Source organism: Somniosus microcephalus, chromosome 3 (genome assembly GCF_052327205.1).
Source record: "Somniosus microcephalus isolate GS21.2 chromosome 3, FLI_Smic_1.0, whole genome shotgun sequence".
Lineage (NCBI taxonomy): Eukaryota > Metazoa > Chordata > Chondrichthyes > Squaliformes > Somniosidae > Somniosus > Somniosus microcephalus.
The window spans coordinates 378,495,393-378,567,481 of record NC_140989.1 but is presented as its reverse complement, the minus strand read 5'-3'; positions in this window follow the sequence as shown (position 1 = coordinate 378,567,481).

Genomic DNA, 72,089 nt, shown 5'->3' with positions numbered 1-72,089 from the left:
TCTCTCTCTCTCTCTCTCTCTCTCTCTGTCTCTGTCTCTCTCTGTCCCTCTCTCTCTCTCTCTCTCTATCTCTCTCTCTGTCTCTCTGTCTCTCTCTCTCTGTCCCTCTCTCTCTCTCTCTCTCTGCCTCTTTCTCTCTCTCTCTCTCTCTCTGTCTCTCTCTCTCTCTGCCTCTTTCTCTCTCTCTCTCTCTCTGTCTCTCTCTCTCTCTGTCTTTCTCTCTGTCTCTCTCTGTCTCTCTCTCTGTCTCTCTCTCTCTCTTTCTCTGTCTCTCTCTCTCTCTCTCTCTCTGTCTCTCTCTCTCTGTCTCTCTCTCTCTCTCTCTGTCTCTCTCTCCTGTGAATTTGGGGAATCTGATGCTGGGACTATCCCAGTCAGTGACCATCGTCTCATCTCCCCGTTACACCCAGTGGGAAAGTTGGAAAGTAATAAGAAAGACTTGTATTTCTACCTTTCACCATCTCAGGACCTCCCAAAGCGCTTCACAGCCAATGAAGTAAATTTGAAGTGTAGTCACTGTTGTAATGTAGGAAAGGTGGCAGCCAATTTGCGCACAGCAAGCTCCCACAAACAGCAACGTGATAATGAGCAGATAAAGGAGAGGGCACAGGCACGATGGGCGGAATGGCCTCCTCTGTGCTGTGAGATTCCTGTAAGACAATGATCCTGCTGATCTCTGAGGGTGCTTTGTGTAGAATTGTGTTTACTAACCACACACGGCCAATATTTAACCCGCAGTGAAGATTCTGTGAAAAGAATCATTGAGAAAGATGATTCCCTCTTGGGGACTGGAGGGACAGATGCCCGGGAGCAGGCGGCCATTTACAGATGTTGCTGACAAGTTGTGTCACTGAGCTCCCGCCCAGATGTTCCAGGTGTGTTTAGTGGCTGGATAATGATGTTTCTCTGAGTGCCCAGTGTCAGCCGAAGCCTGTAAGCCGGGACAATCCAAGACTCAATCCTTATTCCCTGTGTGTCACTGGGGACAAGGAGCAGGGACACAGGAGAAAGTCCCCAATTCCACTTCATCCCAGCACAGTGTCAAAGGCTCAGGAAATGACAGCCTGCTCTCTGACCCTCAGCAAGTCCTTTTTTTATTAATTCATGGGATGTGGGCGTCGCTGGCAAGGCCAGCATTTATTGCCCATCCCTAGTTTCCCTCGAGAAGGTGGTGGTGAGCCGCCTTCTTGAATCGCTGCAGTCCGTGTGGTAACAGCCACAGTGCTGTTAGGAGGGAGTTCCAGGATTTTGACCCAGCGACGATGAAGGATCGGCGATATACTTCCAAGTCAGGATAGTGTGTGACGTGGAGGGGAACTTGGAGGTGGTGGTGTTCCCATGCGCCTGCTGCCCTTGTCCTTCTAGGTGGAAGAGGTCGTGGGCCAGAAATTCCAGGCCAGAAGCGTGAGTGCGGTCGGCTTACTCACGCTTCTGGCCGTTGGAAATGCCGGCGTTCAGCATGAACAGCGCATGCGGGGAACGCCGGCATTTCCAGACCTCGAGCGCGTGCGACTGCACAGGCAGCGCTTGCGCAGTGAACTTCGTGGATTTCATTCATGAAATCCGTGAGGTTAAGTCCTTAGAAGTTACACTGAAAAAAAGCAAGTGTAAAGTGGTTCATTGGCTGCGGAGGAAGATATATTTTATCGTGGAGCTTTTGAAATGCAATATTTTTGTTTGGGAAAGGGAGGGAAGATATTTTAAGAAATTTTAAGTAAGTTTTAAAGTTAAAATTTTTTTTTTTTTAAAGGGTTTTCAGAACGGTAGGTAGAAGGAGCAATTGTGGCTGTGTGAATGGAATGTGAGAATGAGTTATGTATGTATGTCCACATATATTCCTTTACGTATATGTATGTATGTTTTATATTCCTTTACTATGAATGTATGTTTTTAATTATGATTTTCCAATAAGTTACATTCTCTGAAAGTCATAATTAAATAATACATTCATACACATAAGTAAAGGAATATATACATAACACGCAAAGGAATATATACAGACATACATACTTTCAGAAGCTCCACGATAAGAAATATCTTCCTCCGCAGCCTCTGTAGCAACTGTACCCATGCTTTTTTCATGTGCAAGTTGTAATGACTGGACCTCACTGAAAGCATTAATGAAAGCGGCGAATCATACTGCGCACGTGCTGCCTGTGCAGTCGCACGCGTTCTGCCTCTGAACCCCTTCGTTCAGAGGACAGGAAATGCCGGTTTTCCCCACATGCACTGTGCATGCTGAAAACCGGCATTTCATCCGGCCAGATGCGTAAGTACCCCGACCGTACTAGCGCATTTGGAAGGGAATTATTGGGCCAACATTTTACATGTCAATAAAATAAAAAATTTAACACTTGCACGACTTGCCCCCTCGCATCTGCGACTGAGGGTCCAAGGAGGTGCATTGCGCAAGAGGTCATCATCGCACGTATCCTCACACTGTTCCCTTTGGGGAACTGTACGAAGTGGTGGAAGGATTTATGGCCGTGATTAACGCTCATTCCGTGACCGTAACCATCTTTGAACCAGCCATTAGGGTGGTTAGTCCTATGGCGGGAGGGTTTTACGGGCTCCCACAACCCATCTGAGGCGGGGGGGGCCACCAACACCCACGGACGCAAGTATCCCGCTGGATGTCCACCCAGAATTTAAAGTTGGAGCTCCGACTCCACTTGCCGGGACTGTCTGGAGTGGGGTTCAAAACCCTACTCCTTCTGGCCCAGCGGCGGGGATGCTTACTGCTACGCAAAAGGCCCACTCCGCACAAAAGGTGACACCCATATGTTTCCTGCGCCTTTTCCCTCCCCGTGGCTGGAGCCCTATGCTGCCATTTCACGTAGCTAATCGGATTGGGCGTTTGTCATAGCGGTAGGATCCCCGCCGCTGGGCCAGATCAGGGTAGGGTTTCGAACCCCGCTCCAGACAGTCCCGGCAAGTGGAGTCGGAGCTCCGGCTCTAAATTCTGGGTTGACATCCAGTGGGATATTTGCGTCCGTGGGTGTGGGTGGCCCCCGCTCCTTGTATAGCTTGTGGGAGCCCGTAAAACCCTCCCGCCATAGGACTAACCGCCCTAATGGCTGGTTCAAAGATGGTTACGGTCACGGAATGAGCGTTAATCACGGCCATAAATCCTTCCACCACTTCATACAGTTCCCCAAAGGGAACAGTGTGAAGACACGTATGACGACGACATTGCTAAATAAATAAATGGAATTTAAAAAATTCTTTTAGGGCTTTTAAAAGTCTTTAAATTGCTTTAATTCTCTTTAAAACTACTTCAGATTACTCAAAATAATGTAAACATTTTAAAAAGTTTATAAAAGTTACCAAAATCTTCAAAAAACTTCCAAAAACCTATTTAAACTGCTGCTTTGCATGTAAAAAAGCAAAGCAGCTTGACAGAAACATTGGGGGCGTGTCCAGTGAAACTGAGACCTCAAGGGGCGTGTCTCACTTACACTGCACGCTCCTGGGTCCGCGCTGGCTGCGCTCCTGGGCGGCGTGACGTCATACGCTGCCCGGGAATGTGCTTTCAATTTCTCCAAGTTCAGGCGTCCCAGAAGCTGATCGGCAGGAGCACGGGGTAAGTGCAAATACGGGGCTTGCACGCGCTGCAAGCCCCGTTCTGGAATTTCTGGCCCCGTGTGTTTGGGAGGTGCTGCCGAAGAAGCCTTGGTGAGTTGCTGCAGTGCATCTTGTAGATGGTACACACTGCAGCCGCGGTACGCCGGTGGTGGAGGGAGTGAATGTTTAAGGTGGTGGATGGGGTGCCAATCAAATGGGCTGCTTTGTCCTGGATGGTGTCGAGCTTCTTGAGTGTTGTTGGAGCTGCATTCATCCAGGCAAGGGGAGAGTATTCCATCACACTCCTTACTTGTGCTTTGTAGATGGTGGAAAGGCTTTGGGGAGTCAGGAGGTGAGACACTCACCGCAGAATACCCAGCCTCTGGTCTGCTCTTGTTGCCACAGTATTTATGTGGCCGGTCTAGTTACATTTCTGGTCAATGGTGATCCCCAGGATGTTGTTGGTGGGGGATTCGGCGATGGTAATACCGTTGAATGTCAAGGGGAGGTGGTTAGACTCTCTCTTGCTGGATAAAGTCAATGCCCGGCATTTGTGTGGCGTGAATGTTACCTGCCACTTATCAGCCCAAGCCTGAATGTCATCCAGGTCTTGCTGCATGCGGGCATGGACTGCTTCATTATCTGTGGAGTTGCGAGTGGCACTGAACATTGTGCAGTCATCAGTGAACATCCCCACTTTTGACCTTATGATGGAGGGAAGGTCATGGATGAAGCAGCTGAAGATGGTTGGGCCTAGGACACTGCCCTGAGGAACTCCTGCAGCGATGTCGTGGGGCTGTGATGATTGACCTCCAACCACCACCGCCATCTTCCTTTGTGCTAGGTATGACTCCAGCCAGTGGAGAGTTTCCCCCCTGATTCCCATTGACTTCAGTTTTACTAGGGCTCCTTGATGCCACACTCAGTCAAATGCTGCCTTGATGTCAGGGGCAGTCACTCTCACCTCACCTCTGGAATTCAGTTCTTATGTCCATGTTTGGACCAAGGCTGTAATGAGGTCAGGAGCTGAGTGGTCCTGGCGGAACCCAAAATGGGCATCAGTGAGCAGGTTATTGGTGAGTAAGTGCCGCTTGCTAGCACTGTCGACGACAGCTTCTGTCACTTTGCTGATGATTGCGAGTAGACTGATGGGGCGGTAATTGGCTGGATTGGATTTGTCCTGCTTTTTGTAGACAGGACACACCTGGGCAGTTTTCTACATTGTTGGATAGATGCCAGTGTTACAGCTGTACTGGAACAGCTTGGCTAGAGGCGCGGCTAGTTCTGGAGCACAAGTCTTCAGCACGATAGCCGGGATGTTGTCAGGGCCCATAGCCTTTGCTGTATCCAGTGCACTCAGCTGTTTCTTGATATCACATGGAGTGAATCAAATTGGCTAAAGACTGGCTTCTGTGATGGTGGGGACCTCAGGAGGAGGCCAATATGAATCATCCACTCGGCACTTCTGGCTGAAGATGGTTGCAAATGCTTCAGCCTTGTCTTTTGCACTCACGTGCTGGGCTCCACCATAATTGAAAATGGGGATATTCATGGATCCTCCTCCTCCCATTAGTTGTTTAATGGTCCACCACCATTCACGACTGGATGTGGCAGGACTGCAGAGCTGTGATCTGATCAGTTACATAGATACATAGAAGATAGGAGCAGGAGTAGGCCATTCGGCCCTTCGTGCCTGCTCCGCCATTTAATGAGATCATGGCTGATCCTTTAATTCAGTATCCCGTCCCCGCCTTCTCTCCGTAACCCTTAACCCCTTTTGCCCGTAGAAATATATCTAATTCCCTCTTAAATATATTTAATGAGCTGGCGTACACTGCCCTCTGTGGCAATGAGTTCCACAGGTTCACCACTCTCTGAGTGAAGAAATTCCCCCTCATCTCTGTCCTAAATGGTTTAGCCCTTATCCTTAAATTATGTCCTCTAGTTCTGTTCTCACCCGCCAAGGGAAACATTCCTTCTGCATCCAGTCTGTCTAGACCTGTCAGAATTTTATACACTTCTATGAGGTCCCCTCTCAATCTTCTAAACTCCAGTGTGTACATCCCTAAACTACATAGTCTCTCCTCATAGGTCATTCCCGCCATTCCTGGTATCAGCCTGGTGAATCGCCGCTGCACCCCCTCCATGGCAAGAACATCCTTCCTCAGATGAGGCGACCAAAACTGTACACAGTACTCGAGGTGTGGTCTCACCAGTGCCCTGTACAGCTGCAGCAAGGTATCCCTGTTCCTGTATTCTAACCCTTTTGCTATGAAGGCCAGCATACCGTTTGCCTTCTTGACCGCCTGTTGCACCTGCATGCTCGCCTTCAGTGACTGGTGTACAAGAACACCCAGGTCTCTCTGTACTTCCCCCTCTCCCAATCTATTGCCATTTAAATAATAATTTGCCCTCCCGTTCCTGCACCCAAGGTGGATAACTTCGCACTTGTCCACATTATAGTGCATCTGCCATTTATCCGCCCAATCGCCCAGTCTGTCCAAATCGCTCTGGAGCTTCCTGGTCTCTTCCTCTGAGCCCACCCCACCTCCTAGTTTAGTGTCGTCTGCAAATTTGGAAATGCTGCATCCGACTCCCTGATCCAGGTCATTAATGTAAATTGTGAACAGCTGGGGGCCCAGGACAGATCCCTGTGGTACCCCACTTGTTACTGCCTGCCATTCAGAAAATGAGCCGTTTATTCCAACTCTCTGTTTTCTATCTGACAGCCAGTTCCCTATCCACGCCAAAACTTTCCCCTTTATCCCATGAGCCTCAATTTTCCATGCTAATCTTTTATGTGGGACCTTATCGAAGGCCTTTTGGAAGTCCAGGTACACCACATCTACTGGCTCTCCCCCATCTATTCTACCAGTTACTCCCTCAAAAAATTCCAATAGATTAGTCAAGCACGATTTACCCTTTGTAAATCCATGTTGACTCTGTCCTATCCTGTCCCCATTTGCTAAGTGCTCCGCTATTTCATCCTTAATGATGGACTCCAGCATTTTGCCCACAACTGATGTAAGGCTTACAGGTCTGTAATTACCTGCTTTTTCCCTACCCCCCTTTTTGAATAGTGGGGTAACGTTAGCTACCCTCCAATCCATCGGCACTGTTCCCGAGTCTAATGAATTCTGAAAAATCATCCTTAGTGCATCCGCTATCTCTAGGGCCACCTCCTTCAGTACCCTAGGATGCATGTTATCAGGCCCTGGGGATTTGTCCACCTTCAATCCCTTTAGCTTCCTTAACACCATATCCTTAGAGATATTGATTTGCGTCAGTTCCTCCTTTGCCAATGTCCCTATTTTTCCCGATATCCCAGGGAGGTTTTTTGTGTCTTCCTTCGTAAAGACTGACCCAAAGTATGCATTTAGTTGATCTGCCATTTCCTTATTTCCCATTATATATTCCCCCGTATCTGACTGCAATGGACCAACTTTGGTTTTCACCAGTCTTTTCCTTTTGATATATTTATAAAAGCTTTTGGAGTTAGTTTTTATATTTTCCGCCAGCTTGTTTTCGTAAGCTATTTTGCCCCTCTTGATCATGCCCTTTGCCTTCCGTTGCTCTATCTTAAACTGTTCCCAATCTTCCGCTCTGGCGCTTTTTTTGGCTATTTTATACGCCCTATCTTTGGATTTTATGCTGTCTCTAATTTCCCCTGTTATCCACGGTTGAGTCACCTTTTTAGATTTCCTTTTATGCCAGATTGGTATAAACAATTTTTGCAATTTTGTCATTCTATCTTTAAATGTTTGCCATTGTTTATCTACCTCCAGTCCTCTCAGGAACGTTGTCCAATCAGACCTACTCAGTTCCCGTCTCATGGCATCATAATTCCCCTTGTTTAAATTCAGGACCTTAGTCTCTGAGTCAATTTCTTCGCTCTCCATTTCGAGTGAGAAATCGATCATGTTATGATCGCTCTGACCCAAGGGTCCCCGTACAACAAGATTACTGATTAGTCCCTTCTCATTGCACAGTACCCAGTCCAATATAGCCTGTTCCCGAGTTGGTTCCTCGACATATTGATCCAGATAACCATCCCTTAAACACTCAAGGAATTCCTCCTCCTCATTATTTTTACTGATTAGGCTAGTCCAATCTATATGTAAGTTAAAGTCACCTATGATGACAGCTGTGCTCTTATTGCACGCTTCTCTAATTTCCCTCGTGATGCCCTCCCTAACCTCTATTTTACTATTTGGAGGCCTATATACCACTCCTATTAATGTTTTTCGCCCCTCGCTATTTCTTAGCTCCACCCATATAGATTCTGTATTAACTGAGTTAATATCCTTCCTTTCAATTGCATTTATCCCCTCTTTTACTAGCAATGCTACCCCTCCTCCCTTTCTTTTTTGTCGATCCTTCCTAAATACTGAATACCCCTGTATGTTAAGCTCCCAGCCCTGCTCACCCTGCAACCATGTTTCCGTAATCCCAATTAGATCATAATTATTAACCTCTATTTCCACAGCTAATTCATCTACCTTGTTCCTGATGCTTCTCGCATTAAGGTATAAAACCCTCAGGCTTTTTTTATGCTCACATTTTTTATGAATTAGTTTGGCCCTTTGTTTTTTGTTCCTCACCCTTTTACCATTTATTTCTGTCTGCCTTTCACTTTCCTCTATTTCACTACATAGGTTTCTAGCCCCCTGCCATACTAGTTTAAATGCTCCCGAACTGCTTTATCAAAAATTACCCCGAGAACATCAGTTCCATCTCTGCACAGGTGTAGACCGTCCCTTTTGTATAGGTCACACCTACCACAAAACTGGTTCCAATGCCTCAAAAATTTAAAACCCTCCCTCTTACACCACTGCTCAAGCGATTGTGGGATCGCTTAGCTCTGTCTATAGCATGCTGCTTCCGCTTTTTAGCATGCATGTAGTCCTGTGTTGCAGATTCCCCAGGTTGGCACCGCATTTTTAGGTATGCCTGGCATGCTCTTCTACACTCCTTTATTGAACCAGCGTTGGTCTCCTGGCTTGAGGGACATGCCGGGCCATGAGGTTACAGATTGTGGTGGAATACTATTCTGCTGCTGATGATGGCCCACAGCACCTCATGGATGTCCAGTTTTGAGCTGCTAGATCTGTTCTGAATCTATCCCATTTAGCACGGTGGTAGTGCCACACAACACGATGGAGGGTGTCCTCAGTGTGGAGACGGGATGTCGTCTCCACAAGGACTGTGCGGTGGTCACTGCTACCAATGTTATCATGGGCAGATGCATCTGCGACGGGTAGATTGGTGAGGAAGAGGTCAAGTAGGTTTTTCTGCTCGTGTTGGTTCTCTCACCACCTGTCGCAGGCCCAGACTGGCAGCTATGCCCTTCAGGACTCGGCCAGCTCAGTCAGTAGTGGTGCTACCGAGCCACTCTTGGTGATGGACACTGAACTCCCCCACCCAGAGTACATTCTGTGCCCTTGCTACTCTCAGTGCTTCTTCCAAGTGGTGTTCAACATGGAGGAGTACTGATTCATCAGCTGAGGGAGGTCGGTAGGTGGCAATCAGCAGGAGGTTTGCTTGCCCATGCTTGACCTGAAGCCACGAGACTTCATGGGGTCCGGAGTCAATGTTGAGGACTCCCAGGGCCACTCCTTCCCAACTGTATACTGCCACCTTTAGTGGGTCTGTCCTGCTGGTGGGACAGGACATACTCGGGGATGGTGATGGAGGAGTTCGGAACATTGACTGAAAGATATGATTCTGTGAGTATGACTATGTCAGGCTGTTGCTTGACTAGTCTGTGGGACAGCTCTCCCAATGTTGGCACAAGTCCCCAGCTGTTGGTGAGGAGGACTTTGCAGGGTTGACTGGGCTGGTTGTGCCATTGTTGGTGCTCAGGCCGATGCCGGGTGGTCTGTCTGGTTTTTGTATTCATATTGTTTTTCGTAGCCATTTTTTTACAACTGAGTGACGCTCGGCCATTTCAGAGGGCAGTTAAGAGTCAATCACATTGCTGTGGGTCTGGAGTCAAATATAGGCCAGACCGGGTAAGGACGGCAGATTTCCTACCCTAAAGGGCATTAGTTAGGGGTTTTTATAACAATCCTATAGTTTCATGTTCACCATTCCTGATACTAGCTTTTTATTCCAGATTTATTTAACTAACTGAATTTAAATTCCCCAGCTGCCGTGGTGGGATTTGAACTCTCGTCTCACAGATCATTAGTCCAGACCTCTGGATTACTGGTCTAGTAACATAATCACTGCACCACCATTCTGTCTCTCCTTTCACTGCCGCTGCTTCTGTTCAGTGATTGTGTGCCTGTCTGTCCTTCTCCTGGGAAATCTCACAGCCACTGCCCGACCTCCACACTCTCTTCCAGCGAGTCTCCTCCCGGGCACCTTGAAAACACGGAGAGAGACGGATGTCTGCAGCCTGTCTGTGAGCTGGGGCAGAAGATTATTGACCCAAACTAATTAACTCTTTCCATTCTCAGGCACCAGCTCAATGAGATATATAAATATATAAATATAGAGGGAGAGAGAGATAGAAAAATAGAGATACAGCTAGAGAGAGATAATAGAGAGATAGAGATAGAGGGGAGAGAGAGATGGAGAGATAGAGGGGAGAGAGAGAGGTAGAGAGATAATAGAGAGATAGCGATAGAGGGGAGAGATAGAGAGATAGAGGGGAGAGATAGAGAGAGAGAGAGATAGAGAGATAGAGAGATAGAGAGAGAGAGAGATAGAGAGCGAGCTGGAGACGCCGTGAAGGGATTTAAACACGGCTGCAAAGAGCGACACGGCTATTCCCAGCCAGAATGGAGATGATTGGTTAATTCCCCCGCCAATCACGCCTGGAGGCCACACTGCTGTCAGTGACTGGGATTGATTTCACCCACATCACTTGTGTTCTGTAACTATCCTCCACACTCATAGAATCGTAGAATAGTACAGCACAGAAGGAGGCCATTTGGCCCATTGAGTCTCTGCTGGCTCTACCGAAGAGTAATTCAGTTAATCCCACTCCCCCACTCTTTATTCAAAGCACTGCATTTTTTTTCTGCACTGCAATTACTCACTTTTATTTGCTGGAGAAATAATCCTGCTTTAATCAGGAGATTTTGCTGTAGCTTCAGTCAGGAGTTCTGTATGCTGAAGCTCAGAGAGACTCTGTTTAAATAGACTCTGCCGACTGCTGAGTAAATAGACTCTGTTTACTGATTGCTGAGTAAATAGACTCTGTTTATTGATTGCTGAGTAAATAGATTCTGCTGATTGTTGAGTAAATAGACTCTGTTTGCTGATTGCTGAGTAAATAGACTCTGTTTGCTGATTGCTGAGTAAATAGACACTGTTTATTGATTGCTGAGTAAATAGACTCTGTTTGCTGATTGCTGAGTAAATAGACTCTGTTTGCTGATTGCTGAGTAAATAGACTCTGTTTGCTGATTGCTGAGTAAATAGACACTTTTGCAGTAAAACAGACTGTTTGTTGTGAGTCCTGCCGTAAGTCCCACCCTGCCTCCAACTCATTGGCTGACACTGTGGTGTCAAGACTCATTGATTAAACAGGAGGCTGAGAATGTTAAATTTGAGGTATTGAGGGACCGGGAACCAATGTGGGACAAGGGTGATGGGCAGCAGAGTTTTGGATGAGCTGAAGAGGATGGGGGATGGGAGATCGGCCGGGAGAGTGTTGGAGTAATCAAGTCTGGAGGTGACAAAGGCTCAGGTGAGGGTTACAGCAGCGATGGGCAAGGGGGAGGTGGGCAATGTTAAGGTGGGGGTGGGCCGCCTTCTTCAACCACTGGGAGCGGGTTTGATACAAACTGAGGGTCTCGCTCGGACACTTCAGAGGGCAGTTCAGAGTCAACCAGGTTGGTGAGGGACTGGAGTCACATATAGGCCCAGACCGGGTAAGGACGGCAGGTTTCCTTCCCTGAAGGACATCAGTGAACCAGTTGGGTTTTTAGACAATCCATCAGCTTCATGGTCACTTTTACTGGTCCCAGATTTTTATTTCCAGTTTTAACTGAATTCTAATTCTGAGCCTGCCCGGGTGGGATTTGAGCTCACAGTCCCTGGATTATCAGTCCAGTAACATTAACCCCGACACCACCCAATCCCGATTATTCTGCACCTCTTCTGATAAAACCCCGAATTCCAGGAGCTGTTTCACAGCCTTATCCCCTGAGGTGCTGCCTTTAATGAGCTGTGACCCTGTCCCCAAATCCCTCTGCTCCCCCCGGCCCCGAGCCCACTCCCATTCCCAGAGGGGAAGGTGGCGGGTCTGAAGCTGGGCTCTGGGACAGGGGACGAGGAGCTGTATTGAGAGAGCAGCTTTCCTGTAGTGAAGCTCTCCAGCCCAGTCTCAATGCTGTGAAATCTCCCTCAGAGAGCAGGCCAGGATATATCATTCTGTCCCCCAGATCAGCGAGATTTACACCCAAAACATAGAGTCATAGGGCTAGATTTTCAGTATAGACAGTTTTGGGGCGCTAACTTTAGCGCCCGCCCCAAAGTAGCGCCCCGTTGCCGGAAATTCAGTGGCTTCGCCCTAAGAGGTTGGTGGAGCGCTAAAAGAGGCGTTCCACTACTATCTTTAAGCCGGCGATGCAGAGCGCAACACCTGAGCTCGGGCGCAGCGCACGGCAGACACTCTGGTGCCAGTGAGCTCTTAAAGGGGAAGGGTGAGGAGGAGGAGGAGGAGGAGGAGGAGGGGGAGGAGGAAGAGGAGGAGGAGGAGGAGGAGTCACACACATGCAGACTGCCTTTTACAGTGCAGGAGGAGTGCCCTTTAATTTGCGCTCCCCAGGTGTGTTGCGTTCCATTTTATAAACGCTCTGGCCGCCAGCCGCACAATGGGGCGGTCCGAATGAAGTTTGGATTCGGGGCGGCCAAAGGGCGTTGCACGAGGATGTGACGTCATTTTCTGCGCGCGCATCCGGGCGGCCGCAAAACTTTGCGCCGGCGCTAACGGGCAACTTAATTTGGGGCGGGGCGCAAACTGCGCCGTGCCCGGGCGCTATGCGTGTAGCACCCGAAAATCACTTCTCTTAAGGCGCTAACTGCTGGCGCAAGCACCTGAAAATCTAGCCCATAGAGTCATAGGCCTAGAAATTGAGTTTGCGCTGCGCCGGGGCTTAACGCTGGAAATTTAGCGCCGGTGCTAAGTCGCGCTGTGCGCGCCAAAAATTCAGTAGCGCCGCGCCCAAACGGCTGCCGGCGCTACTGAAGGCTGTTTGCGCCTGAAAACTGGCGCTACGCGCGCTATTCCGGCGCTGCGGCGCCCGATGCGGTGCGGCAGGCTCGGGAAGTGCAGGCCTCCTCCTTCAGTTAAGGAGGAGCTGCCTGCACCCGCCCGCTGGCCGGTTAAATCGCCACAAAAAAGAGCCCGGCACCTCGGGGAAGTGCCGGGCTCGCAGCCGAGAAGCATCTGTTCCGCGGGGGGGTGGTGGGGGAGTCCGGGGAGGGAGGTGCGGGCAGGCGGCCGGCGGGAAAGCGGCCGGCCGCCGCTCCACCTTTATGCGCCGGTGCAAAGTCGTGCAAGACTCTGTTGCCAGAGTCTTAGTTGCGGCTGCCACGGGCGAGGCGGCCACAACTGAATTTCGGCGCTGGGGCCCGTCACCACGGCAACCGGGACGCTGAGCACACCGATGACGTCATCGGTGCCGGCGCAGCGCTACCGGTGTAACGCCGATGTTGGGCCCTAGTCAATTTCAAAACCGGCTGTAAGTCCAGCGCAATGCCCTCTAGCGCCGCAAAATGGGCGCTAAGCCCACTCAATTTCTAGGCCATAGAGTAATACAGCACGGATAGAGGCCCTTCGGCCCATCGTGTCCGCGCCGGCCATCAAGCCCTGTCTGACCTAATCCCATATTCCAGCATTTGGCCCGTAGCCTTGTATGCTATGGCATTTCAAGTGCACATCCAAATGCTTCTTAAATGTTGTGAGGGTTTCTGCCTCCACAACCCTTTCAGGCAGTGAGTTCCAGACTCCAACCACCCTCTGGGTGAAAAAGTTCTTTCTCAAATCCCCTCTAAACCTCCCGCCCTTTACCTTGAATCTATGCCGCCTAGTTATTGACCCCTCTACTAAGGGAAAAAGCTCCTCAGCATCCATCCTATCTATGCCCCTCATAATTTTGTACACCTCAATCATGTCCCCCCTCAGCCTCCTCTGCTCCAAGGAAAACAAACCCAATCTGCCCAGTCTCTCTTCATAGCTGAAGCGCTCCAGCCCTGGTAACATCCTGGTGAACCTCCTCTGCACCCTCTCTAACGCGATCACATCCTTCCTGTAGTGTGGCGACCAGAACTGCACACAGTACTCCAGCTGTGGCCTCACCAGTGTTTTATACAGCTCCATCATAACCTCCTTGCTCTTATATTCAATGCCTCGGCTAATGAAGGCAAGTATCCCATATGCCTTTTTTACCACCTTAGCCACCTGTTCCGCCGCCTTCAGGGATCTGTGTACTTGCACACCCAGATCCCTCTGACCCTCCGTCTTGCCTAGGGTCTTTCCATTCATTGTGTATTCCTTTGCCTTGTTAGTCCCCCCAAAGTGCATCACCTCGCACTTTTCCGGGTTAAGTTCCATTTGCCACTGTTCCGCCCATCTGACCAACCCATCTATATCGTCCTGCAGACTGAGGCTACCCTCCTCGCTATTTACCACCCTACCAATTTTTGTATCATCCGCGAACTTACTGATCATACCCTTTACAGTCATATCAAAGTCATTAATGTAGACCACAAACAGCAAGGGACCCAGCACCGATCCCTGTGGTACCCCACTGGCCACAGGCTTCCAGTCACAAAAACAACCTTCGACCATCACCCTCTGCCTTCTGCCACTAAGCCAGTTTTGTATCCAATGTGCCAAGGCACCCTGGATTCCATGGGCTCTTACCTCCTTGACCAGTCTCCTGTGCGGGACTTTATCGAAGGCCTTACTGAAATCCATGTATACCACATCCACGGCGTTACCCTCATCCACACACCTAGTCACCCCCTCAAAAAATTCAATCAAATTAGTCAGACATGATCTTCCCTTGACAAAGCCATGTTGACTATCCCTGATTAATCCTTGCCTCTCCAAGTGGAGACAAATTTTGTCCCTCAGGATTTTTTCCAACAATTTTCCTACCACTGATGTTAGGCTCACTGGCCTGTAGTTCCCCGGTTTTTCCCTACTACCCTTCTTGAATAATGGTACTACACTAGCGGTTCTCCAGTCCTCTGGCACATCCCCTGTGGCCAGAGAGGTCCTGAATATATGTGTTAGAGCCCCTGCAATCTCCTCCTTTGCCTCACACAGCAGCCTGGGATACATTTCATCCGGGCCTGGGGATTTATCCATTTTTAGGCCAGCTAAAACCGCCAATACCTCCTCCCTCTCGATGTTAATATGTTCGAGCATATCACAGTCCCCCCGCCCTATTTCTATGTCTACATCGTCCTTCTCCATAGTGAAAACAGATGCAAAAAATTCATTTAGAATCCCTCCTACACCTTCCAGCTCCACACACAGATTGCCACTTTTGTCCCTAATGGGCCCTATTTTTTCCCTAGTTATCCTCTTACCCTTAATATACTTATAAAACATCTTCGGATTTTCCTTTATTTTGCTCGCCAGTGTTATTTCATGGCCCCTCCTTGATCTCCTAATTTCTTTTTTAAGTATCCCCCTGCACTTTTTGTACTCCTCTAGGGCTTCCTCCGTCTTTAGCCTTTTGTATCTACCAAAAGCACTCCTTTTTTTCCTAATCCATTCTCGTATATCCCCTGACATCCAAGGTTCCCTGTGGTTTTTGGAACCACCCTTGACCTTTACGGTAACATGTTGCCATTGTATGATCTCAATCTCCCTTCTGAAAGACTCCCACTGCTCCGATGTGGATTTTCCTACAAGTAGCTGATCCCAGTCCATTTTGGCCAGATCCTGCCTTATCCTATTAAAATCGGCCTTCCCCCAATTTAGAACCTTTATTTCCGGCCCATCCCTGTCCTTTTCCATGACCACCTTAAATCTTACCATATTATGGTCACTATCACCAAAGTGCTCACCTACTAGCACTTTTTCCACTTGGCCGGCCACATTCCCTAGAATTAGGTCCAGTACCGCCCCCTCTCTTGTAGGACTTTCTACATGCTGGCTCAAAAAGCTCTCCTGGATGCACTTTAAGAATTCTACACCCTCTGAGCCTTTCACACTCTGACTATCCCAGTTAATATTGGGGAAGTTGAAATCCCCCATTATTATTACCCTATTATTTGCACATTTCTCTGAGATTTGCCTACATATCTGTTCCTCTATCTCCCCCTGACTGTTTGGAGGCCTATAGTACACTCCCAGCAAAGTGCTTGCCCCCTTTTTGTTTTTAAGCTCCACCCATATGGCCTCATTAGAGGACCCTGCTAATATATCATCCCTCCTTACTGCAGTAATTGACTCCTTAATTAGTATTGCGACATCCCCTCCTCTTATACCTCCCCCTCTGTCTCGCCTGAAGATTCTGTACCCCGGAATATTGAGCTGCCAGTCTTGCCCTTCCCTCAACCATGTCTCCGTGATAGCAACAATATCATACTCCCATGTGTTTATCAACACCTTCAGTTCATCCACCTTATTTGCAAGACTCCTTGCATTAAAATAGATGCCATCCAGCCTTGCCCTTATATATTTGCCCTGTCTACCAAGCTGACTTGTTTTTTTCTCTACAATTGGCAGCACATCCCCCCCTATTTCAGCTCCCCTCTGTATCCCATCCCCCTGCCAAGTTAGTTTAAACCCCCCCCAACAGTGCTAGCAAACCTCCCCGCAAGGATATTTGTCCCGCTCTGGTTCAGGTGCAATCCGTCCAACTTGTACAAGTCCCACCTTTCCCAGAAGCAGGCCCAGTGATCCAGGAAAGTAAAACCCTCCCCCCTACACCAACTCTTTAGCCACGCATTCATCTGCTCTATCCTCCCATTCCTATACTTACTAGCACGTGGCACTGGGAGTAATCCAGAGATTACAACCTTTGAGGTCCTGCTCTTTAATCTGTTACCTAGCTCCCTAAATTCTTGATGCAGGACCTCATCCCTCTTTTTACCTATGTCGTTGGTACCAATGTGGACCACGACCACTGGCTGTTCACTTCATTATCTGTAAATCGCTGTGGGATGTCCTGAGGATGTGAAAGGCGCTATAGAAATACAAGTCTGTCTTTGATTACAATTCCTTCCTGTGTCCCTTTGAGTTGAGGACAGTTTCTGCCTTTCATTAATGTGTAAACATTATGAATTATTCTTTGAAGATGTTGAATTGAAGAGCCATGAATCTTTTAGCAGTGAGTCAGATGTCAATTCTCTGGTTACACAGCGTTGGACGGACTTTGTGTGGGTGTTTATTGCTGAGATTGATTGCGAGCGAGCCACAGTTTGTGTCTGCAGACTCCCAAAGCCCAGAGCCTTGTGCTGAGAGGGAGCTGTTTCATTAGGAACAGTTAATGAGCAAGTATTGGAGGAGAGGGGAGGGAGCAGCCCATCGCCCAGTGCCGCTGGGTGGGGAGACTGCAGGCATACTCTGCCTGCGCCTCACTCTTGCTCAATATAAAGCTGTTGTGTGTGTGGAGAATAGAAAAGATGCTGCAATAATCAGCGGTGGATGGCCTTCCAGGGCAGGCCCTCCATGGTCAATGATTGCTGTTCTAATCAACACTCCCGGGGATTTCCAGTGGGTCAGGAGAGCGAGAGGTGAGGACACAACATTCTCCAGCTCAGCACTCTCACTGGGCCCACTGCCTCCTTTCAGCAAATCATTCCAGGCCTTCATAGTCGGCAATTTGGGATTTCTCTCTGGGAATGAGGCGGTGGGAAGGTCATTAAGCTCCGTGTTTCCCATTTATCCATTGTGTGATAAAGCGGCAATATTACTGAATCAGGAGAAGTCCTAATTGGCATTGTATCCCGAGCTCATCTTGTGGGCTGAGATTTCAGAGATTGTTTGTAGAATTCCTTTACCAAAGGACTGGTTTCAAATCCACCTGTAGAGTCTATCAGGTGGGAAAAGACCATCACTGACTGATTAATATCTCCAGACATTTCTGTCTGTGCTTCTCCCTGTGTGAGCTCAAACCTATTTATACCCGCAGCCAAACAGCTCCCACACAATCGGTTTGTTCACGGAGCAAACTTCTGTCCATTGTCTGTCTTTGTGGGATTGGGTGAAATGTTCGATATGGCAGTGTTCCCTGGGCTAGGGGTGAGGGAGTCTCGCTCCCTCCAGTCTGTTCCCTGGGCTAGGGGTGAGGGAGTCTCGCTCCCTCCAGTCTGTTCCCTGGGCTAGGGGTGAGGGAGTCTCGCTCCCTCCAGTCTGTTCCCTGGGCTAGTGGTGAGGGTGTCTCGCTCCCTCCAGTCTGTTCCCTGGGCTAGGGGTGTGGGAGTCTCGCTCCCTCCAGTCTGTTCCCTGGGCTAGGGGTGAGGGAGTCTCTCTCCCTCCAGTCTGTTCCCTGGGCTAGGGGTGAGGGAGTCTCGCTCCCTCCAGTCTGTTCCCTGGGCTAGGGGTGAGGGAGTCTCGCTTCCTCCAGTCTGTTCCCTGGGCTTGGGGTGAGGGAGTCTCGCTCCCTCCAGTCTGTTCCCTGGGCTAGGGATGAGGGAGTCTCGCTCCCTCCAGTCTGTTCCCTGGGATAGGGGTGAGGGAGTCTCGCTCCCTCCAGTCTGTTCCCCGGGCTAGGGGTGAGGGAGTGTCGCTCCCTCCAGTCTGTTCCCTGGGCTAGGGGTGAGGGAGTCTAGCTCCCTCCAGTCTGTTCCCTGGGCTAGGGGTGAGGGAGTCTCGCTCCATCCAGTCTGTTCCCTGGGCTAGGGGTGAGGGAGTCTCGCTCCCTCCAGTCTGTTCCCTGGGCTAGGGGTGAGGGAGTCTCGCTCCCTCCAGTCTGTTCCCTGGGCTAGGGGTGAGGGAGTCTCGCTCCCTCCAGTCTGTTCCCTGGGCGAGGGATGAGGGAGTCTCGCTCCCTCCAGTCTGTTCCCTGGGCTAGGGGTGAGGGAGTCTCGCTCCCTCCAGTCTGTTCCCCAGGCTAGGGGTGAGGGAGTGTCGCTCCCTCCAGTCTGTTCCCTGGGCTAGGGGTGAGGGAGTCTAGCTCCCTCCAGTCTGTTCCCTGGGGGCTAGGGGTGAGGGAGTCTCGCTCCGTCCAGTCTGTTCCCTGGGCTAGGGGTGAGGGAGTCTCGCTCCCTCCAGTCTGTTCCCTGGGCTAGGGGTGAGGGAGTCTCGCTCCCTCCAGTCTATTCCCTGGGCTAGGGGTGAGGGTGTCTCGCTCCCTCCAGTCTGTTCCCTGGGCTAGGGGTGAGGGAGTCTCGCTCCCTCCAGTCTGTTCCCTGGGCTAGGGGTGAGGGAGTCTCGCTCCCTCCAGTCTGTTCCCTGGGCTAGGGGTGAGGGAGTCTCGCTCCCTCCAGCCTGTTCCCTGGGCTAGGGGTGAGGGAGTCTCGCTCCCTCCAGTCTGTTCCCCGGGCTAGGGGTGAGGGAGTCTCGCTCCCTCCAGTCTGTTCCCTGGGCTAGGGGTGAGGGAGTCTCGCTCCCTCCAGTCTGTTCCTGGGGTTGTGTGAGCTTTGTGATAAAGATGTGTTCTGAATGATCTCACATCACTTGTGGCAGTTTAAACAATGAGCTGATTTAGTGAATCTTCTCCAACCGGAACCTCCAGCGCTGAGTTATAGATCAGGATCGGTGATGTTCAATTGTGCTTCAAACACCCTCTGTGGGCTGTGAGTAATAAAAGGAGTTTTATGACACCCTCGCTGTAACAGGACAACAGTAAACCGGGTAAGGACGGCAGGTTTCATCCCTAAAGGACATCAGTGGACCAGTTGGGTTTTTACAACAATCCGACAGCTTCATGATTGCTTTTACTGATCCCAGATTTTTATTTTATTACAAACCACTTCTGTGGAATCTTTATTTGTCACATGAGAGGGCAGATGAGGCCTCGATTTAACATCTTACCCGAAAGGTGGCACCTCCGACAGTGCAGCACTCACTCAGTACTGGACCTCCGACAGTGCAGCTCTCTCTCAGTACTGCCCCTACAACAGTGCAGCGCTCCCTCAGTACTGCCCCTCCGACAGTGTAGCACTCCCTCAGTACTGCCCCTCGAACAGTGCGGCACTCCCTCAGTACTGTCCCTCCGACAGTGCAGCACTCCCTCAGTACTGCCCCTCCAACAGTGCAGCACTCCCTCAGTACTGCCCCTCCAACAGTGCAGTGCACCCTCAGCACTGCTCCTCCGACAGTGCGGCGCTCCCTCAGTACTGCCCCTCCAACAGTGCAGCACTCCCTCAGTACTGCTCCTCTGACAGTATTGCGCTTCCTCAGTACTGCCCCTCCAACAGTGCAGCACTCCCTCGGTACTGCCCCTCCGAGAGTGCGGCGCTCCCTCCGTACTGCCCCTGTGACAGTGCAGCACTCCCTCAGTACTGACCCTCCAACAGTGCAGCACGCCCTCTGCACTGCCCCTCTGACAGTGCAGCGTCCCTCAGTACTGCCCCTCCGACAGTGCAGCGCTCTCTCAGTACTGCCCCTCTGACAGTATAGCACTCCCTGAGTACTGCCCCTCCAACAGTGCAGTGCTCCCTCAGTACTGCCCCTCTGACAGTGCAGCGCTACCTCAGTACTGCCCCTCCGACAGTGCAGCGCTCCCTCAGTACTGCCCCTCCGACAGTGCATCACTCCCTCAGTACTGCCCCTCCAACAGTGCAGCGCTCCCACAGTGCTGCAGCGCTCCCTCAGTGCTGCCCCTCCGACAGTGCAGCGCTCCCTCAGTGCTGCCCCTCCGACAGTGCAGCCCTCCCTCAGTACTGCCCCTCCGACAGTGCAGCGCTCCCTCAGCACTGCCCCTCCGGCAGTGCAGCCCTCCCTCAGTGCTGCCCCTCCGACAGTGCAGCGCTCCCTCAGTACCGCCCCTCCGACAGTGCAGCACCCTCAGTACCGCCCCTCCGACAGTGCAGCACTCTCTCAGTGCTGCAGCGCTCCCTCAGTACTGCCCCTCCGACAGTGCAGCCCTCCCTCAGTACTGCCCCTCTGACAGTGCAGCACTCCCTCAGTACTGCCCCTCCGACAGTGCAGCACTCCCTCAGTACAGCCCCTACGACAGTATAGCACTCCTTCAGTACGCACTGGGTGTGTCGGCCTGGATTTTGTGCTCAAGTCTCTGGAGTGGTGCTTTAACCCCCGACCTCTGACCCAGGGGTGAGAGTGCTGCCCACTGAGCCACAGCTGACACCCCTATATCGGGACTCCTATAGCTGTCCCCCCACCCTCTCTGTGTGAGGGGCTGCTGTACAATTGTTTCCAGGGATCGGGCCTGTGATCCTGACCTGGACCCTCGAGGTCCCACCGCCCCCGGTGGACAATCAATGTCGGCTCGGGGTAGACCGACCTGTGCTGGGACCCCGAGAACCTGGAGTTCGGGAACTCCCAACGTTCCCTGGTCCCGGCATTTACAGCACAGGAAGAGACCGTTCGGCCCATCAGACCTGTGCTGGTGCTAGCCCTTCATCTAGAGCTGTCTGCCCATTCCCGGCCCTTTCTCCAAATCCTTTTATATTCTTCCTTTTCCAACACAGCTGGTTTTGAGCACAGGAAGATCCCGCAGCAATGGGCTGGTGAATTGTTTGATTCTGGTGTATATTGAGGGCGGAATGTTGTCCAGGACACCGGGAGAAATCCCTGCTCCGGGAGAGACAGTCCCATTGGATGGTTAACGCTCACCTGGGCAGGTAGACAGAGCATCAACTGACCGTCCGGTCCAGAGGACAGGACATCCCATAATACTCAGGGCCTGGGGTGGGGTTTGACCCCATGACCTTCTGTCCTATTGGGAATAGTGTCAGTGACACCAGTAACTCCCCACAATCCCCTGTTAATTATGGCCTGTTCCTCAATCTCTCGCTCCCAACCCTCGGTCTCATTAATAGGGCTGTGTGAAGGGAATCAGTTCCCAACAATCCACTTCCTTTCAACAAACAAAACCAGCGGCCCAGCGAGCTCAGGAACTCAACACTCCTCTCAATTCAAATCTGTTTCAATAACAGATCCTTTCATAAAGTGGTATTACGGCCCTGATTAAACCTGTCAGCCTCTTAATTACACCCAGCCTTTCAGACAGACCCCAGACAATTAACCAGATGGGCCGTTCAGTTCCAGTTATTAGAGTGAAGATTATTCTAATACAAGGAGCAGTGCGGGTGTGAACTCCCAGAGGCCCCACTGACTGACGCTGTACCGGGATGGGATCGCACTGTGTAATAATGAAAGTGACCTCTCCTTATAGTGAAGCCCCGCCCTTCAGTGCTGTGGGGAGAGGGTCTGAGAGATGAACAGGAAGCAGTGAGCGAGTCACAGGGATATTAATGACTGTCTGCACCCTTCCCTGAATCACACTTTGTGAAGTGAGCTCATTCTGAATGAGACACTGTTTCCACAGGAATCGTTCTACAGAGAAAGAACTTGTATTTCTACAGCCCCTTTCACACCTCGGGACACCCAGACAATGAACTGCAGTCACTGTTGTAATGTCGGAAACAGAGCAGCACAGCAAGATCCCATAAACAGCAACGTGATACTGACCAGATAATCTGTTGTTAGTGATGTTGGTCGAGGGATAATGGTTGGTCGGACACCAGGGACAACTCTCCTGCTCTTCTTCAAATAGTGCCGTGGGATTTTTTACTTCCACCTGAGAGAGTAGACGGGGCCTCAGTTTAAACTCTCATCCGAAATATGGCACCTGCTACAGTGCGGCACTCCTTCAGTACTGCCCCTCCGACAGTGCAGATCTCCCTCAGGCCAGTGTCGGGAGTGGTGAGAGCGGAGACTCAGTGAGTATTTAAGCTCACTTTCGCAGCCTTTTTTTCACAGGCTGGTGTCGGGAGTAGTGAGAACAGAGGATCAGTGAGTATTTAAACTCACTTTCGCGGGCTTTCTTTCACGGGCTGGTGTCGGGAGCGGTGAGAGCGGAGACTCAGTGAATATTTAAACTCACTTTCATGGGCTTTTTTACAGAGGCTTACCAATCTCGCAGACCGGCGGTGGCGTTCCAGCGCCACGTCAAGATTCAAAACGTGATGCGGGCAGGAGGAAGCAGCTGATTGGGTGAGTATTTATACTACTCTATAGTTTGACAGTTAAGGTTCATAATTTATAAAGTTTAAAAGGTCTTAATTTTGTGGTTATAATTCCTAAGTTCTCTGTTGTGTAGCGGGGAGTGCTAGGAAATAAGGGCCCTTGAGTATATCATTTAATTGCAGTATAATTGGTGGTATTGATATAATTTAAATTAATTAAAGGTTAAGTCATGGCAGCATAGCTCGGCCCCATGGCATGCTCCTCCTGCACTATGTGGGAAATCTGGGACACTTCCTGTGTCCCTGATGACCATGTGTGCGGGAAGTGTATCCAGCTGCAGCTACTGACAGACCGCATTGTGGCGCTGGAGCTGCGAATGGATACATACTGGAGCATTCGTGATGCTGAGGATGTTGTGGATATCACGTTTAATCAGTTGGTCACACCGCAGGTAAAGGCTGCACGGGCAAAAAGGGAATGGGTGACCTACAGGCAGAGTAGTAGGCGCAGGCAGGTAGTGCAGGGGTCCCCTGTGGCCTTCACCCTCTCAAACAGATATACCGCTTTGGATATTGTTGGGGAGGATGGCTTATCGGGGGAAGGCAGCAGCAACCAACTTCCTGGCCCCATGGGTGGTTCTGCTGCACGGGACGGGAGGAAAAAGAGCGAGGGAGTTATAGTGATAGGGGATTCTATTGTAAAGGGAATAGATAGGTGTTTCTGCGGCCGCAAACGAGACTCCAGGATGGTATGTTGCCTCCCTGATGCATGGGTCAAGGATGTCTCGGAGCGGCTGCAGGGCATTCTGGAGGGGGAGGGTGAACAGCCAGTTGTCGTGGTGCATATAGGTACCAACGATATAAGTAAAAAACGGGATGAGGTCCTAAAAGCTGAATAAAGGGAGTTAGGAGGTAAATTAAAAAATAGTACCTCAAAGGTAGTAATCTCAGGATTGCTACCAGTGTCACATGCTAGTCAGAGTAGAAATAGAAGGATATTTCAGAGGAATATGTGGCTACAAGAATGGTGAAAGGGGGAGGGATTGAAATTCCTGGGACATTGGAACCAGTTCTGGGGGAGGTGGGACCAGTACAAACTGGATGGTTTGCACCTGGGCAGGACTGGAACCGATGTCCTAGGGGGAGTGTTTGCTACTGCTGTTGGGGAGGGTTTAAACTAAAATGGCAGGGGGTTGGGAACCTGTGCAGGGAGACAAAGGAAAGGGATGCAAGGATAGAAGCAAAAGACAGGAAGGAGAAAAACAAAAGTGGAAGTCAGAGAAATCAAGGGTGTAAATCAAACATGGCCGCAGTAAATAATAATTCTAAAATGTGTAAGTGTTAAAAAAACAAGCCTGAAGGCTTTGTGTCTTAATGCGAGGAACATTCGTAATAAGGTGGATTAATTAGCTGCGCAAATAGATGTAAACGGATATGATATAATTGGAATTATGGAGACATGGCTCCAGGGTGACCAAGGCTGGGAATTCAACATCCAGGGGTATTCAATATTCAGGAAGGACAGGCAAAAAGAAAAAGATGGTGGGGTAGCATTGCTGGTTAAAGAGGAGATTAACACAATAGTAAGGAAGGATATTAGCTCTGATGATGTGGAATCTGTATGGGTAGAGCTGAGAAATACCAAGGGTAGGAAAACGTTAGTGGGAGTTGTATACAGACCCCCAAAACAGTAATGCTGAGGTTGGGGATGGCATTAAACAGGTAATTAGAGATGCGTGCAATAAGGGCACAGCAGTTATCATAGGTGACTTTAATCTACATATAGATTGGTCTAACCAAATTAGTAACAATACTGTGGAAGGGGAATTCCTAGATTGTATACGGGATGGTTTCCTGGACCAATATGTCGAGGAACCAACCAGAGATCAGGCCATCTTAGACTGGGTATTATGTAATGAGAAAGGATTAATTAGCATTCTTGTTGTGCGAGGCCCCTTGGGGAGGAGCAATCATAATATGATAGAATTCTTCATTAAGATGGAGAGTGAAGTAGTTGATTCAGAGACTTGGGTACTGAATTGAAATAAAGGAAACTATGATGGAAAGAGGCGTGAGTTGGCTAGGATGGATTGGGGAATGTTACTTAAAGGGTTGATGGTGAATAGGCAAAGGCAAACATTTAAAGATCGCATGGATGAACTACAGAATTTGTTCATCCCTTTGTGGCATATAAATAAAAGAAAAATGGTGACTCAACATTGGCTAACGAAGGAAATTAGGGATAGCATAAGATCCAAGGAGAGGACATAAAAATTGGCCAGAAAAAGCAGCAAACCTGAGGATTGGGAGCAGTTTAGGATTCAGCAAAGGAGGACAAAGGGATTAATTAAGAGGGTGAAAATAGAGTATGAGAGTAAGCTTGCAAGGAACATAAAAACTGACTGTAAAAGCTTCTACAGATATGTGAAGAGAAAAAGATTGGTGAAGTCAAGTGTACGTCCCTTGCAGTCGGAATCAGGGGAATTTATAATGGGGAACAAAGATATGGCTAACCAATTAAATACATACTTTGGTTCTGTCTTCAAAAAGGAGGACACAAATAAACTCCCAGAGATGTCGGGGAATATAGGGACTAATTAGAGGGAGCAACTGAATGAAATCAGTATTTGTAGGGAAATGGTGTTAAGGAAATTGATGGGATTAAATGCCGATAAATCCCCAGGGCCTGAAAATCTACATCCTAGGGTACTTAAGGAAGTGGCCCTAGAAATAGTAGATGCATTGCTGGTCATCTTCCAAAATTTTATAGACTCTGGAACAGTTCCCATGGATTGGAGGGTAGCTAATGTAACCCCACTATTTAAAAAAGGTGGTAGAGAAAATACGGGGAATTATAGACTGGTAAGCCTGACATTGGTAATGGGGAAAATGCTAGAGTCCATTATAAAAGATGTAATAGCAGAGCACTTGGAAAACAGTGACAGGATCGGACAAAGTCAACATGGAATTACAAAAGGTAAATCATGCTTGACTAATCTACTGGAATTTTTTGAGGATGTAACTGGTAGAATAGATAAGGGAGAACTAGTGGATGTGGTGTATTTGGACTTTCAGAAGGCTTTCGATAAGGTCCCGCATAAGAGACTAGCGTGCAAAGTTAAAGCACATGGGATGGGGTGTAACATACTGACTTGGATAGAGAACTGGTTGGCAGACAGGAAGCAAAGAGTTGGAATAAACGGGTCTTTTTCCGAGTGGAAGGCAGTGACAAGTGGGGTACTGCAGGGATCGGTCCTAGGACCCCAGTTATTCACAATATACATTAATGATCTAGACGAGGGAACCAGATGTAATATCTCCAAGTTTGCAGACTACACAAAGCTGGGTGGGCGTGTGTGCTGTGAGGAGGATGCCGAGAAAATCCAGTATGATTGGGACAGGTTGGGCGATTGGGCAGATGCATGGCAGATGCAATATAACGTGGATAAATGCGAGGTTATCCACTTTGGTGGCAAAAAAAGGAAGGCAGATTATTATCGGAATGGCAATAGATTGGGAAAAAGGGAAGTGCAACGAGACCTGGGTGTCCTTGTGCACCAGTCACTGAAGGTAAGCATGCAGGTGCAGCAGGCGGTTAAGAAGGCAAATGGTATGTTGGCCTTCATAGCAAGAGGATTCGAGTACAGGAGCAAGGATGTCTTGCTGCAGTTGTACTGGGCCTTGGTGAGAACACACCTTGAGTATTGTGTGCAGTTTTGGTCACCTTATCTGAGGAAGGATGTTCCTGCCATGGAGGGAGTGCAGTGAAGATTCACCAGACTGATACCTGGGATGGCAGGAATGAGGTATGAAGAGAGATTGGGTCGATTAGGCTTATATTCACTGGAGTTTAGAAGAATGAGAGGGGAACTCATTGAAACTTATAAAATTCCAACAGGACTAGACAGACTAGATGCAGGAAGGCTGTTCCCGATGGCGGGGTACTCCAGAACCAGGGGTCACAGTCTAACGATAAGGGGTAAGCCATTTAGGACTGAGATGAGGAGGAATTTCTTCACCCAGAGAGTGGTGAACCTGTGGAATTCTCTACCACAGAAGACAGTTGAGGCCAATTCTTTAAATATATTCAAGAAGGAGTTGGATATATTTCTTAAGGCTAAAGGGAATCAAGGGATATGGGGAGAAAGCAGGGACAGGGTACTGAATTTGGATGTTCAACCATGATCGCATTGAATGGTGGAGCCGGCTGAGGGGCCGAATGGCCTACTGCTGCTCCTATCTTCTATGTTTCTATGTACTGCCCCTCCGACAGAGCAGCGCTCCCTCAGTACTGCCCCTGCGACAGAGCAGCGCTCCCTCAGTACTGCTACTCCAACCGTTCAGCGCTCTCTCATTACTGCCCTTCCAACAGTGCAGGGCTCCCTCAGTACTGCCCCAACGACAGTGCAGCGCTCCCTCAGTACTGACCCTCTGACAGTATAGCACTCCCTCAGTACTGCCCCTCTGACAGTGTAGCGCTCCCTCAGTACCTTCCCGCCGACAGTGCAGCACTCCCTCAGTACTGCCCCTCCGACAGTGTAGCACTCCCTCAGTACTGCCCCTCCGACAGTGCAGCACTCCCTCAGTACTGCCCCTCCGACAGTGCAGCGCTCCCTCAGTACTGCCCCTCCGACAGTGCAGCGCTCCCTCAGTACTGCCCCTCTGACAATGTGGCGCTGCCTCAGTACTCCAGAGAATTTTAGCCTGGATTATGTGTTCAAATCTCTGGTGTGGGATTGACCCCACGACCTTCTGACTGCGAGGCGAGAGTGCTGCCCACTTAGCCAAGCTGACACTGATGCAATAGTTGATCAGGTGACTCAGTTCAATGGCATCTTTCTGAAATAAACAATCTGCGTGACTTTCTGTAACTAAAGCGGTTTGGGTGTTTAACGGGAGATCTGCTCTCCTTCTCAATGCAGCAGCAGGTTGCAGGAAGGGCCCATTAAGTGAGATGTTGTTGAGACATTGCGAGCAGGATCGATCCCCTCACACATGGCCAGTGTCAGAGAATGTGGGGAGGACAGTGAAAGATAAGCTGCTTTTATCATCATTTGAGGCTAACTGGGTTTTGCAACATTGAATCCACGGGCAGATCGGACGATGAAACTTTAATTTGGGTTAATTAGGGTGACGGAGTTACATGTCGCAGGATGTGGTTTATCTTCAGTTCAATACGAGGGAAATGACCCTGGACTCGGAGGAAGCAGAAATCAATGAAGATCAGTGAGTGATTGTGGCCCAATCGGGGTAATTGCCGATTCTGGTGGTGATTTATATTTATATTTATAGGTCCTCGTTTATTGCAAAGCACAGACTTCACTTTAGTTCAAAGATCTTTTTCTTTTCAAATGCAAAGGAAGTTATGCTAAACCTTTATAAATCACTGATTAGACCCCAGCTGGAGTATTGTGTCCAATTCTGGACACCGCACTTTAGGAAGGATGTCAAGGCCTTGGAGAGGGTGCAGAGGGGATTTACTAGAATGGTGCCAGGGATGAGGGACTTCAGTTATGTGGAGAGACTGGAGAAGCTGGGATTGTTCTCCTTAGAGCAGAGAAGGTTAAGGGGAGATTTAATAGAGGTGTTCAAATCATGAAGGGCTTTGATAGATTAAATAAGGAGAAACTGTTTCCAGTGGCAGGAGGGTCGGTAACCAGAGGACACAGAGTGAAGGGAATTGGCAAAAGAACCAGAGGGAGATGAGGAGAATGTTTTTACAGCGAGTTGTTGTGATCTGGAATGCGCTGCCTGAAAGGGCGGTGGAAGCAGATTCAATAGGAACTTTCAAAAGGGAATTGGAGAAATACTTGGAGGGAAACATTAGCAGGGCTGTGGGGAAAGAGCAGGGAGTGGGACTAATTGGAGAGCTCTTTCAAAGAGCCGGCACAGGCACGATGGGCCGAATGGCCTCCTCCTGTGCTGTGAGATTCTGTGATTCGCTGCCTGCTGCCCTCCAATTGTTGTGATGAACCAATTATTCTCACTCACTCTCCCGCTCATCATTCTTTGGGTCATTTCCAGTTCAGGACGCTGAGTTTGGGCGAGAGGAATATAAATGCTTGAAACCGAGTGTGTTTTGCTGGCAGTGATGGAACAGCTGTCGGAACCCTCAGTGTGGGGAGATCTTTATTGCTGCCGCTGGGTTTCTGTTATTGATCACTGCAGAAAAACAGAAACAAAATATCAGCTTTGGAAATCAATCTGCAGGAACACTGATACACAAAGAAAATACTGCAGACGCTGGAAATCTGAAATAAAAGCAGAAAATGCTGGAGACACTCAGCAGGTCAGGCAGCATCTGTGAAGAGAGAAACAGAGTTAACGTTTCAGGTCGATGACCCTTCGTCAGAACTGGAAAAAAGCAGGAAAGGAACAGATTTTAAAGCAAGTTTAGGGGCTGGAAAATGTGGGGAGGGGATGAAGGAACAAAAGGGAAGGTCTGTGATAGGATAGAAGGCAGGAGAGGTTAAGAGACATTAAAAGATATTCAAGGTGAGTGGAGATGGTAATGGGACAGGTTAAGAAACAAAGGATGGCTCTAGATGGAGTGTGAATTGCGCTGGTAGAATGAAAGACAACTGCCATGTGGGAGAGAGGAACAACAGGCACAAACAAAAAGTGTGGATATAAAATATATATGTGATAGAGGCTGAGGTTGTGATCTGAAATTGTTGAACTCTATGTTGAGTCCAGAAGGCTGTAAAGTGCCTAATCGGAAGATGAGGTGCTGTTCCTCGAGCGTACGCTGAGCTTCCGTGGAACAATGTAAGAGGCTGAGGACGGAGAGGTCCGAGTGGGAATGGGGCGGTAAATTAAAGTGACAGGCGACCGGAAGCTCGGGGTCATCCTTACAGACTGAACGGAGGTGTTCCGCAAAGCGGTCACCAAATCTGCAGGAACACTGGCCGAGGCTGAACAAGGGGTGTGTCGGTGCTGGGTTCAGATTGTGGAGAAGATCTACCACATTCTAGAATATCAGCTCACTCCCACACTCACTCAATCTTTCACACTCCCACACTCACCCAATGTTTCACACTCCCACACTCACCCAATGTTTCGCACTCCCACACTCACCCAATCTTTCACACTCCCACACTCACCCAATGTTTCACACTCGCACACTCACCCAATGTTTCACACTCTCACACTCACCCAATGTTTCACACTCCCACACTCACCCAATGTTTCACACTCCCACACTCACCCAATGTTTCACACCCCCACACTCACCCAATCTTTCACACTCCCACACTCACCCAATCATTCACACTCCCACACTCATCCATTGTTTCACACTCTCACACTCACCCAATGTTTCACACTCCCACACTCTCCCAATGTTTCGCACTCCCACACTCACCCAATGTTTCACACTCCCACACTCACCCAATGTTTCACACACCCACATTCACCCAATGTTTCACACTCCCACACTCACCCAATGTTTCACACTCCCACACTCACCCAATGTTTCGCACTCTCACACTCACCCAATGTTTCACACTCCCACACTCACCCAATGTTTCACACTCCCACACTCACCCAATGTTTCACACTCCCACAATCAGCCAATGATTCACACTCCCACACTCGCCCAATGTTTCACACTCCCACATTTGCCCAATGTTTCACACTCACACTCGCACAATGATTCGCACACTCGCCCAATGATACGCACTCTCACACTCACCCAATGTTTCACACTCCCGCACTCACCCAATGTTTCACACTCCCACACTCACCCAATGTTTCACACTCCCTCACTCACCCAATGTTTCACACTCTCACACTCACCCAATGGTTCACACTCCCACACTCGCCCAATGTTTCACACTCCCACACTCACCCAATGTTTCACACTCCCACACTCACCCAATGTTTCACACTCCCACACTAACCCAATGTTTCACACTCCCACACTCACCCAATGATTCACACTCCCACACTCACCCAGTGTTTCACACTCCCACACTCGCCCAATGTTTCACACTCCCACACTCACCCAATGTTTCACACTCCCACACTCACCCAATGTTTCACACTCCTGCACTCACCCAATGTTTCACACTCCCACAATGTTTCACAGTCCCACACTCACTCAATGTTTCACACTCCCACACTCGCCCAATGTTTCACACTCCCACACTCACCCAATGTTTCGCACTCTCACTCTCACCCAATGTTTCACAGTCCCACACTCACCCAATGTTTCACACTCCCACACTCACCCAATGTTTCACACTCCCACACTCACCCAATGTTTCACACTCTCACACTCACCCAATGTTTCACACTCCTGCACTCACCCAATGTTTCACACTCCCACACTCACCCAATGTTTCACACTCCCACACTCTCCCAATGTTTGACACTCCAACACTCACCCAATGTTTCACACTCCCACACTCACCCAATGTTTCACACTCCCACACTCATCCAATGTTTCACACTCCCACACACACCCAATGTTTCACACTCCCACACTCACCCAATGTTTCACACTCCCACACTCACCCAATGTTTCACACTCCCACACTCTCCCAATGTTTGACACTCCAACACTCACCCAATGTTTCACACTCCCACACTCACCCAATGTTTCACACTCCCACACTCATCCAATGTTTCACACTCCCACACACACCCAATGTTTCACACTCCCACACTCACCCAATGTTTCACACTCCCACACTCACCCAATGTTTCACACTCCCACACTCACCCAATGTTTCACACTCCCACACTCACCCAATGTTTCACACTCCCACACTCACCCAATGTTTCACACTCCCACACTCACCCAATGTTTCACACTCCCACATTCACCCAATGTTTCACACTCCTGCACTCACCCAATGTTTCACACTCCCACACACCCAATGTTTCACACTCCCACACTCACCCAATGTTTCACACTCCCACACTCACCCAATGTTTCACACTCCCACACTCACTCAATGATTCACACTCCCACACTCGCCCAATGTTTCACACTCCCACACTCTCCCAATGTTTCGCACTCCCACACTCACCCAATGTTTCACACTCTCACACTCACCCAATGTTTCACACTCCCACACTCACTCAATGTTTCACACTCCCACACTCACCCAATGTTTCACACTCCCACGCTCACCCTATGTTTCTCACTCTCACATTCACCCAATGTTTCACACTCCCACACTCACCCAATGTTTCACACTCCCACACTCACCCAATGTTTCACACTCTCACACTCACCCAATGTTTCACACTCCTGCACTCACCCAATGTTTCACACTCCCACACTCACCCAATGTTTCACACTCCCACACTCTCCCAATGTTTGACACTCCAACACTCACCCAATGTTTCACACTCCCACACTCACCCAATGTTTCACACTCCCACACTCATCCAATGTTTCACACTCCTACACTCACCCAATGTTTCACACTCCCACACTCACCCAATGTTTCACACTCCCACATTCACCCAATGTTTCACACTCCCACACACCCAATGTTTCACACTCCCACACTCACCCAATGTTTCACACTCCCACACTCACCCAATGTTTCACACTCCCACACTCACTCAATGATTCACACTCCCACACTCGCCCAATGTTTCACACTCCCACACTCTCCCAATGTTTCGCACTCCCACACTCACCCAATGTTTCACACTCTCACACTCACCCAATGTTTCACACTCCCACACTCACTCAATGTTTCACACTCCCACACTCACCCAATGTTTCACACACCCACGCTCACCCTATGTTTCTCACTCTCACATTCACCCAATGTTTCACACTCCCACACTCACCCAATGTTTCACACTCCCACACTCGCCCAATGTTTCACAGTCCCACACTCACCCAATGTTTCACACCCCCACACTCGCCCAATGTTTCACACTCCCACACTCGCCCAATGTTTCACACCCCCACACTCACCCAATGTTTCACAGTCCCACACTCACCCAATGTTTCACACTCCCACACTCACGCAATGATTCACACTCCCACACTCACCCAATGTTTCACACTCCCACACTCACACAATGTTTCACACTCCTACACTCACCCAATGTTTCACACTCCCACACTCACCCAATGTTTCACACTCCCACACTCACCCAATGTTTCACACTCCCATACTCACCCAATGTTTCACACTCCCACACTCACCCAATGTTTCACACTCCCACACTCACCCAATGTTTCACTCTCCCGCACTCACCCAATGTTTCACACTCCCACACTCACCCAATGTTTCACTCTCCCGCACTCACCCAATGTTTCACACTCTCACACTCACCCAATGTTTCACACTCTCACACTCACCCAATGTTTCACACTCCCACACTCACCCAATGTTTCACACTCCCACACTCACCCAATGTTTCACACTCCCACACTCACCCAATGTTTCACACTCCCCCACTGTCCCAATGTTTCACACTCTCACACTCACCCAATGTTTCACACTCCCACACTCACCCAATGTTTCACACTCCCACACTCACCCAATGTTTCACACTCCCACACTCACCCAATGTTTCACTCTCCCGCACTCACCCAATGTTTCACACTCCCACACTCACCCAATGTTTCACTCTCCCGCACTCACCCAATGTTTCACACTCTCACACTCACCCAATGTTTCACACTCTCACACTCGCCCAATGTTTCACACTCCCACACTCGCCCAATGTTTCACACTCCCACACTCACCCAATGTTTCACACTCCCACACTCACCCAATGTTTCACACTCCCACACTCACCCAATGTTTCACACTCCCACACTCACCCAATGTTTCACACTCCCACACTCACCCAATGTTTCACACTCCCACACTCACCCAATGTTTCACACTCCCACACTCACCCAATGTTTCACACTCCCACACTCACCCAATGTTTCACACATCCACACTCACCCAATGTTTCACACTCCCATGCTCACCCAATGTTTCCCACTCCCACACTCACCCAATGTTTCACACTCCCACACTCACCCAATGTTTCGCACTCACACTCGCCCAATGATTTGCACACTCACCCAATGTTTCTCACTTCCACACTCACCCAGTGTTTCGCACTCCCACTCTCATCCAATGCTTAATCTAACATAAAGTGTGGTGAATAATGTTGGTGAGCTACAAGTACAATGAGCTTTGTGGCAATAATGGAAATGTGGCTTAAAAACGGTGAAGACTGGGCACTTAATGTTCAAGGGTACAAGGTGTTCAGAAAAGATACGGATGGAATAAAGGGAGGTGGGGTGACAGTGCTGATTAAGGAAGACATTGTAGTGTTGGAAGGAGAGGATGTTCTTGAGGGGACAAGGACAGAATCCATTTGGTTGGAGTTGAGGTGCAGAAAGCTTATGATCACATTATTGTGGGTATTCTATAGGCCTCCAAATAGTGAGAGGGAGGTAGAGGAGCAAATCTTCCGGGAAATCGCAGAGATATGCAAGAGCTATAGAGCGGTGATATTGGGGAACTTTAATTACCCAAATATCGATTGGGATAATGCTAAGGTAAAGGGAAAAGAGGGAGATGAATTTCTGAAATGTGTTCAGTAGAATTTCCTTGACCAATATGTTCTTGGCCCAACCAGGAAAGAGGAATTTCTTCACCCAGACAGTGGTGAACCTGTGGAATTCTCTACCACAGAAGGCAGTGGAGGCCAATTCATTAAATATATTCAAGAAGGAGTTGGATATATTTTTTAAGGCTAAAGGGATCAAGGGATATGGGGAGAAAGCAGGGGCAGGGTACTGAATTTGGATGATCAGCCATGAGCACATTAAATGGCGGAGCAGGCTCGAGGGGACGAATGGCCTACTCCTATCTTCTATGTTTCTATGTAACTTCAATGGGATGCGAAAGATCTAGCCAGGGTAAAATGGAACCAAAGACTGACAGGAAAAACTGTAATGGAACAATGGGTGATCTTTAAGGAGGAGATGTTCCAAGTACAGGCCAGATACACTCCAACAAGAGGGAAGGGTAAGGGAACCAAAGCAAGTGTTCCTTAGATGACGAGGGAGCTGGAGAAGATGCTGAATTGAAAAAAGAGGGTCTATGATGCATGTCAGGCGAATACTTCAAGGGAGAACCAGACCAAATACAATAAGTTGAGAGGGGAAGTGAAGCTGGAAATAAGATTGGCAAAGAGAGAATATAAGCGTATAATGGCGGTTAACATAAAAGGGAACCCAAAAATCTTCTACCAGCATGTACACAGTAAGCGGGTGGTAAGAGGTGGGATGGGGCCAATTAGAGACAAAGAAGGTGATGTATGCTTAGAGGCACAGGGCTAGGCTAGAATACTCAATGAGTACTTTGTATCGGTGTTTATTAAGGAGGTGGATGCTGACAAAATATCAGTAGAAGTGGAAAAGGTAGAAACAATGGAAGGGGTGAAAATTGATAGACAGGATGCACTAGAAAGGCTGGGTATGCTTAGAGTGGACAAGTCGCCTGGTCCAGATGGCTTGCATCCCAGGTTGCTAAGGGAATTGGGGGAGGAGGTAACGGAAGGGCTTGCCATAATTTTCCAATCTTCCCTGGATGCGGGGAGGTGCCTGAGGATTGGAAAGTGGCAAATGTGACACCATTGTTCAAGAAAGGGTGTAAGGACAATCCTAGTAACTACAGGCCGGTCAGTTTAACATCAGTGGTGGGTAAAATTTTAGAAACAATAATCAAGGGAACAATTAACAGACAATTGGAGAGGTTTAAAGTAATTAAGGAGAGCCAGCATGGGTTTGACTAATCTAATTGAATGTTTTGATGAAGTAACAGAGAGGATTGATGAAGGGAATGCAATGGATGTTGTGTCCATGGATTTTCAGAAGGTGTTTGACAAAGTACCACATAGAAGGCTGGTTAACAAAATTGAGGCTCGTGGAGTAGGTGGGTCAGTGGCAGCTTGGATAAGGAATTGAAAACAGTGAGTTGTGGTAAATGGCTGTTTTTCAGATTGGAGGATGGTAGACAGTGGTGTTCCCCATGGGTCAGTGCTGGGGACACTGCTTTAAATGACCTGGATATTGGAGTACAGAGTAGAATTTCTAAATTTGCCGATGACACCAAACTTGGGGGTGTGGCAACCAGTGATTATGACATCAATCGACTGCAACAGGACATAGAAAGGCTAGCAGAATGGATGACAAGTGGCAGATGGAATTTAGTACAGAGACGTGTGAGGTTGTGGCGGAGCCACTGAATGACTCTGGGCAACTGTATATAATTCCCTCTAACGATGTTCTAACACCAGCCTAAGCCGGCACCATTGTGTTAGACATTACTGTGTTTTGTATATAGTGTTTGTATGTACGGGGCATGGCCCCTTTAAGAGCGCGGGAAAACGCGGGCAAATGCGATGACGTCATGTCGCAAACCACGTGACTCCCCGGGCAGTCCTCATGGAATCTCCATCTTGTTAAGACCTGTTTTCGTGGTTCTCCTGTATCGATCTCAGCAAACTGTTTGAACTTGTTTAGCCTTACATTAAAGACTTGTTTGATTGATCTCCTGAGTCGACCTCAGTTATTGGTTAGGAATTCGTCAATTCCTACATTGGTGACCCAGTTTTTTGTGAACGTTTCTCGCAAAAGGAACACAACATGGAGGCCAATGCCGTTTTGCTGAAGCTACCGCAGTTCTGGGAGCAGCAAGCGACCTCATGGCTCATTCAGGTCGAGGCCCAGTTCGCCCTGAGGGGCATCATTGTGGATCAGACCAAATATCCTGTGGTAAACCACTGTTTGTATTCCTGTTTGTCCTGTTTGTATTCCACTGTGTACATGCCTGGACATGCCTCGGCTGACTCCTCCCACAGGTCCTAGTATAAAGGTGACTGCTCCCCAGCCCTTAGTATCATGGACCGGTCGACCACGCGAGGCAGACCTCCATTCTGTTGTTAATAAAAGCCTTTAGTTACTCTTCTAACTCTCAGTCTTTTATGAGTAATTGATAGCGCATCAATGGGCTCTTACCTTCTTGACCAGTCTCCTGTGCGGGACTTTATCGAAGGCCTTACTGAAATCCATGTATACCACATCCACTGCGTTACCCTCATCCACACACCTAGTCACCCCCTCAAAAAATTCAATCAAATTAGTCAGACATGATCTTCCCTTGACAAAGCCATGTTGACTATCCCTGATTAACCCTTGCCTCTCCAAGTGGAGACTAATTTTGTCCCTCAGAATTTTTTCCAATAATTTTCCTACCACTGCTGTTAGGCTCACTGGCCTGTAGTTCCCTGGTTTTTCCCTACTCCCCTTCTTGAATAATGGTACTACATTAGCGGTTCTCCAGTCCTCTGGCACATCCCCTGTGGCCAGAGAGGTCCTGAATATATGTGTTAGAGCCCCCGCAATCTCCTCCTTTGCCTCACACAGCAGCCTGGGATACATTTCGTCCGGGCCTGGGGATTTATCCATTTTTAGGCCTGCTAAAACCGCCAATACCTCCTTCCTCTCGATGTTAATATGTTCGAGCATATCACAGTCCCCCCGCCCTATTTCTATGTCTACATCGTCCCTCTCCATAGTGAAAACAGATGCAAAAAATTCATTTAGAACCCCTCCTACATCTTCCGGCTCCACACACAGATTGCCACTTTTGTCCCTAATGGGCCCTATTTTTTCCCTAGTTATCCTCTTACCCTTAATATACTTATAAAACATCTTAGGATTTTCCTTTATTTTGCTCGCCAGTGTTATTTCATGGCCCCTCCTTGATCTCCTAATTTCTTTTTTAAGTATCCCCCTGCACTTTTTGTACTCCTCTAGGGCTTCCTCCGTCTTTAGCCTTTTGTATCTGCCAAAAGCCCTCCTTTTTTTTCTAATCCATTCTCGTATATCCCCTGTCATCCAAGGTTCCCTGTGGTTTTTGGAACCACCCTTGACCTTTACGGGAACATGTTGCCATTGTATGATCTCAATCTCCCTTCTGAAAGCCTCCCATTGCTCCGATGCGGATTTTCCTACAAGTAGCTGATCCCAGTCCATTTTGGCCAGATCCTGCCTTATCCTATTAAAATCGGCCTTCCCCCAATTTAGAACCTTTATTTCCGGCCCATCCCTGTCCTTTTCCATGACCACCTTAAATCTCACCATATTATGGTCACTGTCACCAAAGTGCTCACCTACTAGCACTTCTTCCACTTGGCCGGCCACATTCCCTAGAATTAGGTCCAGTACCGCCCCCTCTCTTGTTGGACCTTCTACATGCTGGCTCAAAAAGCCCTCCTGGATGCACTTTAAGAATTCTACACCCTCTGTGCCTTTCACACTCTGACTATCCCAGTTAATATTGGGGAAGTTGAAATCCCCCATTATTATTACCCTATTATTTGCACATTTCTCTGAGATTTGCCTACATATCTGTTCCTCTATCTCCCCCTGACTGTTTGGAGGCCTATAATACACTCCCAGCAAAGTGCTTGCCCCCTTTTTGTTTTTAAGCTCCACCCATATGGCCTCATTAGAGGAACCTGCTAATATGTCATCCCTCCTTACTGCAGTAATTGATTCCTTAGTTAATATTGCGACACCCCCTCCTCTTATACCTCCCCCTCTGTCTCGCCTGAAGATTCTGTACCCTGGAATATTGAGCTGCCAGTCTTGCCCCTCCCTCAACCATGTCTCCGTGATAGCAACAATATCATACTCCCATGTGTTTATCAACACCTTCAGTTCATCCACCTTATTTGCAAGACTCCTTGCATTAAAATAGATGCCATCCAGCCTTGCCCTTGTATATTTGCCCTGTCTACCAAGCTGACTTGTTTTTTTCTCTATAATTGGCAGCACATCACCCCCTATTTCAGCTCCCCTCTGTATCCCATTCCCCTGCCAAGTTAGTTTAAACCCCCCCCCAACAGTGCCAGCAAGCCTCCCCGCAAGGATATTTGTCCCGCTCTGGTTCAGGTGCAACCCGTCCGACTTGTACAAGTCCCACCTTTCCCAGAAGCAGGCCCAGTGATCCAGGAAAGTAAAACCCTCCCTCCTGCACCAACTCTTTAGCCACGCATTCATCTGTTCTATCCTCCTATTCCTATACTCACTAGCACGTGGCACTGGGAGTAATCCAGAGATTACAACCTTTGAGGTCCTGTTTTTTAATCTGCTACCTAGCTCCCTAAATTCTTGATGCAGGACCTCATCCCCCTTCCTACCTATGTCGTTGGTCCCAATGTGGACCGCGACCTCTGCCTGCTCACCCTCCCCCTTAAGAATGCCCTGTAGCCGCTCAGTGACATCCATGACCCTGGCCCCAGGGAGGCAACAAACCATCCTGGAGTCACGTTTGCGGCCACAGAAACGCCTATCTGTTCCCCTTACGATAGAATCCCCTACCACTATTGCTCTCCCACTCTTTTTCCTCCCTTTCTGAGCAGCAGAAGCGTCCCTGGTGCCAGGAAGCTGGCTGCTGCTGCCTTCCCCTGGTGAGTCATCCCCCTCAACAGTATCCAACTTGGTATGCCTGTTTGAAAGGGGGATGTCCGCAGGGGGCCCCTGCACTTCCTGCCTGCCTCTGTTGCTCCGCCTGATGGTCACCCAAGTTCTTTCTGCCTGTGCAGCCCTACCCTGCGGTGTGAACAACTCGCTAAACGTGCTATCCACGACCCTCTCAGCATCGCGCATGCTCCAAAACTCATCCACCCGCAGCTCGAGCGCCACAATGCGGTCTACAAGTAGCTGCAGCTGGATGCATTTCCCGCACACATGGTCGCCAGGGACACTGGCAGCGTCCCTGACTTCCCACATGGAGCAAGAGGAGCAGAACACGGGGCTGAGCTCTCCTGCCATGACTTACTCCTTTAATTAATTAAAAAATTTATTCAATACCCCAGTTACAGGTATACTCTAGGGCGCTTTATTTACCAACTGTCCCCACTACAACACAGAGACCCTAGAAATTTAACACCACAGAATTCAAGCTTGTATTGAAAAGAGAGAAATACTCACCAACCAATCACTTACCTGCTTCCTGGTGACGTCACACCCCGAATACTTTTTCCCTCTCTGCTACCCTCTGAGCTCGCAGACTGGAGTTTGGTATGCCTCTCCTGGCCCCGCTGCCACTTTTATTACCTCGCCGCCGCCGCCGAGTCTCCCACAGGTCCGCCGCTCTCGCTCCCTATCGCCGTGTGTTGGGGGTGTGACTGGAGATGGTGAGTGTGTGTTGGGGGTGTGACTGGAGATGGTGAGCGTGTGTTGGGTGTTTGAGCAGGAGATGGTGAGTGTGTGTTGGGGGTGTGACTGGAGATGGTGAGTGTGTGTTGCGGGTGTGACGAGATGGTGAGTGTGTATTGGGGGGGTGACGAGATGGTGAGCGTGTGTTGGGGGTGTGACTGGAGATGGTGAGCGTGTGTTGGGGGTGTGACTGGAGATAGTGAGCATGTGTTGGGGGTGTGACTGGAGATGGTGAGCGTATGTTGGGGGTGTGACTGGAGATGGTGAGCGTGTGTTGGGGGTGTGACGAGATGGTGAGCGTGTGTTGGGGGTGTGACGAGATGGTGAGCGTGTGTTGGGGGTGTGACTGGAGATGGTGAGCGTGTGTTGGGGGTGTGACGAGATGGTGAGCGTGTGTTGGGAGTGTGACGAGATGGTGAGCGTGTGTTGGGGGTGTGACTGGAGATGGTGAGCGTGTGTTGGGGGTGTGACTGGAGATGGTGAGCGTGTGTTGGGGGTGTGACTGGAGATGGTGAGTGTGAGTTGGGGGTATGACGAGATGGTGAGCGTGTGTTGGGGTTGTGACTGGAGATGGTGAGTGTGTGTTGGGGGTGTGACTGGAGATGGGGAGCGTGTGTTGGGGGTGTGACTGGAGATGGTGAGTGTGTGTTGGGGGTGTGACGAGATGGTGAGCGTGTGTTGGGGATGTGACTGGAGATGGGGAGCGTGTGTTGGGGGTGTGACGAGATGGTGAGCGTGTGTTGGGGGTGTGACGAGATGGTGAGCGTGTGTTGGGGGTGTGACGAGATGGTGAGTGTTTTGGGTGTGTGACGAGATGGTGAGCGTGTGTTGGGGGTGTGACGAGATGGTGAGTGTGTGTTGGGGGTGTGACGAGATGGTGAGTGTGTGTTTGGGGTGTGACGAGATGGTGAGCGTGTGTTGGGGGTGTGACTGGAGATGGTGAGTGTGTGTTGGTGTGACTGGAGATGGTGAGTGTGTGTTGGGGGTGTGACTGGAGATGGTGAGCGTGTGTTGGGGGTGTGACTGGAGATGGTGAGCGTGTGTTGGGGCTGTGACTGGAGATGGTGAGCGTGTGTTGGGGGTGTGACGAGATGGTGAGTGTGTGTTGGGGTTGTGACTGGAGATGGTGAGCGTGTGTTGGGGTGTGACTGGAGATGGTGAGTGTGTGTTGGGGGTGTGACTGGAGATGGTAAGTGTGTGTTGGGGGTGCGACTGGAGATGGTGAGCGTGTCTTGGGGGTGTGACTGGAGATGGTGAGCGTGTGTTGGGGGTGTGACTGGAGATGGTGAGTGTGTGTTGGGGGTCTGACTGGAGATGGTGAGCGTGTCATAGAGAGTCATAGAGTTATACAGCACTGATAGTCATAGAGTCATAGAGTCATAGAGTTTTACAGCACAGAAAGAGGCCCTTCGGCCCATCGTGTCTGCGCCGCCCTTTCCATCCCTGTCCAGTCTAATCCCATTTTCCAGCATTTGGTCCATAGCCTTGTATGCAATGGCATTTCAAGTGCTCATCCAAATGCTTCTTGAATGTTGTGAGGGTTCCTGCCTCTACCACCCTTTCAGGCATTGAGTTCCACATTCCAACCACCCTCTGGGTGAAAAAGTTCCTCCTCAAATCCCCTCTAAATCTCCTGCCCCTTACCCTGAATCTATGCCCCCTTGTTATTGACCCCCCTACTAAAGGGAAAAGTTCCTCTTTATCTACCCTATCTATGCCCCTCATCATTTTGTACACCTCAATCAGGTCCCCCGTCAGCCTTCTTTGCTCCAAGGAAAACAACCCCAGCCTGTCCAGCCTCTCTTCATAGCTGAGGTGCTCCATCCCAGGTAACATCCTGGTGAATCTTCTCTGCACCCTCTCCAAAGCAATCACATCCTTCCTATAGTGAGGCGACAAGAACTGCACACAGTACTCCAGCTGTGGCCTCACCAGCGTTTTGTACAGCTCCATCATAACCTCCCTGCTCTTATATTCTATGCCTCGGCTAATGAAGGCAAGTATCCCATATGCCTTTTTAACCACCTTATCTACCTGTTCCGCTGCCTTCAGGGATCTATGTACATGTACACCGAGGTCCCTCTGACCCTCTGTACTTCCTAGGGTCCTACCACTCATTGTGTATTCCATTGCCTTATTTGTCCGTCCAAAATGCATCACCTCGCACTTTTCAGGGTTAAATTCCATTTGCCACTTTTCCGCCCATCTGACCAACCCGTTTATATCGTCCCGTAGCCTGAGGCTTTCCTCCTCACAATTTACCACCACACCAATTTTCGTGTCATCTGCGAACTTACTGATCATACCTTTTACATTCTCATCCAAATCATTTATGTAGATCACAAACAACAAGGGACCCAGCACCGATCCCTGAGGTACCCTACTGGACACAGGCTTCCAGTCACAAAAGCAACCTTCGACCATCACCCTCTGCCTCCTGCCACTCAGCCAGTTTAGGATCCAACGCGCCAAGGCACCCTGGATCCCATGGGCTCTTACCTTCTTGACCAGTCTCCTATGCGGGACTTTGTCAAAAGCTTTACTGAAGTCCATGTAAACCACATCCACAGCATTTCCCTCATCCACACACCTAGTCACCCCCTCGAAAAATTCAATCAGATTTGTCAGACATGATTTACCCTTGACAAAGCCATGCTGACTATCCCCGATTAATCCTTGCCTCTCCAAGTGGAGACTAATTTTGTCCCTCAGAATTTTTTCCAATAATTTCCCTACCACAGATGTTAGGCTCACTGGCCTGTAATTCCCTGGTTTATCCCTGCTACCCTTCTTGAATAATGGTACTACGTTAGCTGTTCTCCAGTCCTCTGGTACATCCCCTGTGGCCAGAGAGGTTCTGAAAATTTGTGTCAGAGCCCCTGCAATCTCCTCCTTTGCATCCCACAGCAGCCTGGGATACATCTCGTCCGGGCCTGGGGATTTATCCACTTTTTGGCCTGCTAAAACCGCTAGCACCTCCTCCCTCTCGATGCTAATATGTTCAAGTATGTCACAGCCCCCTTGCCCGATTTCTATGTCTGCATCGTCTTTCTCCATAGATAGAGGCCCTTCGGCCCATCGTGTCCACGCCGGCCATCAAGCCCTGTCTAATCTAATCCCATATTCCAGCATTTGGTCCATAGCCTTGTGTGCTATGGCATTTCAAGTGCTCATCCAAATGCTTCTTGAATGTTGTGAGGGTTCCAGCCTCCACAACCCTTTCAGGCAGTGAGTTCCAGACTCCAACTACCCTCTGGGTGAAAAAGTTCTTTCTAAAATCCCCTCTAAACCTCCCGCCCTTTACCTTGAATCTATGCCCCCTAGTTATTGACCCCTCTACTAAGGGAAAATGCTCCTTAGTATCCATCCTATCTATGCCCCTCATAATTTTGTACACCTCAATCATGTCCCCCCTCAGCCTCCTCTGCTCCAAGGAAAACAAACCCAATCTGCCCAGTCTCTCTTCATAGCTGAAGCGCTCCAGCCCTGGTAACAACCTGGTGAATCTCCTCTGCACCCTCTCCAAAGCTATCACATCCTTCCTGTAGTGTGGCGACCAGAACTGCACACAGTATTCCAGCTGTGGCCTAACTAGTGTTTTATACAGCTCCATCATAACCTCCTTGCTCTTATATTCTATGCCTCGGCTAATGAAGGCAAGTATCCCATATGCCTTTTTTACCACCTTAGCCACCTGTTCCGCCGCCTTCAGGGATCTGTGTACTTGCACACCCATATCCCTCTGACCCTCCGTCTTGCCTAGGGTCTTACCATTCATTGTGTATTCCCTTGCCTTGTTAGTCCCCCCAAAGTGCATCACCTCGCACTTTTCCGGGTTAAATTCCATTTACCACTGTTCCGCCCATCTGACCAACCCATCTATATCGTCCTGCAGACTGAGACTACCCTCCTCGCTATTTACCACCCTACCAATTTTTGTATCATCCGCGAACTTACTGATCATACCTTTAACATTCATATCCAAGTCATTAATGTAGACCACAAACAGCAAGGGACCCAGCACCGATCCCTGTGGTACCCCACTGGCCACAGGCTTCCAGTCATAAAAACAACCTTCGACCATCACCCTCTGCCTTCTGCCACTAAGCCAGTTTTGTATCCAATGTGCCAAGGCACCCTGGATTCCATGGCCTCTTACCTTCTTGACCAGTCTCCTGTGCGGGACTTTATCGAAGGCCTTACTGAAATCCATGTATACCACATCCACTGCGTTACCCTCATCCACACACCTAGTCACCCCCTCAAAAAATTCAATCAAATTAGTCAGACATGATCTTCCCTTGACAAAGCCATGTTGACTATCCCTGATTAATCCTTGCCTCTCCAAGTGGAGACTAATTTTGTCCCTCAGAATTTTTTCCAATAATTTTCCTACCACTGCTGTTAGGCTCACTGGCCTGTAGTTCCCTGGTTTTTCCCTACTCCCCTTCTTGAATAATGGTACTACGTTAGTGGTTCTCCAGTCCTCTGGCACATCCCCTGTGGCCAGAGAGGTTCTGAATATATGTGTTAGAGCCCCCGCAATCTCTTCCTTTGCCTCACACAGCAGCCTGGGATACATTTCGTCCGGGCCTGGGGATTTATCCATTTTTAGGCCTGCTAAAACCGCCAATACCTCCTTCCTCTCGATGTTAATATGTTCGAGCATATCACAGTCCCCCCGCCCTATTTCTATGTCTACATCGTCCCTCTCCATAGTGAAAACAGTTGCAAAAAATTCATTTAGAACCCCTCCTACATCTTCCGGCTCCACACACAGATTGCCACTTTTGTCCCTAATGGGCCCTATTTTTTCCCTAGTTATCCTCTTACCCTTAATATACTTATAAAACATCTTAGGATTTTCCTTTATTTTGCTCGCCAGTGTTATTTCATGGCCCCTCCTTGATCTCCTAATTTCTTTTTTAAGTATCCCCCTGCACTTTTTGTACTCCTCTAGGGCTTCCTCCGTCTTTAGCCTTTTGTATCTGCCAAAAGCCCTCCTTTTTTTTCTAATCCATTCTCGTATATCCCCTGACATCCAAGGTTCCCTGTGGTTTTTGGAACCACCCTTGACCTTTACGGGAACATGTTGCCATTGTATGATCTCAATCTCCCTTCTGAAAGCCTCCCATTGCTCCGATGCGGATTTTCCTACAAGTAGCTGATCCCAGTCCATTTTGGCCAGATCCTGCCTTATCCTATTAAAATCGGCCTTCCCCCAATTTAGAACCTTTATTTCCGGCCCATCCCTGTCCTTTTCCATGACCACCTTAAATCTCACCATATTATGGTCACTGTCACCAAAGTGCTCACCTACTAGCACTTCTTCCACTTGGCCGGCCACATTCCCTAGAATTAGGTCCAGTACCGCCCCCTCTCTTGTAGGACCTTCTACATGCTGGCTCAAAAAGCCCTCCTGGATGCACTTTAAGAATTCTACACCCTCTGTGCCTTTCACACTCTGACTATCCCAGTTAATATTGGGGAAGTTGAAATCCCCCATTATTATTACCCTATTATTTGCACATTTTTCTGAGATTTGCCTACATATCTGTTCCTCTATCTCCCCCTGACTGTTTGGAGGCCTATAATACACTCCCAGCAAAGTGCTTGCCCCCTTTTTGTTTTTAAGCTCCACCCATATGGCCTCATTAGAGGAACCTGCTAATATGTCATCCCTCCTTACTGCAGTAATTGACTCCTTAGTTAATATTGTGACACCCCCTCCTCTTATACCTCCCCCTCTGTCTCGCCTGAAGATTCTGTACCCTGGAATATTGAGCTGCCAGTCTTGCCCCTCCCTCAACCATGTCTCCGTGATAGCAACAATATCATACTCCCATGTGTTTATCAACACCTTCAGTTCATCCACCTTATTTGCAAGACTCCTTGCATTAAAATAGATGCCATCCAGCCTTGCCCTTGTATATTTGCCCTGTCTACCAAGCTGACTTGTTTTTTTCTCTATAATTGGCAGCACATCACCCCCTATTTCAGCTCCCCTCTGTATCCCATCCCCCTGCCAAGTTAGTTTAAACCCCCCCCCAACAGTGCCAGCAAGCCTCCCCGCAAGGATATTTGTCCCGCTCTGGTTCAGGTGCAACCCGTCCGACTTGTACAAGTCCCACCTTTCCCAGAAGCAGGCCCAGTGATCCAGGAAAGTAAAACCCTCCCTCCTGCACCAACTCTTTAGCCACGCATTCATCTGTTCTATCCTCCTATTCCTATACTCACTAGCACGTGGCACTGGGAGTAATCCAGAGATTACAACCTTTGAGGTCCTGTTTTTTAATCTGCTACCTAGCTCCCTAAATTCTTGATGCAGGACCTCATCCCCCTTCCTACCTATGTCGTTGGTCCCAATGTGGACCGCGACCTCTGCCTGCTCACCCTCCCCCTTAAGAATGCCCTGTAGCCGCTCAGTGACATCCATGACCCTGGCCCCAGGGAGGCAACAAACCATCCTGGAGTCACGATTGCGGCCACAGAAACGCCTATCTGTTCCCCTTACGATAGAATCCCCTACCACTATTGCTCTCCCACTCTTTTTCCTCCCTTTCTGAGCAGCAGAAGCGTCCCTGGTGCCAGGAAGCTGGCTGCTGCTGCCTTCCCCTGGTGAGTCATCCCCCTCAACAGTATCCAACTTGGTATGCCTGTTTGAAAGGGGGATGTCCGCAGGGGGCCCCTGCACTTCCTGCCTGCCTCTGTTGCTCCGCCTGATGGTCACCCAAGTTCTTTCTGCCTGTGCAGCCCTACCCTGCGGCGTGAACAACTCGCTAAACGTGCTATCCACGACCCTCTCAGCATCGCGCATGCTCCAAAACTCATCCACCCGCAGCTCGAGCGCCACAATGCGGTCTACAAGTAGCTGCAGCTGGATGCATTTCCCGCACACATGGTCGCCAGGGACACTGGCAGCGTCCCTGACTTCCCACATGGAGCAAGAGGAGCAGAACACGGGGCTGAGCTCTCCTGCCATGACTTACTCCTTTAATTAATTAAAAAAATTATTCAATACCCCAGTTACAGGTATACTCTAGGGCGCTTTATTTACCAACTGTCCCCACTACAACACAGAGACCCTAGAAATTTAACACCACAGAATTCAAGCTTGTATTGAAAAGAGAGAAATACTCACCAACCAATCACTTACCTGCTTCCTGGTGACGTCACACCCCGAATACTTTTTCCCTCTCTGCTACCCTCTGAGCTCGCAGACTGGAGTTTGGTATGCCTCTCCTGGCCCCGCTGCCACTTTTATTACCTCGCCGCCGCCGCCGAGTCTCCCACAGGTCCGCCGCTCTCGCTACCTGCCGCCGTGTGTTGGGGGTGTGACTGGAGATGGTGAGCGTGTGTTGGGGGTGTGATTGGAGATGGTGAGTGTGTGTTGCGGGTGTGACTGGAGATGGTGAGTGTGTATTGGGGGTGTGACTGGAGATGGTGAGCGTGTGTTGGGGGTATGACTGGAGATGGTGAGCATGTGTTGGGGGTGTGACTGGAGATGGTGAGCATGTGTTGGGGTGTGACTGGAGATGGTGAGTGTGTGTTGGGGGTGTGACTGGAGATGGTGAGCGTGTGTTGGGGGTGTGACTGGAGATGGTGAGTGTGTGTTGGGGGTATGACTGGAGATGGTGAGCGTGTGTTGGGGGTGTGACTGGAGATGGTGAGTGTGTGTTGGGGGTGTGACTGGAGATGGTGAGTGTGTGTTGGGGGTGTGACTGGAGATGGTGAGTGTGTGTTGGGGGTGTGACTGGAGATGGTGAGTGTGTGTTGGGGGTATGACTGGAGATGGTGAGTGTGTGTTGGGGGTGTGACTGGAGATGGTGAGCGTGTGTTGGGGGTGTGACTGGAGATGGTGAGTGTGTGTTGGGGTTGTGACTGGAGATGGTGAGCGTGTGTTGGGGGTGTGACTGGAGATGGTGAGTGTGTGTTGGGGGTGTGACTGGAGATGGTGAGCGTGTGTTGGGGGTGTGACTGGAGATGGTGAGTGTGTGTTGGGGGTGTGACGAGATGGTGAGTGTGAGTTGGGGGTGTGACGAGATGGTGAGCGTGTGTTGGGGGTGTGACTGGAGATGGTGAGCGTGTGTTGGGGGTGTGACTGGAGATGGGGAGCGTGTGTTGGGGGTGTGATTGGAGATGGTGAGCGTGTGTGGGGGGTGTGACTGGAGATGGTGAGGGTGTGTTGGGGGTGTGACTGGCGATGGTGAGCATGTGTTGGGGGTGTGACTGGAGATGGGGAGCGTGTGTTGGGGGTGTGACTGGAGATGGGGAGCGTGTGTTGGGGGTGTGACTGGAGATGGTGAGTGTGTGTTGGGGGTGGCGTTTATGTGCTCAACCATAAATGTATTTTGATGCTTTTGCAACATAAGATGTAACTTATCATGCCAATAAATCGATTTGAATTGTGAATTATGAATTGTGACTGGAGATGTTGAGCGTGTGTTGGGGGTGTGACGAGATGGTGAGCGTGTGTTGGGGGTGTGACGATATGGTGAGTGTGTGTTGGGGGTGTGACTGGAGATGGTGAGCGTGTGTTGGGGGTGTGACTGGAGATGGTGAGTGTGTGTTGGTGTGACTGGAGATGGTGAGTGTGTGTTGGGGGTGTGACTGGAGATGGTGAGCGTGTGTTTGGGGTGTGACTGGAGAGGGTGAGTGTGTGTTGGGGGTGTGACTGGAGATGGTGAGTGTGTGTTGGGGGTGTGACTGGAGATGGTGAGCGTGTGTTGGGGGTGTGACTGGAGATGGTGAGTGTGTGTTGGGGTGTGACTGGAGATGGTGAGTGTGTGTTGGGGGTGTGACTGGAGATGGTGAGCGTGTGTTGGGGGTGTGACTGGAGATGGTGAGTGTGTGTTGGGTGTGTGACTGGAGATGGTGAGCTTGTTTTGGGGGTGTGACTGGAGATGGTGAGCGTGTGTTGTGGGTGTGACTGGAGATGGTGAGCGCGTGTTTGGGGTGTGACTGGAGATGGTGAGCGTGTGTTGGGGATGTGACTGGAGATGGTGAGCGTGTGTTGGGGGTGTGACTGGAGATGGTGAGTGTGTGATGGGGGTGTGACTGGAGATGGTGAGCGTGTGTTGGGGGTGTGACTGGAGATGGTGAGCTTGTTTTGGGGGTGTGACTGGAGATGGTGAGCGTGTGTTGGGGGTGTGACTGGAGATGGTGAGCGTGTGTTGGAGGTGTGACTGGAGATGGTGAGCGTGTGTTGGGGATGTGACTGGAGATGGGAAGCGTGTGTTGGGGTTTGAGCAGGAGGAGTGACGTTGGGCCCAGAAGGTGACGGTGGATTGTGCTGCTCGAGCTGAAGGGGAACAGCATTACGTGAGAGGAAGTGAGACATTCAGAGACTATTCATGCTCGCAATGCAGCAGTTTATAAAATCCTGGAGTATTTATTATAGAAAATGGGTTATAAATATCCCTGTTACTAGTCTGTGTATCAGTCACAGCCCAGAGTAACACCTTGTGTCGTGAAACAGGCCGTGGGAGGGTCACCAAACCCAGAGTGTGACCGTGTTTAAAGGGGTGACTTTTTAAACTAAGAATCAGAATAATTTTGCTTTTCCAGTGTGAGCTGCGGCTGAGATTGAGGGGAGATGATGGAGGAAGGAGAAGAGATTTTGATTCTGCTGTTCCTCCCCTCCTCTCCTGAAGGAACTGACTCAATCACAGTCCAGAGTCTCGAGCACAGAATCCAGGCTGACACTCCCGGTGCAGTCCTGAGGGAATGCTGCACTGTCGGAGGGGCAGCACTGAGGGAGTGCTGCACTGTCGGAGGGGCAGTACTGAGGGAGCACTGCACTGTCGGAGGGGCAGTACTGAGGGCGTGCTGCACTGTCGGAGGGGCAGTACTGAGGGAGCGCTGCACTGTCAGAGGGACAGTACTGAGGGAGTGCTGCACTGTCGGAGGGGCAGTACTGAGGGAGTGCTGCACTGTCGGAGGGTCAGTACTGAGGGTGCGCTGCACTGTCGGAGGGGCAGTACTGAGGGTGCGCTGCACTGTCGGAGGGGCAGTACTGAGGGAGTGCTGCACTGTCGGAGGGGCAGTACTGAGGGCGCACTGTTCTGTCGGAGGGGCAGTCCTGAGGGAGCGGTGCACTGTCGGAGGGGCAGTACTGAGGGAGTGCTGCACTGTCAGAGGGGCTGTCCTTTGGATGAGACGTTAAGCTGAACCCCCATCTATCCTCTCAGGTGGATGTAAAAGATCCCATGGCAATATCACAGAATCACAGAAACCCCACAGTGCAGATAGAGGCCATTTCGGCCCATCGAGCCTGCACCGACACATATCCCACCCTATCCCCGTAACCCCACGTATTTAATCGCCCTAACACTAAGGGTCAATTTATCATAGCCAATCAACCTAACTCGCACATCTTTGGACTGTGGGAGGAAACCGGAACAACCCCACACAAACACGGGGAGAATGTGTAAACTCCACACAGACAGTCGCCCGAGGCTGGATTCGAACCCGGGTCCCTGGCGCTGTGAGGCAACAGTGCTAACCACTATGCCACCACGCATATTCAAAGAAGAGCAGGGGAGTTCTCCCCGTAGTCCTGGCCAATATTTATCCCTCAACCAACATCATTAAATAAAGGATAATTGGCCACTTATGTCATTTGGTATCTTAACGAGAGTCATTGAGCCGCCTCCTATTGGCTGCTGTGATTCACAACTGGTGATTATTTCTGTAACGCTGCAGCTAATGGGAGGCGGAGTCTCAGGGTGGGGTCAAAGGCCGAAGGTCGATGATCGAAGGTCAGGAGCAGCACCTATTCCAAAATTCATTGATTTTTATTTCTCTCCTAACAGGGAACTGATGCCAGAAGGAAGAGATGATCGATGGGAAACAGACTCTGGGCAGGAGACAGTCATCACATTGGGTCCCAGTACTGACTGATCAGCCAATCAGAACATCTGTCTGACAGCGAACAGCTGGGGGAAAACAGCTGGAATCCCAACACCCGGCACATCTGCACCAACACTGGGAAAACAGCCGGAATCCCAACACCCGGCACATCTGCACCAACACTGGGAAAACAGCTGGAATTCCAACACCTGGAACATCTGCACCAACACTGGGGAAAACAGCTGGAATCCCAACACCTGGAACATTGCACCAACACTGGGGAAAACAGCTGAAATCCCAACACCTGGAACATCTGCACCAACACTGGGATAAACAGCTGGAATCCCAACACCCAGCACATCTGCACCAAAACTGGAAAAACAGCTGGAACCCAAACACTTGGCACATCTGCGCACATTGCTCCATGTTACTGGAAGAACATCTGGAATCCTACCACCAGGAACAGGGATAAATAGCTGGCACCCTAACACCTGGCACATCTGCAAGCACCGAGATCACCGCTCTCTGTCCGGGGTCCAGCTAGAGCAGAGACCCCCTGAATCACCCCCAGACAGACCGAGATCACCGCTCTCTGTGTGGGGTCCAGTCGGAGCAGAGACCCCCTGAATCACCCCCAGACGGACCGAGATCGCCACTCTCTATGCGGGGTCCAGTCGGAGCAGAGACCCCCTGAATCACGCCCAGATGGACCGAGATCACCGCTCTCTGTGCGGGGTCCAGTCGGAGCAGAGACCCCCTGAATCACCCCCAGACGGACCAAGATCACCGCTCTCTGTGCGGGGTCCAGTCGGAGCAGAGACCCCCTGAATCACCCCCAGACGGACCGAGATCACCGCTCTCTGTGCAGGGTCCAGTTGGAGCAGAGACCCCCTGAATCACCCCCAGACGGATCGAGATCACCGCTCTCTGTGCGGGGTCCAGTCGGAGCAGAGACCCCCTGAATCACCCCCAGACAGACCGAGATCACCGCTCTCTGTGCGGGGTCCAGTCGGAGCGATGCGTCTGTCCGGTTTGTTGCCCCTTCAGGCCCTTTGGGCGGCCCTGTCACTCACCGCTCAGCACTTCCCGTCCTAGGGTCACTATGACCTGTGTAAGACTCAGGTTCACTGGGACCAGGGGCTGAGTTGGGATTACATGGCCTGCCAGCCCGAGGCCGCCCTGCTCACCAGGTTCCTGAAGGTCAGGTTGGATCCCTCCGACAGTACGTGTGGAGAGACCCCCGAGATGTACTGTACGCTGGTGAGTAGAAGCCTTTCTGAGCCAGCCTCTGTTGTGTGTCGCGCTGTGAATGGACGCTCACTGAACGGCCTTTATCAAAGGGAATTCCATCCAAACTCCTACATTTGCTTCATGAACAGAGGCATCGAGTCCAAAAGCAAGCGAGTTATGGTGAACCTTTATAAATCACTGGTGGGGCCCCAGCTGGAGTATTGTGGCCAATTCTGGGCACCACACTTTAGGAAGGATGTCAAGGCCTTGGAGAGGGTGCAGAGGAGATTTACTAGAATGTTGCCGGGGATGAGGGACTTCAGTTATGTGGAGAGACTGGAGAAGCTGGGACTGTTCTCCTTAGAACAGAGAAGGTTAAGAGAAGATTTAGCAGAGATGTTTAAAATCATGAAGTGTTTTGATCGAGTAAATAAGGAGAAATTGTTTCCAGTGGCAGGAGGGTCGGTAACCAGAGGACACAGATTGAAGATAATTAGCAAAAAAGTCAGAGGGGAGATGAGGAGAATTTTTTTTACGCAGTTTTTGTGATCTGGAATGCGCTGCCTGAAAGGGCGGCGGAAGCAGATTCAATAATAACTTTCAAAAGGGACTTGGAGAAATGCTAGAAAAGGAAAGATTTGCAGGGCTGTGGGGAAAGAGCAGGGAGTGGGACTAATTGGAGAGCTCTTTCAAAGAGCCGGCACAGGCACGATGGGCCGAACGGCCACCTTCTGTCCTGTCTGATCCTATGATTCTATTCAATGTAGTTTTTGAATAAATCCTTCAAACAAACTTTAAATATCGAGGCCCTAAATGGAGCAGCGTTTGGAGTCCGGCGATTCTCCCTTGTGGATTATTATCTTGGTAGAGTTTTTTTATTCATTCTCGGTGTGTGGGAATTGTCAGCAAGACGTGCATTTACTGCCCATCCCTAGTTGCCCCTTGAGAAAGTGGTGCTGGGCGTTCCTCTTGAACCGAAGGAGACATTACGACAGGTAACCAAAATCTTGGTCATAGAGGTCGGTTTTAAGGAAAGACTGTAAGGAGGAGAGAGAGGTAGAGAGGCGGAGTGGTTTAGGGAGAGAATTCCAGAGCTTAGGGCCCAGGCAGCTGAAGGCACGGCCGCCAATGGTGGGGCAAAGGAATTGGGGGATGGACAGAGGTCAGAGTTGGAGGAGCGCAGAGATCTCGGAGAGTAAGATAGATAAGCTAAATACGTGGCTTGAGCAGTGGTGCAAGGGAGAGGGATTTAAATTCTTGAGGCATTGGAACCAGTTCTTGGGGAGGAGTGACCTGTACCAAGGGGACGGTCTACACCTGAACTGTGAGGGAGCCGATGTCCTCGGGGTAATATTTTCTAGGGCGGTTCGGGAGGATTTAAATTAATTTGGCAGGGGGATGGGAACCTAGGTAGTGGAAAAGAGGGAAGTCATATGAAGTCAGAAATAGATGGTAGAAAGGTGAGAAGCAATAAGCAAAGGAGAGAAACACAAAGGGCCAAACTAATTCATAATGAGAGTGTGAAAAAAGCAAGCCTGAAGGCTTTGTATCTTAATGCTAGAAGCATTAGGAACAAGGTGGATGAATTAGTTGTGGAAATAGAGGTAAACAAGTATGATTTGATTGGGATTACAGAAACGTGGCTGCAGGGTGGGCAAGGCTGGGAACTTAACATCCAGGGATATACAATATTTAGGAAGGATCGGCAAAAAGGTAGGGGAGGTGGGGTAGCATTGCTGGTAAAGGAGGGGATTAATGCAATGGAAAGGAAGGATATTAACTCGGATGAAATGGAATCTGTATGGGTAGAAATGAGAAATAGCAAGGGGAGGAAAACGTTAGTGGGTGTGATATATAGGCCTCCAAATAGTAATATGGAGGTGAGGGAAGGCATAAAAAGGGAAATTAGAGAAGCGTGCGATAAGAGCACAGCTGTCATCATGGGTGACTTTAATTTACATATTGATTGGACTACCCAAATTAGTAAAAATTCTGAGGAGGAGGAATTCCTGGAATGTTTTCGGGACGGTTATCTGGACCAATATGTTGAGGAGCCGACTCGAGATCAGGCCATTTTAGACTGGGTATTGTGCAATGAGAAGGGACTTGTCACCAATCTTCTTGTACGAGGCCCCTTGGGTCAGAGCGATCATAATATGATCGAGCTCTCAGTCGAGATGGAGAGTGAGGAAATTGAATCAGAGACTAAGGTCCAGAACTTAAATAAAGGGAATTACGAGGGTATGAGACGGGAATTGGGTAAGATTGATTGGGTGGTGTTTCTGGGGGGATTGACAGTGGATAGACAATGGCAAGCATTCAAAGATAGAATGGAAGAATTCCAGAACATGTTTATACCGGTTTGGCATAAAAATAAACCTAAAAAGGTGACTCAACCGTGGATAACGAGGGAAATTAGGGACAGCATAAAATCAAAAAAAAGGGCATATCAACTGGCAAAAAAAAGCACCAGACCGGAAGATTGGGGGCAGTACAGGATACAGCAAAAGAGGACAAAGGGATTAATCAGGAAGGGGAAAATAGAATACGAAAGTAAACTTGCAGCAAACATAAAGACAGACTGCAAAAGCTTTTATCGGTATATCAGGAGGAAAAGACTGGTAAAATCCCAAGTCGGTCCCTTGCAGTCCGATTCGGGAGAATATATAATGGAGAATAAGGAAATGGCAGACCAATTAAACTCATACTTTGGTTCTGTATTCACAAAGGAGGACACAAATAACCTCCCAGGAATATCGGCAAACATAGGGACTAATGAGAGGGAGGAGCTGACAGAAATTAGTATCTCTAGGGATATGGTGTTGGGTAAGTTGAGGGGACTGAAGGCCGACAAATCCCCGGGGCCTGATAAACTACATCCTAGGGTACTTAAGGAGGTGGCCCTGGAGATAGCAGATGCTCTAAGGATCATCTTCCGGAACTCCATTGACTCGGGAACAGTACCCGTGGATTGGAGGGTAGCTAATGTTACCCCAATATTTAAAAAGGGGGGTAGAGAGAAAGCAGGGAATTATAGACCAGTAAGCCTTACATCGGTTGTGGGCAAAATGCTAGAGTCCATTATTAAGGATAAAATAGCGGAGCACTTGACAAATGGGGAAAGGATCGGACAGAGTCAACATGGATTTACAAAGGGTAAATCGTGTTTGACTAATCTGCTGGAATTTTTTGAGGAAGTAACTGGTAAAATAGATGGGGGAGAGCCAGTGGATGTGGTGTACCTTGACTTCCAGAAAGCCTTCGATAAGGTTCCACACAAAAGATTATCATGCAAAATTAAGGCTCATGGGATTGGGGGCAAAGTATTAACGTGGATAGAGAACTGGCTGGCGGATAGAAAACAGAGAGTTGGAATAAACGGCTCGTTTTCGGAGTGGCAGGCAGTGACCAGCGGGGTGCCGCAAGGATCTGTCCTGGGACCCCAGCTGTTCACAATATATATAAATGATCTGGATCAGGGAATTGGATGCAATATTTCCAAATTCGCTGACGACACTAAACTAGGAGGAGGGGTGGGCTCTGATGAGGATGTCAGGAGGCTACAGTGCGATTTGGACAGGTTGGGGGAATGGGCGGATACGTGGCAGATGCACTATAATGTGGATAAATGCGAGGTTATCCACTTTGGGGGTAAAAACAGGAGGGTAGATTATTATCTAAATGGCAATAGATTGGGAGATGGGGAAGTGCAGAGGGACCTGGGTGTTCTTGTGCACCAGTCACTGAAGGAGAGCATGCAGGTGCAACAGGCGATTAAGAAGGCAAATGGTATGTTGGCCTTCATATCAAGGGGGTTCGAGTATAGGAATAGGGATACCTTACTACAGCTGTACAAGGTGCTGGTGAGACCGCATCTGGAGTATTGTGTACAGTTTTGGTCGCCCCATCTGCGGAAGGATGTTCTTGCCATGGAAAGAGTGCAACGGCGATTCACCAGGCTGATACCTGGAATGGCGGGAATGACCTACGAAGAGAGATTAAATAGTTTGGGCTTGTACTCACTGGAGTTTAGAAGATTGAGAGGGGATCTCATCGAAACATATAAAATTATGGCAGGCCTGGACAGGCTGAATTCAGAGAGAATGTTTCCAATGGCCGGGGAGCACAGAACCAGGGGCCACAGTCTAAAAATAGCGGGCAAATCATTTAAAACAGAGTTGAGGAAGAATTTCTTCACTCAAAGAGTGGTGAGCCTGTGGAATTCCCTGCCACAGAGGGCTGTGAAGGCTAATTCAATAAATATTTTCAAGAGAGAATTGGATATATTTCTGAAGGCTAAGGGGATTAAGGGTTACGGAGAAAAGGCGGGGACGGGGTACTGAACTGGTAAGATCAGCTATGATCTCAGACGAAGATCAGCCATGATCTCATTGAATGGCGGAGCAGGCTCGAAGGGCCGAATGGCCTACTCCTGTTCCTATCTCTATGTTTCTATGTTTCTATGTTACAGGGCTGAAGGAGGTTACAGAGATAGAGAGGGGCAATTTTACTGGACTGGGAGCTGTTAAGTCTGTGAATTATTTAGTTAATTAAAACACAGACTAATGAGTAACAATAAAAACAGGTCTTTACTGGTTGGAGGTAGGGACTATACTGAATACAAGATTGCTGCACAGTGCTTATATACCGGTGTGTTCACCCCCGGTATTACGTCTACAGCAGCCTGAGAAAGTAGTACATCTCTTAAGGTGGAACAGGCTTAAGCTCTCTTAAGGTGGAACAGGTTACATACACAACACTCCTCCCTTCTTAGCTTTATAGTCATCCCCCCCATTTAACATAACGTAATAACATATATACATATATAACTTCATGTTTAACGTAACATATCACAGATTCAGTCTCTGCGGAAAACAGTTCACAGATTCAATCTCTACGAACAGTTGCAACAGTGGGAACAGTTTACAGGTTCAGTCTCTGTGGGAACAGTTCGTAAATTCAGTCTCTGATCTTAATTCGTTCCAGACAGCATCTTTTCGTAGTGTTCGGCCGGAGGTAGTAGAAGTAACAATATTTTAAACAATTATTATTTTCGGCCTCTTCTTTTTCTTTTCTGCCTTTTTACAACTCTTGTCGTTCCCATCTTCTCGGCGGACAGCTGTAATGCTACCAACTCTCTATGTTCTTTAGACCTTAAGTGCTTCCTCCGGATTTCAGCACTTTGGGAGTTTCCATCACAATTTGGGCATACCACATCCTCGTAGTATTCAATATCACTCAACAGGTCGAGAGGCTCTTCTACTTCTTCCTTACCCAACTGGACGCTATCCGACTGCTGTTCCTTCTCTATCTCTCTTACTTCCCGTAGTAGAGCCACCTTCTTCCGATGTTCCGTAGACTTTTGGTGCTCCTCCATGATTTCTGCACTTTGGGGGTCGAAGTTACAAGCTGGGCAGGACAGGACATCGTAATATTCGGAGTCGTCCGACAGGTCATGGTAATATTCGGTGTCGTCCTGAGCTAGGCCAGCGAGAGGGTCGTCTATTTCCTCCATACCCAGCTGGACGTTAGCCAGCTCTTGTTCCAAATCCAGACATCTTTCCTGAAGAGACTTCTTCATGTGTACCTCTGCATCCAGCTTTTTCTGGGCTTTCAGCAAGTCGTTTACTAGTAACCTCATTTGTGATTTTAATACTTCAACTTCCTTTGGAGATTGATTGCTCGGACTATGCAATCCCTCTACCGGAGCAGCTGTTTCAGCGGTCTGTTGTTCTACATTGACGTGAGTCAGCGTACTTTTGGCATCCAATGGCTGCTCTGTTGCAGTCGTTTCAGTCTGTGTCGTCACATCAGCCATCTCAATGACTTTTGAGAGCTCCGAACCCTTTTCCTTTGAAGATCGCAGCTCGTGTTCAAGTTTTTCCCATTTCAGAGTCTTGTCCCTCAGCATATGAAGGAGTTGGCTGACCGTTAACTCTTCTGACACCAGATTATGGCACGCACCTTCAGAACCTGAATCAGCTTTGATTCGTTCGGCCTCCTCGCGCAGATGGTTGGTGTGCTCCTGCTCCATTTTCTCCATCAGTTGCTTCTGTTGCCTTTCCAGATTCTCCCACTCTGTAACAAAGAACTTTTTTATTTCATTCATCTCTTGCTCAAAACGGCGAATCATTTGTTCTAATTGCTGTTGTAGTTTGAAATGGAGTTGAGTTCGAGCCCAGTGTCCCTCAAAAATGTGCATATCAGTAGACTTGACAGACTCAGAATTCTCTGTTAAACTATGTTGTTGTTGCTCAGTGGAATTCTGTGCTGAAACTTTGTCTTTTGCACATGGGTTGGTCTTACCATCATCAGTTCTAGAGTCTGGGCTGATTATCTGCACCGAGTTCTCACTCTTTATGGCTTTTAGCGAATGCCAGTCCATATTTATGTTTCTAAACCACTCCCGGCCTAGTAGTGGTGGACCTCCCTCCGGTAGCACATATAAGTCCATTATTTGACTTCCTTCGCCCTTGTTGGCCACTGCAACCTTTATTGTCCCGATGGGGTACACTCTCTGCCCCGTGTAGGTTGTCAATATAATCTCCGTATCCTGTAGGGGAATATGTTGGAATAACCTTCTGTAATCTTTCTTATTCATGACCGACAATGCCGATCCAGTGTCCAATTCCATTTTTACTTGGACTCCTTCTATCTGAAGAGTAACCCAAATTGTCTGGAGGTCTGCACCCTTACCAACGTTGAGTACCCTTAAGCTAGCCAGTTCAATACTGCTTGCGTCTGAATCGGACTCCTGTTCGGCCACCTTGTGTACCTTTGCGTATTTCCCTTGCGGTGACTTCTTGTTGCTGGTCTTCTTCGCTGACCTGCATACTCTAGCTATATGTCCAAGCCTACCACAAGTTCTACATTCTTGGTTTTTAAACCAACACTGGTTCTGATCATGCGTTGTCTTTCCACAACGACAACATTTGCCAGAACTCACACCCAATTTGTGTGCACTGAGCTCCGGTGACCGTAGCTGCATTACTGCCGTGCCTCTCGCTGCGGCTTCGTGTGCTGCTGCCATAGTGACCGCCTTCTCAAGCGTCAGCTCATTCTCCTCGAGCAGTCGCTTTTGTGTATCTTGTTTCAATAAACCACACACAAATTTGTCTCGTAGTGCATCTGTCAGTCCCGTTCCAAACTGACAATATTTCGCTAATTTACGCAATTCCAGCAAATATTCAGCATTGCTTTCATGCTGTAGCTGCCTTCTGTCGTAAAATTTAAATCGTTCCGCTAGCATCAGCGGCGTGGGGTTTAGATGATCTTTCAGGACAGTAACAATCTCATCGAACGTCTTATCCGCCGGTTCATCTGGTGATAACAGGTGTTTCAATTGCCCGTATGTCTTCGCACCCATTAAATTTAATAATGTTAGAGCTTTATCTTGGTCACGAATTTTATTGGCCTTACAATAATTTTTTACTCTTTCAACATATATGGCCCAATCTTCGAGGTCACTATCAAAGGTGCTAATATTCCCGTGTTTAGGCATTGTAGATTTGCAATTTCTCAGATTTTATTTTCTTTACTTGTTATCAAAGATGGCGGCTTCCCGCTCTTGCCGTCGTCCTCCGCCCACAAAATGGCGGTTTTCCCGCGCTTGGCGGTCTTCACCCGTCCCCCGACGCCGTCTCCCTTCAGCCCCCGAGTGCGGCCCTTATCAGCGGATGCGATCGATGGCCCGGCTGCGCCTCGCACTTGAAAGCAGCCCGGCCCTTATCTGCCGATCGCTATCGCCCTGTACCTCTCTTCCCCAGTCCTGTCTTCTACTCCGGTTCACAAGCTGATGGAGGCTTCAGGGTCCTAATGCCTGTCACTTCCAGTGGGGTGGTGAGTGGTGTGGTTTGAAACCTCTCTTCAACCGCCGTGGAATAACTGCCGCAGGGTAAGAACCTGACTCGTCGCCAGTGTTAAGTCTGTGAATTATTTAGTTAATTAAAACACAGACTAATGAGTAACAATAAAAACAGCTCTTTACTGGTTGGAGGTAGGGACTATACTGAATACAAGATTACTGCACAGTGCTTATATACCGGTGTGTTCACCCCCGGTATTACGTCTACAGCAGCCTGAGAAAGTAGTACATCTCTTAAGGTGGAACAGGCTTAAGCTCTCTTAAGGTGGAACAGGTTACATACACAACAGGAGCCAATGTAGTTCAGTGAGCACAGGAGTGATTGGTGGACGGGACTTGGTGTGAGTTAGGATATGGGCAGCAGAGTTTGGGATGAGCTACCGGAGGGTGCAAGGTGGGTGGCTGGCCGGGAGAGCGTTGGAATAATCGAGTATAGAGGTGAGAAAGGTGAGGGTTTCAGCAGCAGTTGAGCTGAGCCGGCTGGAGACGGGCGATGTTACGGAGGTGGAAGTAGGCGGTCTTGGTGATGGTGAGGACATGGAGATGGAATAACAATCTGATAAGTTGCATTTAGTGAGACTGTGAGGATATGTAACCCTGCTGGACTGAACAGCAAAGGTCAGGACACGTAAAACACAAAACTCGCTGCTTCACAGCATCTCGGCATAAGGGGTGGCAGTGTTTGTAAAATTAGTCACAGTAATAGATGTGAGGAGGAAGGTTGAATGTTTATAAACACCCCCTGGAGCCCCTGACGCTGTGTCTGAATCCTGTCCAATATCTCCAGTGGGGAATATGTCCAATTGTGTCTCTGAACCCTGTCCAATATCTCCAGTGGGGAATATGTCCAATCGTGTCTCTGAACCCTGTCCAATATCTCCAGTGGGGAATATGTCCAATTGTGTCTCTGAACTCTGTCCAATATCTCCAGTGGGGAATATGTCCAATAGTGTCTCTGAACCCTGTCCAATATCTCCAGTGGGGAATATGTCCAATTGTGTCTCTGAACCCTGTCCAATATCTCCAGTGGGGAATATGTCCAATCGTGTCTCTGAACCCTGTCCAATATCTCCAGTGGGGAATATGTCCAATTGTGTCTCTGAACTCTGTCCAATATCTCCAGTGGGGAATATGTCCAATAGTGTCTCTGAACCCTGTCCAATATCTTCAGTGGGGAATATGTCCAATTGTGTCTCTGAACCCTGTCCAATATCTCCAGTGAGGAATATGTCCAATTGTGTCTCTGAACCCTGTCCAATATCTCCAGTGGGGAATATGTCCAATTGTGTCTCTGAACCCTGTCCAATATACTCCAGTGAGGAATATGTCCAATTGTGTCTCTGAAACCTGTCCAATATACTCCAGTGAGGAATATGTCCAATTGTGTCTCTGAATCCTGTCCAATATCTCCAGTGGGAATATGTCCAATTGTATCTCTGAACCCTGTCCAATATCTCCAGTGGGGAATATGTCCAATTGTATCTGTGAACCCTGTCCAATATCTCCAGTGGGGAATATGTCCAATTGTGTCTCTGAACCCTGTCCAATATCTCCAGTGGGGAATATGTCCAATTGTGTCTCTGAACCCTGCCCAATATCTCCAGTGGGGAATATGTCCAATTGTGTCTGTGAACCCTGTCCAATATCTCCAGTGGGGAATATGTCCAATTGTGTCTCTGAACCCTGTCCAATATCTCCAGTGAGGAATATGTCCAATTGTCTCTGAACCCTGTCCAATATCTCCAGTGGGGAATATGTCCAATTGTGTCTCTGAACCCTGTCCAATATCTCCAGTGGGGAATATGTCCAATTGTGTCTCTGAACCCTGTCCAATATCTCCAGTGAGGAATATGTCCAATTGTGTCTCTGAACCCTGTCCAATATCTCCAGTGAGGAATATGTCCAATTGTGTCTCTGAAACCTGTCCAATATACTCCAGTGGGAATATGTCCAATTGTATCTCTGAAACCTGTCCAATATCTCCAGTGGGGAAAATGTCCAATTGTATCTGTGAACCCTGTCCAATATCTCCAGTGGGGAATATGTCCAATTGTGTCTCTGAACCCTGTCCAATATCTCCAGTGAGGAATATGTCCAATTGTGTCTGAACCCTGTCCAATATCTCCAGTGGGGAATATGTCCAATTGTGTCTGAACCCTGTCCAATATCTCCAGTGGGGAATATGTCCAATTGTGTCTGAACCCTGTCCAATATCTCCAGTGGGGAATGTGTCCAATTGTGTCTCTGAACTCTGTTCAATATCTCCAGTGGGGAATATGTCCAATTGTGTCTGAACCCTGTCCAATATCTCCAGTGGGGAATATGTCCAATTGTGTCTGAACCCTGTCCAATATCTCCAGTGGGGAATATGTCCAATTGTGTCTGAACCTTGTCCAATATCTCCAGTGGGGAATATGTCCAATTGTGTCTAAACCCTGTCCAATATCTCCAGTGGGGAATATGTCCAATTGTGTCTGAACCCTGCCCAATATCTCCAGTGTGGAATATGTCCAATTGTGTCTCTGAACCCTGTCCAATATCTCCAGTGGCGAATATGTCCAATTGTGTCTGAACCCTGTCCAATATCTCCAGTGGGGAATATGTCCAATTGTGTCTGAACCCTGTCCAATATCTCCAGTGGGCAATATGTCCAATTGTGTCTCTGAACTCTGTCCAATATCTCCAGTGGGGAATATGTCCAATTGTGTCTGAACCCTGTCCAATATCTCCAGTGGGGAATATGTCCAATTGTGTCTGAACCCTGTCCAATATCTCCAGTGGGGAATATGTCCAATTGTGTCTCTGAACCCTGTCCAATATCTCCAGTGGGGAATATGTCCAATTGTGTCTGAACCCTGTCCAAAATCTCCAGTGGGGAATATGTCCAATTGTGTCTCTGAACACTGTCCAATATCTCCAGTGGGGAATATGTCCAATTGTGTCTTTGAACACTGTCCAATATCTCCAGTGGGGAATATGGCCAATTGTGTCTGATCCCTGTCCAATATCTCCAGTGGGGAATATGTCCAATTGTGCCTCTGAACCCTTTCCAATATCTCCAGTGGGGAATATGTCCAATTGTGTCTGAACATATCCAATATCTCCAGTGGGGAATATGTCCAATTGAGTCTGAACCCTGTCCAATATCTCCAGTGGGGAATATGTCCAATTGTGTCTCTGAACCCTGTCCAATATCTCCAGTGGGGAATATGTCCAATTGTTTCTGAACATGTCCAGTATCTCCAGTGGGGAATATGTCCAATTGTGTCTGAACCCTGTCCAATATCTCCAGTGGGGAATATGTCCAATTGTGTCTGAACCCTGTCCAATATCTCCAGTGGGGATTATGTCCAATTGTGTCTCTGAACCCTGTCCAATATCTCCAGTGGGGAATATGTCCAATTGTGTCTCTGGTCGCTGATGTTTATAATGTTCAATCTCTTTGGGGCTGCTGGGAGACTTTTCCTGACCTGAGGATCCGATTTTGCCCAAAAGACACCAGACTGGATCCCAATTAGTGTTGCTGCAATCTCACCATGCCTGACAATCTGATCTGAGCGGGTTTCAGTCCAATATAAATTGTCCTGCAATGAAGTCTTTGAGATGTAAATTCAGGACTGTTTCTAAATATTAATTATCCTGTTATAATGGGGAACAAAGAAATGGCAGACCAATTAAATGCATATTTTGGTTCTGTCTTCAGAAAGGAGGACACAAATAACCTCCCAGAGATGTTGGAGAGCATAGGGTCTGATGAGAGGGAGGAACTGAAAGAAATCAGTATTTGTAGGGAAATGGTGTTGGGGAAATTGATGGGATTGAAGGCCGGTAAATCCCCAGGGCCTGATAATCTACATCCTAGGGTACTTAAGGAAGTGGCCCTAGAAATAATAGATGCATTGCTGATCATCTTCCAAAATTCGCTGGAATCTGGAACTGTACCCATGGATTGGAGGGTAGCTAATGTTACCCCACTATTCAAAAAGGGTGGTAGAGAGAAAGCGGGGAATTGCAGACCGGTAAGCCTGACATCGGTCGTGGGGAAAATGCTTGAGTCCATTATTATAAAGGATGTAATAGCTGAGCACTTGGAAAACAGTGACAGCATCGGACAAAGTCAACATGGATTTACAAAAGGTAAATCGTGCTTGACTAATCTACTGGAATTTTTTGAGGATGTAACTGGGAAAATAGATAAGGGAGAACCAGTAGATGTGGTGTATTTGGACTTTGAAAAGGCTTTCGATAAGGTCCCGCATAAGAGATTAGCGTGTAAAGTTAAGGCACATGGGATCGGGGGCAAGGTGTTGACTTGGATAGAGAACTGGTTGGCGGACAGAAAGCAAAGAGTTGGAATAAACGGCTCTTTTTCCGAGTGGCAGGCAGTGACTAGTGGGGTACCGCAGGGATCGGTCCTTGGACCCCAGCTATTCACAATATACATTAATGATCTAGATAAGGGAACTAGATGTAATATCTCCAAGTTTGCAGACGACACAAAGCTGGGTGGGCGTGTGTGCTGCGAGGAGGATACCGAGAAAATCCAGGATGATTTGGACAGGTTGGGTGATTGGGCAGAAGCGTGGCAGATGCAATATAACGTGGATAAATGCGAGATTATCCACGTTGGTGTCAAAAACAGAAAGGCAGACTATTATCTGAATGGCAATAGATTGGGAGAAGGGGAAGTGCAACGAGACCTGGGTGTCCTTGTGCACCAGTCGCTGAAGGTAAGCATGCAGGTGCAGCAAGCGGTGAAGAAGGCAAATGGTATGTTGGCCTTCATAGCAAGAGGGTTTGAGTACAGGAGCAAGGATGTCCTGCTGCAGTTGTACAGGGCCTTGGTGAGACCACACCTTGAGTACTGTGTGCAGTTTTGGTCACCTTATCTGAGGAAGGATGTTCTTGCCATGGAAGGAGTTCAGCGAAGATTCACAAGGCTGATCCCTGGGATGGCAGGAATGACGTATGAGGAGAGATTGGGTCGATTGGGCTTATGCTTGCTGGAGTTTAGAAGAATGAGAGGGGATCTCATCGAAACTTTTAAAACTCTGACAGGTCTGGACAAACTAGATGCAGGTAGAATGTTCACGATGGTCGGAGAGTCCAGAACCAGGGGTCATAGTCTAAGGATAAGGGGTAAGCCATTTAGGACAGAGTTGAGGAGGAATTTCTTCACCCAGAGAGTGGTGAAACTGTGGAATTCTCTATCACAGAAGGCGGTTGAGGCCAAGTCTTCAAATATATTCAAGAAGGAATTAGATATATTTCTTAGAGTTAAAGGTATCAAGGGATATGGGGAGAAGGCAGGGACAGGGTACTGACTTTGGATGATCAGCCATGATCGCATTGAATGGCAGAGCAGGCTCGAGGGGCCGAATGGCCGACTCCTGCTCCTATCTTCTATGTTTCTATGTTTCTAAGTATCCTCTCGTTGAGTTAATCATCTCCTCAGGATAACTGGTTCCTACATCATTGTTAGAGGCAAAACTCCTGATTTAATCATCAGCCATATGTTTCACCAATATTTAAAAATGTGTAATTTATTGCAGAACATGCAGTTTATCAGAGGGAATTATTCTCCAGCTCAATTAGTAATCTGTTATATAAATACGAGGAGTGTTTGAGGTGAATCTTGCAGCAGTTCCACATTGCACTGTGGGAGCTGTGTGTGAAACACTGCCCGGACCCAGTGAGACCAGACTCGGTGTCACTGTGTCAGCTTCACCTCCTCAGGACCTCCCAAAACACTTCACAGCCAATGAAGTACTTTTTGAAGGAAATCATTTTTCTGTCAACGACATGGCGGCTGCTGCACTTTATCGGCCTTTATCCCGTAGTTTGCATGTTTTAATATGGAACAGTTTTTTCCACGTGTACTCGCTCCTTCTTTCCCAATCTGTTCCGTCTCCTGAACTTCTGTTCTCTGATTCTGTATTCACTGTGAGTGGGTGAGTGAGACGGAAAGACTCCAGGGTGAGAATGTATTCAGACTGTGACTGTAAACTTGGTGCAAAGACATTAATTCCTGCTCAGATGTTGTAGATTTTAAAATTCTCATCCTTTGTCCAAACCGCTCCAGCCCTACAACCCTCCGAGATCTCTGTAACCTCCTCCAGCCCTACAACCCTCCCTACCTCTGTAACTTCCTCCAGCCCTACAACCCTCCCTATCTCTGTAACCTCCTCCAGCCTCTACAACCCTCCCTCTCTCTGTAACCTCCTCCAGCCCTACAACCCTCCCTATATCTGTAACCTCCTCCAGCCCTACAACCCTCCCTCTCTCTGTAACCTCCTCCAGCCTCTACAACCCTCCCTCTCTCTGTAACCTCCTCCAGCCCTACAACCCTCCCTATCTCTGTAACCTCCTCCAGCCCTACAACCCTCCCTATCTCTGTAACCTCCTCCAGCCCGACAACCCTCCCTCCTATCCCTGTTACCTCCTCCAGCCCCACAATCCTCCGAGATCTCTGCGCTCCTCCAATTCTGGCCTCTTGTCCATCCCCCACTCCCTTCGCTCCACCATTGGCGGCCGTGCCTTCAGCTGCCTGGGCCCTAAGCTCTGGAATTCCCTCCCTAAACCTCTCCGCCTCTCTCTCCTCCTTTAAGATGCTCCTTAAAACCTCCCTCTTTGACCCAGCCTTTGGTCACCTGTCCTAATATCTCCTCATGTGTCTCGGGGTCAGTTTGTCTGATTTACGCTCCTGTGAAGCACCTTGGGAGGTTTTACTGTGTTAAAGGCGCTATATAAATGCAGGTTGTTGTTGCGGCGATGTGATGTGCCAGGATACGGTGGTGCAGGGATTCTGTTCCCGGACTAATAATCCTGAGAACGTGAGTTCAAATCCCACCGTGGGGCAGTTTGAAAAATTGAAATAAAATCTGGGATCAGAGACCATGAATCTGTCGGATTGTTGTAAAAACCCAACTGGTTCACAATGTCCTTTAGGGAAGGAAACCTGCCGTCCTTACCCGGGCTGGGCCGATATGTGACTCCAGTCGGTGAGGACAGGGCCCTTTAATACGGGTCCAGGTTTTTAAATCTCTGCTGTTTTATCTTTAGCTGTGAGCTGTAAAATCAGAGTGAACAAAGATCCAGTGATGGGCGAGTTTCTCTGAAGTGTGGGAGCGAGGTCAGAGTTCAGAAAATGCGCTCTATTTATATAAAAAGGCCGCGGCTTCACAGAGTCTGACTCGGATTCTCTGCTCCACTTCCCTCAATATCACTCATTTTACCAAAGTCTCTCGGCAGCAGCATGTCGGGGAATGAGACCAGCCTGGTTATAGCTCACACAGGGACAGGAGGAGGCCATTCAGCCCCTCCAGCCTGTTCCACCATTCATAGGAACACAGGGACAGGAGGAGGCCATTCAGCCCCTCCAGCCTGTTCTACCACTCATAGGAACACATGGACAGGAGGAGGCCATTCAGCCCCTCCAGCCTGTTCCACCATTCATAGGGACACAGGGACAGGAGGAGGCCATTCAGCCCCTCCAGCCTGTTCCACCATTCATAGGGACACAGGGACAGGAGGAGGCCATTCAGCTCCTCCAGCCTGTTCCACCATTCATAGGGACACAGGGACAGGAGGAGGCCATTCAGCCCCTCCAGCCTGTTCTGCTATTTAATCAGATCATGGCTGATCTGTATCTCCACTCTATTTACCCGCCTTGTCTCCGTATCCATTGATACCCTTACCCAACAATAATCTCTCGAAATAACAACAGAAAATGCTGGAAAAACTCAGCAGGCCAGGCAACATCCGTGGAGAGAAATTAGAGTCGACGTTTCGGGTCGAAACCCTTTTTCAAAACTGGAAAGGAAATAAAATAGATCGAAGGCAGGGCTGCGACAGAACAAAAGAAGTTAAAGAGACATTAAGAGGTATTCAAAACCAGACGAGATGGTGATAGGACAGTGGAGACAAAAGACGGCTGAGATTAGGTGTGAAGTGTACTGGCAGGATGGGAGACAGCTGCCATGTGGGAGAGAGAAAAAAAAGGAAAAGGGGGGGGGAAGGGAAGATTCAAAACAAAGGGGTGGAAAAAAATATAAGTAAAAATGTAATAGGGGCCGAGGTTATGATCTGAAATTGTTGAACTCGATATTGAGTCCGGAAAGCTGCAAAGTGCCTAATCGGAAGATGAGGTGCTGTTCCTCGAGTTTACGTTGAGCTTCCGTGGAACAATGCAAGAGGCCGAGGACGGTGAGGTCCGAGTGGGAATGGAGCGGTGAATTAAAATGACAGGCGACCGGAAGCTCGGGGTCACCCTTACGGACTGAACGGAGGTGTTCCGCAAAGCGGTCACCCAATCTGCATTTGGTCTCCCCAATGTAATCTCTCGATCTCAGTCTCCAAAGACTCCAATTGACCCCCAGCCTCATGATCAATATTTCAGGGTGTCCAGGACATGAGGCTCACTGACTATTGACCAGCTGATGCCGTGGCCTTGGTTACTAATTACATCGCTCGCAATCTCTGCCCGGACAGTCTTTGAATAATTGATGTAAAGTTTGTATTCCAGAGAACAAAGCATCTCTTTTAAAACTTTAAGTCTGTGGTTTATAGTTTTTAAGGACTCTGTGGTGTAGCGGGGACAGTTTGTAAACCAGGGCCCTTAAATATATCATTTAACTGTAGTGAAATTGGTGGGATTCATTTAATTTTAATTAATTAATTAAAGGGTAAGTCATGGCAGGACAGCCCAGCCCCGCAGTGTGCTCCTCCTGCTCTATGTGGGAAATCAGGGACGCTTCCTGTGTCCCTGACGACCATGTGTGCGGGAAGTGTATCCAGCTGCAGCTACTGACAGACCGCATTGCGGCACTGGAGCTGCGGATGGATTCATTTTGGAGCATTCGCGATGCTGAGGACGTCGTGAATATCACATATAGCGAGTTGGTCACACCGCAGGTAAAGGGTGTACAGGCAGGAAGGGAATGGGTGACCTCCAGGCAGAGTAAGAGGTGCAGGCAGGTAGTGCAGGTATCCCCTGCGGCCATCCCCCTCTCCAACAGATATACCACTTTAAATACTGTTGGGGGGGATGACTCATCAGGGGAAGGCAGCAGCAGCCAACTTCCTGGCACCATGGGTGGCTCTGCTGCACAGGCTGGGAGGAAAAAGAGTGGAAGAGCTATAGTGATAGGGGACTCAATTGTAAGGGGAATAGATAGGCGTTTTTGCGGCCGCAATCGAGACTCCAGGATGGTGTGTTGCCTCCCTGGTGCAAGGGTCAAGGATGTCTCGGAGCGGCTGCAGAACATTTTGGAGGGGGAGGGCAAACAGCCAGTTGTCGTGGTGCACATAGGCACCAACGATATAGGTAAAAAACGGGATGAGGTCCTAAAAGCAGAATATAGGGAGTTAGGAGGTAAATTAAAAAATAGGATCTCAAAGGTAGTAATCTCAGGATTGCTACCAGTGCCACGTGCTAGTCAGAGTAGAAATAGGAGGATATTTCAAATGAATATGTGGCTAGAGGAATGGTGCAAGGAGGAGGGATTCAAATTCCTTGGACATTGGAACCGGTTCTGGGAGAGGTGGGACCAGTACAAACACTCCTAGGGGGAGTGTTTGCTAGTGCTGTTGGGGAGGGTTTAAACTAAAGTGGCAGGGGGTTGGGAACCTGAGCAGGGAGACAGAGGAAAGGGAAACAAGGAAAAAAGCAAAAGACAGGAAGGAGAAAAACAAAATTGAAGGCAAAGAACTCAACGGTTTAAATCAAACATGGTCACAGTAAATAGTAATTCATGTCGGTCTGAGAGCATTAAAAAAACAAGCCTGAAGGCTTTGTGTCTTAATGCAAGGAGCATTCGGAACAAGGTGGATGAATTAGCTGCACAAATAGAGGTAAACGAATATGATTTGATTGGGATTACAGAAACATGGCTCCAGGATGGCCAAGGCTGGGAACTCAACATCCAGGGGTATTCAATATTTAGGAAGGATAGGCAAAAAAGTAAGGGAGGTGGGGTAGCATTGCTGGTTAAAGAGGGGATTAACACAATTGAAAGGAAGGATATTAACTCTGATGATGCGGAATCTGTATGGGTAGAACTGAGAAATATCAAGGGGCAGAAAACGTTAGTGGGAGTGGCATATAGACCTCCAAACAGTAACACGGAGGTTGGGGATGGCATTAAACAGGAAATTAGAGATGCGTGCAATAAGGGCACAGCAGTCATCATGGGTGACATTAATTTACATATAGATTGGGCTAACCAAATTAGTAAAAATACTGTGGAGGAGGAATTCCTAGAATGTTTACGGGATGGTTTTCTGGAACAATATGTCGAGGAACCAACCAGAGATCAGGCCATCTTAGACTGGGTATTATGTAATGAGAGAGGATTAATTAGCAATCTTGTTGTACGAGGCCCCTTGGGTCAGAGCGATCATAATATGATAGAATTCTTCATTAGGATGGAGAATGAAGTAGTTGACTCGGAGACTAGGGTCCTGAATTTAAATAAAGGAAACTACGATGGTCTGAGGAGCGAGTTGGGTAGGATTGATTGGGGAATGTCACTCAAAGGGTTGACGGTCGATAGGCAATGGCAAACATTCAAAGACTGCATGGATGAACTACAGAAGTTGTTCATCCCAGTTTGGGATAAGAATAAAACAAAAAGGGTGACTCAACCGTGGCTAACAAGGGAAATTAGGGATAGCATAAGATCCAAGGAGACGGCATATAAATTGGCCAGAAAAAGCAGTAACCCTGAGGATTGGGAGCAGTTTAGGATTCAACAAAGGAGGACAAAGGGATTAATTAAGAAAGGGAAAATAGAATATGAGAGTAAGCTTTCAGGGAACATAAAAACTGACTGTCAGAGCATTTATAGATATGTGAAGAGAAAAAGATTAGTGAAATCAAGTGTAGGTGATAAGCTATCAATTACTCATAAAAGACTGAGAGTTAAGAGAGTAACTAAAGGCTTTTATTAGCAAAGAACAGAGCATGCCTCTCGTGGTTGACTGGGTTCCAAGAAGGCAGGGGGCTGCAGGTCAATCACCTTTATACCTGGGCCTGTGTGGGTGGAGCCAGTCGAGACATGTTGAGGCATGCATAGGTACAACAGTGTGTAACAACAACAACAACAACAACAACAACAGTGGTTTACCACATTCACCCCTTGTTTAAAATTGAGTCCGGCGGGGTGAAGTGTACTAAAGGTTCATGTAAGTAAGTCTATCAGGTGGCCTTGTATGCCGTCCTGATCGTCGTGGTGGCGGCGGTGATGGTGCAGCATCCAACGTTGAGTCTGGCGTCTCATTGAGTGGTTGGGTGGTCAATGACGGGTCCTGGGGCTGCGGCATGCCGTCTAGCGGGGCTGGGTTGTGGGTAGTGGTGGATGGCAATGGTAGTGTTTCAGGGGCACCCAAAGGTGCGAGATCTCGTGTGGGGGCTGTGTCCTCCCGCCCGTCCGGGTACGCTACGTAAGCGTACTGGGGGTAGGCGTGGGAAGTGGTGGATGGCGAGGGGGGTGTTTCGGGAGCACCCGAAGGTGCGAGGTCTCGTATGGAGACTGTGTCCTCCCGCCCGTCCGGGTACACCACGTAAGCATACTGAGGGTTGGCATGGAGGAGGCTCACCCTCTCGACCAGGGGGTCCGTCTTATGGGACCTCACGTGCTTCCGCAGTAGGACGGGTCCTGGAGAAGTCAGCCATGTCGGTAACGAGATCCCTGATGTGGACTTCCTGGGGAAGGAGAACACTCTCTCGTGAGGGGTAGCATTGGTGAGGGAGAGATTGGTCCAGCGTCTGAAGTCGGCATACCACCAGCTCCCCATCAGGGCTGAGGACCGCCAGTACACAGCTTTTGAAGCTGACGGTCGTCTCTACCACTTCCTCAGAGTTCCCTTCGGCGTCACCAACGGGGTTTCAGTCTTCCAACGGGAGATGGACCAATCTCTCCCTCATCAACTGTCCAGGTCCATGATGGACATTAAGGCAAACGGCCACGCCACTACCTGCCTTTTTGACAGCGGGAGCACGGAAAGCTTTATCCACCCCGACACGGTGCGCAGTTACTCTCTCCCGGTCCTGCCGACGCGACATCGGATCTCTTTGGCTTCCAAAGCCCAGTCAGCGGACGTCGGTGGCTACTGTGTAGTGACCCTTTCAGTAAGGGGCACAGAATACAAAAATTTTAAACTCCTGGTCCTGCCCTATCTTTGCGCTGCCGTTCTACTGGGGTTGGATTTTCAGTGCAACCTTAAGAGTGTCACATTAGCGTACGACGGACCCCTCCCCCCACTCACAGTCTGCAGCCAGCAGCTTTTAAATCG